This window comes from Martes martes (genome assembly GCF_963455335.1).
Source record: "Martes martes genome assembly, chromosome: 6".
Classification (NCBI taxonomy): Eukaryota; Metazoa; Chordata; class Mammalia; order Carnivora; family Mustelidae; genus Martes; species Martes martes.
In genome coordinates this window covers 2,249,449-2,320,022 of record NC_137893.1, presented here as the reverse complement: position 1 = coordinate 2,320,022, position 70,574 = coordinate 2,249,449, and the positions used below count along the sequence as shown (strand labels likewise).

The 70,574-nt window shown below is 50.2% G+C and overlaps 1 protein-coding gene across 3 annotated transcripts; it reads left to right on the top strand.

The window, feature by feature from the left end:
* The first annotated feature begins 19,075 nt into the window (after window positions 1-19,075).
* Window positions 19,076-47,029, top strand: CEP43 (centrosomal protein 43). Of its 3 annotated transcripts, XM_080807091.1 has the most exons (13): window positions 19,076-19,262; window positions 19,802-19,855; window positions 23,207-23,261; window positions 24,099-24,187; window positions 24,634-24,771; window positions 28,298-28,378; window positions 30,768-30,827; window positions 37,491-37,717; window positions 39,721-39,833; window positions 41,379-41,447; window positions 43,785-43,824; window positions 44,680-44,776; window positions 45,877-47,029. In XM_080807091.1, exons 1-13 carry the CDS (start codon window positions 19,161-19,163, stop codon window positions 45,949-45,951), a joined length of 1,200 nt encoding a protein of 399 aa, XP_080663217.1. In that variant the 5' UTR covers window positions 19,076-19,160; the 3' UTR covers window positions 45,952-47,029. The 3 variants fall into 3 exon arrangements, with proteins under 3 accessions (XP_080663217.1, XP_080663216.1, XP_080663215.1); XM_080807090.1 differs by lacking the exon at window positions 30,768-30,827; XM_080807089.1 differs by lacking the exon at window positions 30,768-30,827 and having other exon boundaries at window positions 24,015-24,187.
* The last annotated feature ends 23,545 nt before the right edge of the window (window positions 47,030-70,574 follow it).

Sequence of the window (70,574 nt, the reverse complement as noted above, 5' to 3'; positions counted from 1 at the left end):
GTCGCAGAGGTTTGCTAGACTTCCTCCCGTGGTCCCTCGCAATGGACACAAACGTCACGTCACTACCTTGTACCCGGGAAGCTAATACAATGTTACATGTCAATTACGTCCCAGTAAAAAAGGAAACAAATCCCACCACTGCTCAAAACTCAAACCAGCTTTCATCTTTTTGCTTGAAACTTGGCCCCTTCGTCTAATCCTTCCAGTTCCTTATCTGAATTCCAGTTTCTCTGTAGCCTGTAGCCACTGAAAATACAGTCTCCGATGCAGACGTTACCACTCACTCTCTGACACGAACTTACCAACGCCTCGCACCCAGCTCGGGCTGCTGACCCTTGCACGCTGCTCTCGTGCTGTGGCCCCGGGGAGGCAATTAACAGGCACTTGCTAATTAATAAATTCTGCCCTGTTTCGCCCACTCAGCCAAAAGCTATCTTTCCTCTATATTTGCTTACAAGCAAAACAAAACAAAACACTTCCATTTACGTAGCAACGTCTGGATTTGAAAGCATTTTACTATAATAATTCAGTCTCTGACATTCCAATAGGTAGACAAAGCCGGGGTTCGGGTCCATCGCTCAGAAGAGGAGCCTGGGGCTGTGAGACCTTCAGCACGTGTGGAAGGAGCCGGGTCCGTGGGGGGCCCAGTGTCCCGAGTCCTCAGAAACTGTTCTAGGCCCTATAGCACGGATGTTCTGGAAAATATTTAGGAAATGTTACCCAAGACTCGGAAATAATGCAAAATTATCATTACAGGCCCTTCCAACGTCTCCCTGCAGCATCATTCTACAGGTCTGCCCCAGGATTACCTGATCCTCTAAGACAGCATTTCTCAGACTTTGTGGTCTCAGGATCCCTGACATCCTGACAGTTACTGGGGACGCCGAAGGACGTCTGTTTCTATGTGTTACATTTAATAATATTTACCTTATTTGAAGTTAAAACTGAGAACATTCTAAACATTTATTAATTTAGAAATCATAAGCCCTTTATGCGTAAACATCAATAACATTTTAATACAAATAACAATGTTTTTTCGAAATAAAAGCAATGTCATGGGAAGCCTGGCATTGTTTTTACATGTTTGCAAATCTCCTCAGTGTCTGGTTGATGAAGGAGAATTGGATTCTTGTATTTGTTTCTGCACCCGCTCTGCGGCAGTGGGTTGCTCAGTTAAAGTTTATAAAGAATATCCAGGCCCACTCGCATATGTAGCTGGAAAGGGTGGGAGTATTTTTAATAGCCTTTCAGATACTAGACAAAAGCTCTGGAATATAAAATTCGTAAAAGATTAGCTGCAATGCGGGATCTGAAACTACGTCCATGGACCTCGGACTTCATCACCCTCGGGTCCATCACTCTGCCCGGAAAGGACTCAACCCACTGTTGCTAGCTTGGAAGATGGGAGAGGAATTCCACGCGCTGGGAAGGTGGGCCTGAGAGGCTGGGAAGACGAGGGAACAGATCTCCCCTGGCACCTCCAGAAACGCCCTCAGTCTGATGCGCTGCCTTGGTCTCAGCCAGGGGCATTCGTCACACTGTGGCTGTTTTCCCCTCCCGACCGTCGGTCGTGGCAGCAGTGGGAAGCCCGACAGCAGGCGGGACTGGAGCGTCATGTACTGGGAATCCGGACAGCCGTGGCTCGCTGGGTTCTAGGCAGAGTCCCCCGGTGGCGACGTGTCTCGTGACACAGTGTCAGAGAATCCTCCTCATTCACGTCACACCGACCTCCGCAGAAAGCTCTTTAAACATTAGGAAGCTTTCAAGCAGCCACGGCCGTAGCAGCTTTCCGAAGTTTTCACTTGAAAACTCCCGTGTTAGCATGGAGGACGAACGTGGCCAGCTGTGTTTCTTGAAGGAACAGTCTAAACTTTATTCATTTTTGGAAAAAAAGTCTTCCGGATACTGAAGTCTCCGCAAGCGCTGTGTCCGCCTGTTGTTCTCTCAGGTAAGAACGCGTGTGGCTGGGCAGCTCGGCCGGCAGCCCAGGCCTCCGGCTTCGCGGGGAGCCGCCTCGTGCTGCCGTGGGGGAAAGTGCTCTGCGGCCTCTCCCAGTTGACATGACGGAACTCTGGGACGCTCACACCAGGGGCAAGGGAGCATAAAGTCAATACGCTAATCTTCATCATGGTCAATAGTACGGGAACTGACTTGTCTTGAAATTTGTTGCTGTAGTTTAAATTTTAATTCTATTTCATAAGATTGCTTTTTATTGAACTTTAAAATGGTACTTTCAATAGCTTAGTATTGAATAAACGTGACTTTTGGGATCAGGGCTCATTCTCAGCACCCTTGACACTTTGGTTCAGATGCTCCTTGGATGTGCGGGGGCGGAGGCTATAGCACGGGGGCAGCATTGCTGGCTCCTCCCCCACCAGATCCCAGGAGCACCCCCTTGGCTGGGACAACCCGACGTGTCTCCAGACACTGCAAATGTCCCCAAGGGGCAAAGTCAGCCCCCGCTGAGAACCAGAGATCTAGTCCTCTGACTTCAAACATCTCTGACACCTGAAACTGACCCAATTTAAAACACAAGCCCAACCAGGCCTGACATTTCATTGTGATGTAGGGACTTCAAAGGTTTTGCTGCCCAACTTCTAAAATAGTTTTGAAAGCCTACAAACCCACTTGCAAGTTTACATGAAAACATTACCATAAATTCAAATCATTATAAAAACATATTTTCTGGGGCACCTGGGTGGCTCAGTGGGTTAAGCCTCTGCCTTCGGCTCAGGTCATGATCTCAGGGTGCTGGGATCGAGCCCCACATCGGGCTCTCTGCTCAGCGGGGAGCCTGCTTCCCCCTTCTCTCTCTGCCTGCCTCTCTGCCTACTTGTGATCTGTCTGTCAAATAAATAAACAAAATCTTAAAAAAAAAACAACTTACTAAATTCATGGAGAATGTCAGCCAGAACCCCAATCCTATCCTCAGAGTCAAACCCGTTGGTCAACTCAGGCTTACTCTGGATTGGAGAAAATCTTATCTTTCTAATTTGAGGGATCGTGTCCGGCTCTCACTATCTCTTCAGGTTCTGTGGAGTAGGTAGGGAGCCTCAGGAGGAAGAGACTTTGCTCTCTGGGGAACTCCCTCAGGAGCGGTCCTCTGGAACTGCCCCTTAGTTGTGCTAGAGGGTTTGACACCCCAAGACAGTATGCCACAGAGAGGGGCTCCGGGGGCCAAGGGAACATCTTTTTTTTTTTTTTCTTTCTAGAGGGGGAGAAGCCTTCCTCTTCAGAAGACTCCTTCCCAAGAAGTGCAGTGTTAGGAAGAAGCCTCCTTCGAAGCTGGGCACACAGAAATCAGTCTTAACCGTCCGCCCTCCCAGCATCACGTCGGTACCGTCGAGGCTGACACGCTGCTTCACAGCCGGAGCGCTCCTGGAGGACGACCTCACGCAACGTTATTTTAGTGACTTGTGTTATTTATCATTCACTAATTTTATTAAGAGGTCTCTGGTAGGAATGAGGGCTCAGGGTCAGCACAGCGGCAACGGGGACAGTGTGACCGTGAACAGTGTCCGTCCACAGTCACGAATGTCCCCTCGATAAAGGAAGCCACACGCCACTGCAATGGTGTGCTCAGCGGTTCACTCGAGTTCCCGCGCCAGCAGCCGTGACCCACTCCTCCGAAGTGCAGATAACACAGAGCGTGAAGCTAGAAGGGAGACACCTGCGTTAGGGGGTCAAAAAAACCTGCTTTTTTCCTGTCTTTTCAGGGTGGCACGTACGGAAGGCTGACCACTAGTTCTTACCCGAGACAAAGCGACTGAAGGTGGCTCCTGCCTTGACGCCAGTCATTAGTATCTTGCCGCCGAGGGCAGCTGAGGGCTCGTCTTCAAGCGGTCCTGCAGGAGAACCGGCAGCTGGCTTCGGGGGGCGAGGCTTAGGAACCCACTGCCCGAATCAGAGGCGGCCCTGAACCTGTTCACGCTCCTCCAGCTCGAGGGACCCGTTGATGGAAATGCTGAGTGGTTATTGACTGTTATTAAATACAAGTCCATGTGCGTATGAACTGTCTGCAAACCCAAGGGCAAGGAGTGCTGTGCGGTGGGGAAAGAGGTCGTGCCAGTCGTCCCAGCGCCCCACCCCAGGCCCGGGTTCCGGAGCAGGTGGATCATGCAGTGCGGGCGTGCAGTCCCCTTGCTTGCTGCCTGCCTGCGGCGCTCGTCCACCTGCGGATATGAGGAAATGAAGTCACGCATGGAAACGTACCGGGTAAATGCACGTTAGAAGAAAAAGATGGTCTCGGGCATGGGCACCACCGTTTTCCTAAGCCACAGTCTGTGTATTGGCCTAAGCCCCTCTCAGGCAGCCTCCTGGCCACACATACTGCCGACGCCATCTCAGAAGCACCCTGGTCTGTCTTCTCCTCTCCAGGCTCAGGACCATGTCCTAGTGTTTCTGTCCCTTTGCTGGGTAGGACCCCGTGCTGTGCAGCATGAACCAACGATGACTTTATCGTGCCCACAGACTGGGGGGGGAAGGCCCGTTGGGGATGGCTCTGATGCCCGTTTCAGTCTGTTCCCACGGCCGGGCCCTGAGGCCGCTGGAGCTGGGCTGCACTAATAATGGAAATCGCTCAGCCATAAAAAAGAAGGAAATCTTGCCGTTTGCAACCACGTGGATGGAGCTGGAGAGTAGTACGCGAAGCAAAATGAATCAGTCAGAAGACAGAGACCGCATGATGTCACTCGTGTGGAGTTTAAGAAACAAAAAAATGAGTAAAAGAAAAAAAAAGAGACAAACCAAGAAACAGACTCTTAACTACAGAGAACACTCTGATGGTTACAGAGGGTGGGGGGTGGGGGAACGGGGGATGGGGATGAAGGGGAGCACCTGTGCTGAGCTCCTGTGATGCACGGAAGTGATGAGTCACTGTATTGTACGCCTGACACTAATATTACACTGTATGCTAATAACTGGGATTTAAACAAAAAGTTTTTTAAAAAAGAATGCTTGTTTTGTCTTAAGTAGCTGATATAAACATGTATGTATACATATGTGTGTATGTTGACAAAACCCTGAAAACATTTTCCTTGGATTTGTTTTATCTTCACTTGTTTTATAATGACTACATGCTACTTTTATAAACAGGAATCTAATTTTTAAAAATTAAAATCCAGACATATAAACCTGTGTTTTCTGGTTTCTTCACGTCGATCCAAGTAAAGTCACACACCTTAGCTATTCTAGGACGTTGGGGACATTAAGGGATAAGACTTGGTCACTGGCCAAAAATCAGCCACGGGGCGGCTGGGTCGCTTAGTCCGTTGGGCATCCGACTCTTGGTTTCAGTTCAGGTCGTGATCTCATGGGTCGTGGGATGGAGCCCAGAGCTGGTTCTCAGTGGGGGTCTGCTGGAAGATTCTCTCCCTCTGCCCCTTCCCACCATCCATGTGCACACGCAACCATACACACACTTTCTCTCTCTCTCAAATAAACAAATAAATCTTAAAAAAAAAAAGACAGAATTCTGAACCAAAGTAGGACAAAGTATACAGAAAAATGTTAAATCCAATCCCCCAGTTAAAATCTTTCTAGCTGCATGAAATGACCATCAGAATAATTTAGCCTTCATCATGACATTTGGAAGTCAGTGACCTTGCCACAGGAAAATGACTTTAAAATATATATTAAACACAAGAAGTTAGCAAATTGAAAATTGCAACTATAATATTATTTCACTTGTTACAATATTTTTACCTAATGAAAATATTTTTTCATTAAAAAATATGAGAGCTGGGGGGCTCAGCTGGTTAAGGGTCCGACTCTCGGTATCAGCTCAGGTCTTGATCTCAAGGTCATGAGTTCAAACCCTGCATGGGGCTCCACATTGGGCATGGAGCCTACTTTAAAAAAAAAAAAATAAATAATAAATAAAATAAGTATTTTTAAAGAAAAACAAAACTTTTATACGGAGAGATAAAAGTGCGGCAGACTTTGTGTCTAATATTTAAAATACTAATTTATTTTATTTATTCTTTATTTTATATTATATTATATATCTTATATTATTATTCATTATATTTATTTTATTTATTATATTTAAATATAAAATATTTAAAATACGAATTTATTTTATTCTGCTTTCAGTTCTGTGAAATGTTCATTCAGGTGAATTAGGAACAGTTCCGAGGCACGCACTGCTCCTCCAGAGGCCGTCTCTGCCTGCCCCTGCGGTCACTGCACGTTTTCCTCCATCGTTCTGACTGCGCTCACTCTTACTACTGTCCCCACATTCACCTTGAGTGTTCTCTGTAGTCGCCCAGTGAGGGAGGACAAGGATTTAATGGCCTATTTCAACCACGTCCCCCAATTCTCCTCTTTCTTTCCAGGCAGTAAGAGTTCAAACACTGTTAATTATTTACCTCATGCGAAAATGGAAGTAGGCTTTCCTGTTGAGACTAGTCGAATACAATGTATCACTCTCCTGTGTCATTTTCACTTTCCCTAGAGGTGATCGTTGGTGACTCTGTGATATTCCTCTACCACTGCTCCTTAGGCTCGCCAAAAGGACATGTAAGGAAAAAAGAGCCTAATTGTGATCTTCCAGATGGCCAAGTCTATCGGCAGAGCAGCAGGTTCCTATCCTTTAGGCTGGCTCGGGGATAGTCCACTACCCGCTCCCGGTGGGACACGTTTGTCCGTAAAGCTCTGCACACCTGTCTTCCCAGGACTCGCATTTACCCTCCCTTCCGACGTGCGTGCGTCTTGTCAGGACAGCCCGGAGGACTGCCCCACCCCTACGGACCATGTCACCAGCCTGGGCTCCCCTAGATGGCCCGGGATGATCTTGATCTCCCCACCTCCGCTCCCTCTGCCTTCTGGGGAAACAAACACAGGATCTGGAACTCCCTGGGCAGCCGTCCTTCTGGCCACCGCCCAGCTCCTTTCAGATCTTCCCATTTTCTCACCTTCTCTTAACTCACTGTCAGTTCTCTTTACTGGCTTTTATGATATTTCTCTTCATTTCTGAAATAATTTTTTAAATTTTTATTTCAATTCAATGAACATGCAATGTATTATTGGTTCCAGAGGTAGAGGTCAGTGATTCATCAGGCTTCTCTAACACCCAGTGCTCATTACATCACGTGCCCTCCTTCATGTCCATCACCCAGTACCCCAACCCCCACCCCTCTCCCCTCCAGCAACCCTCAGTTTGCTTCCTATGCTTAAGAGTCTCTTATGCTTTTTTTCCCTCTCTGATTTTATCTTATTTTTTTTCCTCTCTCTGACCCTCTGTTTTGTTTCTTAAATTCCACATGTGGAGATCATATGATAACTGTCTTCCTCTGATTAACTTAGTTTGCTTGACATAGCACCCTCTAGCTCCATCCATGTCCTTGCAAACGGCAAGATTTCGTTTTCTGATGGCTGCATAGTATTACATTATATATATGGACCACTTCTTTATTCACTCATCTGCTGATGGACATCTCGGCTCTTTCCACAGTTTGGCTATTGTGGACGTTGCTGCTATAAACACGGGTGCACGTGCCCCTTCAGATCACTACATCTGTATCTTTGGGGTCAATACCCAGTAGTGCGATTGCTGGGTTGCAGGACAGTTCTATTTTCAACATTTTGAGGAACCAGAGTGTTTCTCAGAGTGGTGCACCAACTTGCGTTCCCACCAACAGTGTAGGAGGTTCCCCTTTCCCCGCATCCTCGCCAACACCTGTCGTTTCCTGACTTGTGAATTTTAGCCATTCTGACTGGTGTGAGGTGGGATCTCATCGTGGTTTTGATTTGCATTTCCCTGATGCCGAGTGATGTGGAGCACTTTCTCATGTGTTTGTTGGCCATTTGTATGTCTTCTTTGGAGAAATGTCTGTTCATGCCTTCCATTTCTGAAAAAAAAATTTTTTTAAAAATTAATTCTTTCCTGCATTTCCCACCTCCTTCTGAGTTTTGCTTTAACCGAAGTGTCACTTTTCCTATCTTCCATCGTTTTCCCGTCTGCTGACTTACTTCGGTCTTTCCGAGGAGGATATTTTTCGTGGCGGTACAAGTCATTTAAAAACATTAGGGCGTCCGGCTGGTGGACGCCGACATTCAGGCATGATCTGCTGCCCACAGGGTTGTTGTTCATCTTCTTTTTTCCTTATAAGGACTCTGTAGGGGTTTGACCTTAATCCTCGTCTGCTGGTCATCTTTGGGTAACACTGGTTTTCTCGAGCATGGGGCAGGGCCGGTTTGTTTAGGGTGGCGCTCCTGACGTCACGGTTCTGTTCTCTCTCCCGCGGTCCGCTCTCCGCTTGTGAAAATCAGGAAAAGCAAGTGTCTCGGTTAGAGCTGCGAGCGAGGCCAGCAGGGGGCGCTCCGGGGCCGCACCCCCGCGGCCCTGCAGCGGCGACGGGAAGAGACCCCCCTGTGAGCCCACACCGCGGTGGTTCCTAACTTACCGTCCCGGCGGCGGAAGAGAAGCTTCCTCCGCCCCCTAGCAACGGCGCAGCCAATGAGGAGCCACGATCCTTCAAACGCTCAGTTTCATCCAATCCCCTCTTCGTTCACAACAGGCCCCACCCACGGGCCCTGTGCTCTGGGGACCCGGGGCTTCTCCGTCCCCTGGCCCTGCCGGTGGTTGCGTGGCTGGGGCGGCCTGGGTGAATTCCCTGCTCTTCCGGAATAAGCCCGTTTTTTGGCTAGTAAAATAATCGGCACTTTTATTTATTTAAAGATTTTATGTATTGATTTGACAGACAGAGATCACAAGCAGGCAGAGAGGCAGGCGGAGAGAGGGGGGGGAAGCAGGCTCCCCGCTGAGCAGAGAGCCCGATGCGGGGCTCGATCCCAGGACCCCGAGACCATGACCTGAGCCGAAGGCAGAGGCCTCAATCCACCGAGCCACCCAGGCGCCCCAACAGTTTTAGTTTTGAGGTTAACGCTCAGATCCAGTCAAGATCCGTGCGTCTTTGCAAGGACGTTGATGAAGCCGTGAAGCGTCCCGCTGTGTAGGGGCGCCGAGGGCAGCCACAGGGTTCCCGAAGAAGAGGACAAAAGCGGAAGAGGGCCCGGTCGTACATCAAAACACATTATACCGTTATCACAACTGGTTTGGGTGCGGCTATAAACCAACCTAACACTGGAACAGAATACGGACCCCAGGGCAAAACTCAGGGATGTTCGGAACTGTGATTTATGTTAGAGACCACGTTGCAGGTAAATGGCAAAGAAGGGCCCTTTCAATGTAAATTGTGCTGGGATCATTGGTTATGTGGGTGGGAAAATGACATCTAATCCCTCCTGCCTTCCATACACAGAAAATAATTTCAGAGAGTAAGGATTTAAATAGGAAAAGCAAAACTTCAAAACTTTTAGAAGAACACCTAGAACACTGTATTCCTAATCTTGGGTTATGCAGGATTTCTAAGAAAGACCACAAAGTAGTAACCATAAAAAGGATGGTAAATATAACTACATTAAAATTTATAAATTTCTGACAACACAAAGAAATTGAAGAGATAGGACATAACCTGCAACACACCTTACTGAAAAAGGATTGGTATCCATGCTATATAAAGAACTTGAAGAGGGGCGCCTGGGTGGCTCAGTGGGTTAAAGCCTCTGCCTTCGGCTCGGGTCATGGTCCCAGGGTCCTGGGATTGAGCCCCACATCGGGCTCTCTGCTCGGCGGGGAGCCTGCTTCCCCCTCTCTCTCTGCCTACTTGTACTCTCTGTCTGATCAATAAATAAAATCTTAAAAAAAAAAAAGAACTTGAAGAAATCAACAAAAGACAAACTACTATGAAAACGGGCAGACAAAATCTCAGGGGATCACGCGCATACAGCTAGCTAATAAACAGAAGAAGAGACATCAATCTTGATAGTCGTTTGGGAAACACAAACTTAAAACGCAAGTCAAAGGCAAAAGGAGGAGTTTGGTACATGTATGTATGCAAAGATACATGAAACACATTTTAAGAGGCTAAGGGGTTCTCTCAATGGCTCTATCATGATCTCTGTGTGCTGTATGTATTTTAATCTTCATGAATAGTTTTTAGATTCACCAATTAAATCAGCCTAATTCTTGTGCTGGTGGAGGTTTCTATGATCTGTCCTGCCTAAGTCACCACCTGGACCTGCAGGTAGGGGGCAGGTTAAGGAATGTTGTGTGTGAGACACTGGCTGCATCAGCGACCTGGGGAGCCTGGTTAGTGACATTAGCTGGCCTCTAGGTCAGAACGAACCCTTCTGGTCCGGACGTCAAGGACTCTAAATCTTGCCTTACATCCCCTCGGGCTCCAGGCTGGGCTGGACACCTGGGATGAAATCCAGGAGGGGAGGCAAGGACACCTAGCCCAGGCTTCTTGAACATGCAAGAACATGATAATTTGGGAATGCAGCTCCCTCCAAACTGCACATAGATGAACAAATGTTTAACTTCAGACCCTGTCATCTGCCCAAAAAATATGGCCCTTATGGGACGGTTAGTTAGGAGTCTCACCTGAGGGGAGGACATTCCTCCCAGGCCTCTCCCTCGGGACTCCAGCCTGGCTGCCTCGACGGGCTTCTGCCGCTGGTAGGTTGGATGCTGTAAGTACCCGTTTGATGCAACTCTTGTCTCCTTTACTGCTTACTCCTGCCCTCGCCGACGCACAGATTTCCCTGTTCTTCTTCTGTTTCTATTAGATATTTATTATATCAATCAAGTGTTTCTTCCCCTTTGAAACTGAGAGTATGGCTACCGTGAATCTTTTCTTTAGAACCATTTTCTATTTCACTCACATTGTAGAGAATGAATTCAGATCCATTTGGGAATTAAAATTGTACGGGCATCTAATGGGTTTTTTCTTTTTTCTTTTTTTTAAAGATTTTATTTATTTATTTGACAGACAGATCACAAGTAGGCAGAGAGGCAGGCAGAGAGAGAGAAGGGAGGAAGCAGGCTCCTGCCGAGCAGAGAGCCCGATGCGGGGCTCGATTCCAGGACCCTGGGATCATGACCTGAGCCGAAGGCAGAGGCTTTATCCCACTGAGCCACCCAGGTGCCCCTAATGGGTTTTTTCTTTAAGATGTTATTTATTTGTTTATTTGATAGAGAGAGGGAGGGAGAGGGGTCACACGGGGTGGGGGAGGAGCAGAGAGAGAGAAAAAAGCAGAATCCCCGCCAGCACAGAGCCTGATGTGGGGCTCCACGTGGGGCTCGATCCCACAACCCTCCGATCATGACCTGAGCGGAAATCAAGTGTCAGATGCCCAACAAACCGAGCCACCCAGGAGCCTCCTGATGGTTTTAATTAATTTATTTTAGCCAAATTCTGAGCTTCCATGTCAAAGATATTTAACTAATGGATGAAAATCGTGACTCAAAAATAACAATTCCAAGTAATTTTTAAAAGTCCCAAGTCTTCAAGTATGAGTAGAATATAGACGGCTTCTACAGCACAGAGAATGTGTGCTTCCGGGGTTGGAACATACCACGTGCATGTATGTCTCTGCTACCGATCGACTATGTGTGCACATGAACTTAGCAACAAGATGATCAGATTCATAGAGAGGAGGGGCACTGGCTGGCTCGTCGGTGGAGTAGGGGGCTCTTGGTCTCGGGGTTTTGGGTCCAAGCCCCATGCTGGGTGTGGAGATTACTTTCAAAAGTTTTAAAAAGTTCCGTGAAATAGAAATTCATAAAGAGGGCTACACACCGTAAGGCCAAATAAATAAATATTCAGAAGTAGGAGAAAGAAGAACACCTTCACATTGTTCTCGGTATTGAGGAACATCTCATTTGAAAGCATCGGTTAACTGGAGGGTCCGAGAGCTGATCCCAGTGGCATCTGCTTCCTCATTAGACCCTTGTTTGCTAGACCAGTTCACGAAAACCGCGGGAGTAGGGCCCGGTTCTTGTCTGCTCGGGCACTGCCCTCTGCTGGCTTCGCTCCTGTCTGCGACGGTAGAAGCGCCTTTCCTAGCTTTTGCATCCCATATTGCCGTCATTCAATAACTTCTTTTCTTATTTTATTTAACTCTATTTTAAGTAAATAAGTGACATCGTATAAATATTGGGGGGACCATTATGGGAACCAGATCGCTGCTGGCTGTGGGTGAACCAGCAAACTTTTCCTGGCATGAGTTACCTCCTAGGGAGAGTTGAAAATACCCAGAAACTAGCCCAGAGGAGCACAGAAGAAAGGAAATAAGGCTGCACATGCCAAAGAACCAGAGCCAGTTACCACTCTGACCGTGCTTCTGTGTTTCAGACCTCTGATGCCGTCTTGCCGTCTTCTAGAACCGCACATATTCATGCACAGAGTTCTACCGCACAAACAGGAAACCACGGCGCCGAGAGTTTAGGGAATGGGCTACAGTCCGTCCACACAACAAGGAAGTGGATTTGAACCTGGGCGAGGTGGTTTGAAAGTCCATGCTCTTAACCACCTCGCAGTCTGCCGTCAGTAAGACCTTGTTGGAATCACGAACCAAGTAATTTCAGTAAGGGGTGATGAACACGCGCAGCGGGCGGAAACACAGAGTCCTCCCTCCCCACATGTCACCGTCTTTTACACAATCTCTAAGACATTTGTGGAAACCTCTAGACCGCAGAGAACCTCGTTCATGCCCCGCTCTGTTCAAACACTCCGGAGCCCCACAAGCCCAGGATGGCTGGCCTGGGGACAGAAGGCGCTGCCCTTCCCGAGTACGGGCTCAGTAGTGACTCCACGTGCGCTCTGCTCATTCCGTTCTGGGATGTGAAGGATCCAGGCCGTTCTATGCTGGGAACATGCAGGTGGGGTGTCCGAAGGAATTTCCCTACGGCAGCCTCCAGAATTCACTCTCAGAATCTGGGGAAGGAGTTTGCGTTTGTGGCTCATGCCTGTCTCCCACCACCTTCCGCGCCCCTTCGCTTCTGCAGCCTGAGTCCAGACCCTTCTTTTCTTGGAGGGCACGTTGTCTTCACTTGCTGGTGTCAATCACAACCACACTGAATAAATACAGGCTCGCACAAAAACTTGACTGTGTGCTGACAGCAGCGTTATTCATGAGAGCCGGAGCTGGAAAAAGACCTAAGTGTCCGTCAGCCCATCAACAGTCTGCAGTGACAGTAACACCTTCTCCTTAGTGAGACGCCAAGTCTGACACACGCTTGGGCACTGACGACCCTTGACAACGTGATGCTCAGGAACAGACGCTGGTCACAGGAGACCCCCTGTTGTAAGAGTCTGAGTTATAGGGATAGGTCAGGATAGGCAGCATTACGGAGACCTAACACAGACTAGCAGCTGCCCAGGGCTTCTGTGACTGTTAGTGGGTGTGGGTTCCTTGTAGGGAGGACAAAAAAATTCTAAAATCAGAGTATGGTGATGCTGTACAACTCTTTAAATATACAAAAATCATTGAATTTTACACTATATTTGTATTTATTTATTTATTTTTAGAGAGAAAGACAGTGCATGCAGGGACGGAAGAGCAGAGGGAGATGGAAAGAGAAAATCCGAAGCAGGCTCCACACCCGGCACAGAGCCCGGAGCAGGGCTCCATCCCAACACCCTGAGATCATGACCTGAGCCGACACCGAGAGTCAGATGCATAACTGATTGAGCCCCGCAGGTGCCCCGAGTTGTACACTTCAAATGAGCGAATGCATGAAATGTGAATTATTCCTCAATGAAGCTGTGATAAAAGAGTAATTTATTGAGTTGCTTGGATAAGGCATAATTACCAGCTGTACGGTTGTTTCTCTCTCCTAGTGTTCGCCAATAAAACACGGAGACTAAATTAGTGAAAACAACAGGCTAGATGGGAGGCACGTAATTAGTCACACTTAAGGGATCTTTTTCACTCTTTCACTTTAAATATTTTTTAACCTTTAATCCATTGGCTTTGTGAGATACGGAGATTAATGCATTATTATCTCCTTTACCTCTCTACACAATCAGTAAAACGTTTTCCACGTCTTTCCCCTTAATGTAAAGCTTCTTTGGGAAGTCTTTGAATTCTGCAGTCTGTTTCCTTTCAACGACTAAGTAGATTTTAAGCAAATGTATTAAAAGTCTCACGTATAGACAGTGACATCTTCAGCCTCAAGTTCTTCAAGGAAATGAGTGTTTTTGGACGGAGCTTCTACTTCATTGCCTTCGGGACAGGAAACACACACATTTTAGGGCAAATTCCCCCACTGTCACCTACTGTCTGGGAGTAGGTGAGGAGTTACATGAACTCTTATGATAAAGAAGTCACTGAAATAATACCGTAGTGACTTAAAAAGTTATCTTCTCAAGCTGCTCAAAGAAACAAGATGGAGAATTGTGGTTTAGCTGAAAGAGGAACTCCAGCTGCAGACCTAGAAAAGGCTGAACCAAACAGGTCCTCTCGCGGTCATCTGGTCAAAGCAGTTCCCCCCTCCCCCATCCCTCCTATCCTCCCCTCCCCCACCACTTCCTCCCACCCTTCTCTCTCCTCTCTTCCCTCCCCCTCCCTCTCCACTCTTCCTCCCTCTCCCCTGCCCCATCTCTCCCCTCTCCCCTCTCCCTCCTCCTCCCCACCACTTCCTCCCTGCCCTTCCCCCTCCCCTATCGTGGCTCCCTTCCCCTTCACTCTCTCTGTGCCTCCCTTACTGATTTCTCTCTGCGGGAGCACAGCAGCGCATTCGGGCCTCCCTTCTCCTTACCTCGCATATTCGCTCAGCTCTGTACCATCCCGCTACCGATGGGCGGGCATTTCGGCACAGCTCCTCTCCCTGATCCCTGACATCAGTCTGCCAACTTGGTACGGGAAACGGGCTGCATCATTTCATTCCTTCACTTTCTGAGCAGGATCTGATCTCAGGTACACCCTGCTGGGTCCCAGCGGAGCTGCCCTAGTAAAAGAAATGGTAACACACTATACTATACAATACACATGGCAGGTGGCAGTATGTTCAAAGGATTTTGAGCTCCTCCATACAGAAGGGAATTAGGGAGTTTTTCTCCTTGATAGTCGATGAAAGAATGGAATTTACACAGTAAATTTTGGCAAAGTTTGTTTGGAATTCCTGACCATTAGCCTTCCCCTCTGAGCCGAGTTCAAGCCCGTCTTTCTCCTCTCTGGGCTAACCCTTGCCTCCAGTGTCCTATCTCTGACGCCCCGGCCTGCCCTTGACCGAAGGAACCGGAGCTTGTCTTCGTACACCTTCCACAGTCAGGTGCTGACGAGTGAGTCTCAGCCTGCCGTGTGGACATCCAGACCTGGTCTTCACCGCACACTCACACTCTCCCTTCCCCAAACAACCCACCATTACTTGCCTGGAACCCGCTCCCCCCGCGTCTGCAGCTGATGGGAGCTCGGTTCCCTTCCTCAGTTCCCCCCACCCGCAGCTCTTGTCTCTCCCCCGCCTGAAGTCCGCATTTGGTCATTTCCTCCCATTTCCTCTCATGTGTCCTGGCTTTGACAGCTCAGATCCCACATTTGCCAGCGTGGGCCTACTTCCTGGCCCCTTCTCTTACTCGTGTTCACCTTCATGTTTGGAATGAGCTTGATTTCTGATTTAATGTTTCTCCTCAAGGCCAATCTCAGAAGCCAACTTGTCATTAAGTCTTTTCTTGATATCAGGAAATAGATGTGATTTCCAACAAACTGTCTTATTTTATATTATGAAACTCTGTGAGGTAGGTGACCACCTCACAGCTCAGGGTTGAAGGTTAGTGAGGTCTAGAGGCTTTGAGAATGAACCAGCTAGAAATCCTTGGCTTTGGGAAGCCTCATGAATGCAAAGGTGTGCTGGTAAATGCTTAACAACTTGCTCCCTTAAAAAAAAAAAAAAAAACCCAAATTTGTAGGGTTTGCTCATCTCCACAGTTTCCTATCATATGGGATTTCTAGCTGCACAGGCGGTGTCCTGGGAGTTTCTGGCTGGCACAAGGAGTTTCTACACCATGCCCTAGGCTGAGAGTTGGCTGACTTGAACCTGTCATCTTCTTCCTTCAGCACCCTGATATCATTAAAAAAAAAAAAAAAAAAAAAAAACCCTGACTCCAGAATCTTTAAAATGGCTGTTGCACCCATCTCTGTCTGATGCCAGAGAGATGGCCCAAGCCAGTGTCCCCCTTCCAAGTGCCCTCCCCCCGCTTTGTCCTACTAGCACAGCTGCTGTGCCCCGGGATTGCGGGCAGCCCCTATACGGTGGCCATGGCCCCTTGCTGCCACGTGGCGGGTAGACAATCCAGTTCCAGAGTCCCATCCCTGGGGAATGAGTCTGGACTAACCGTCTTGGTTCGAGTGCCCAGAAGCAGACCACGAGACAAGGGTTTGAATGGGAACCGTGTATTTGAGGGGGAGGCCTGGGAAACTCGGGATGGGGAGCGGGGCAACGGGGCAACGGGACAGGGCAGGTAGGAAACAGGTAAAGGGTGTGCTGCCCAGCACTGGAGCTCAGACCTGAACCACGGAGGCTAGTGTGGAAACTTGTCCCACTGGGGAGCAAGCTGGGGGTCCTCACGCGCTCACTGCCCGAGGGGCTCTCAGGAGAGAGTTTCCCTGGGCCCTCAGGCCTTCTCCGAACAGGGCCAGAGCAGGCTCCTGTGTCTAGAAACACCGGCAGGCAGATCATCTCCGGTGTTGGCAGGTGGAGGTGGGCCCAGGGGGCAGGAAATGTTCATTTCGAAGGCGTATGGGCTTTGCCTCACAGACCTGCTATGCCCCTAATGTTGGGAATGCTGAGACTGTTTTTCAGTCAATCGGGGAAGAAAGTTTGAGAGATGTTAATTAAGGAAAGAATGTACAATCTTGACAGCATAAAAATAAGAATCAAACTGACAGCATTAGGAACAGTGGGAAGGGCCTGGTGCGGGGAGAGGAGAGATACCGATGTGCTAATTTCTTCACCTCCCATAGCAGGGACCAACAGGCGATGCGTGGAATGGATGAATGATGATGTAGATGGACAATTTCAAGTCCCAAAATCCTCACCAGTAAAATTAAAAGTAACATAATTTTAAGAATTGGAAGTTAGATGATACATTTTCATTCTTTGGGAGGCACCATTCCTGGTTGATGAATGAAGATGTGGGAGTTCAGCGTTCAGAGTTACAATGAAAAGAAGCAGAAGAATGAAAACAAACTTAATGGTGGGCGGGTCTAGAGTGTGGGACCGGGGGAGGGGTACGTGAGCGGGAAAGATGGGGACACAGTTACTTTCTTTTAATTTTTCCCCCTTTCTCTGGATTTTTTGGATAGATTCCTCAAAAATATCTTACAAATACTTAATGATAAATAATCTATTAGGACAATCAAAAATTTTTTTTTAAATTTTTGTTTTACTTCCAGGTGGTTAACGTTTGGTGTTGTATTAGTTACAGGTGTATGATGTAGTGACTCAGCATTTCACCGGGTGCTCATCACAAGTGCATTTCGTTTGGATTTCTAACCATCAGTGTGCACTGCCTCTACAGCCAACAGAACAAATGCAAACCAACCCTCGTGTCGTTACGAAAACTTGTATTTGGAATGTCCTTCAACAGAATACTATGCAGGAGTTAAAGAAGGAGATAGAATCTTCGTGTACAGATATCAAACGGTGGTCAGGATTCGTTGAGTGAAATTAGTAAATCAAAAAGTAAGCGTGGGATGCAAACTATGGAAGGGGAGAAGTATGTGCGCGTGGAGCATATTTCTATATAAGACTGTCTGGAAAGACATATACCGATTTTAGCAGATGCTGCTAGAAGGGAGAAGAGCCGGCCAAGGCAGAAAACCTCCACTTTCTTCCCTTACACAAGAATCTGCAGACCTCCCCGCCTCCCCGCCGGCATTACGGTCACCTGGGCTGTGAGTAAGATTCCTAGGACCTACTGCAGGCTCAGGGGGGTGCCCAGGAGAGGGTTCCAGAATCTGTACTTTTTCTTACTTAGCTTCCTCATAGTTCTGGCTTCCCTCATTTTCCCAGCATGTTCTTGCAGAACTATTGAAAACAGGCCGAGTGTAAGACACACTACAGCAGCATGCTGGACACCCATTCTCCAGTGCAAACGTGCACGCCCTCTCCGTGCATGTGCACAAACTCACACACACCCATGTATTATTAACCTCAACAGTAGAAGTCGGTTTTGTTTTGTTTTTTCTCCAGCAACACTGGGTTTATTTGGGAATAAGAGAAAACTGCAGTTTAGGACATGCAAGCTATGCCCAAACCATGGGCAAGTCCCCCAAACAAAGGAGACGAGGTTATACTACGGAGTTAGAAATTGGAAGGGGTTGTTTTGAACCACAGCCCTTTGCAGAAAACCAAGAGTTCAGGGCGGGCATGACTTCTGATTGGCTGACCTGCAGCTGCGGTGGACTTTTTGCGGTTTTCTTGCTGGGGCCTGCAGGTGATGACTGTCCTGTGGACCCCTCTTCTCCCAAGATCGGTAACTGACCATTGTTCCCGAAATGGACACTGAGTACCCGCTTCGGTGGTGCGGTGCAGGCTCCGGGGGCGGGCGCTCTCTCCCGGTGAGCGTGCACACACGCACGTCTGCACGGGCTCCATCGGTGAGCGTGCACACACGCACGCACGCACGCACGGGCTCCATCGGTGAGCGTGCACACACGCACGTCTGCACATGCCCGCTCGTGATGGGCGCACTCCCACGCACGCCTGTGTGTGCAGGCTGTAGGGCGGGGAGCGCGCACACCCCCCCCCGCGTGCACGTGCACACGCTGCGAGAGCGCGGCGGAAACCCGGCGGACAGCGGGCCGCTGCAGCGCGTCCGCAGGGGCAGCCGGCAGGTGCCTCGGACACACATCCTCCGCCGCCCGGTCCCGCCCGTCGGCGCTAGCTGAGCCGGCCTGGGCGTCCCTTTCGCCCCGTGGGAACGCGTCTGACGTTCACAGCGCACAATCCATTTTGCGTGCGACGCGAGACGAATTTAACGACGAGGCGCCGCACGGCAGCGCGGCCCACCCCACCGCGGCCGCTGACACGCCCACCTCGCGGAGGCCCGCCGCGCACCCGGGGCTCCGCCGCAGCCCCGGCCGCAGGCCACGCCCCCACGGGCCCAGGCCCCGCCCTGCCGCAGGCCCCGCCCCCACATTGTCAGCGGCCCCTCCCCTCGGCGCTTCCCCTCGCCCCGCCCCCGACGTGCGGGCGGGCTGCGCGCCGGCGCGGGGGGGCGTGGTCTCGGCCGCGACGCCGCGCCGCGTGCGGAATCTGCGGCGGCCGTTGGCCGTTGGCGCGGCTTGGGCGGTTGTCTTGGAGAAGCAAGATGGCGGCGACGGCGGCCGCGGTGGTGCCGGAGGAGGACACGGAGCTGCGGGACCTGCTGGTGCAGACGCTGGAGAACAGCGGGGTTCTGAACCGCATCAAGGTGGGCCGGGCCGGGCCGCGGGGATGCCGGCCGCGCCCGCGGGCCGCAGGGCCTGCGCGGACGGCGGGCGTCACAAAGGGTCGCGCGGGGCCGCGTCGGGCCGCGGGCGGGGGGCGGCTCCCTGCGGCGCCGGGCCGGGTCTCGGGGGCCGGGCCGGGTCTCGGGGGCCGGGCCGCGCGGAGGCCGGGGGTGCGCTCCCGGCGTGCGGGGCCGGGGCCGGCTCGCGCCGCAGCTGCCGGGCGGTGACTGGCGTGGGGTCGCGGACGCGAAGGCGGGGCCGAGCCGCGGGGCCGGGCGCTGGGAGCGGGCGGGGCAGGCCGGGGGCTCTCCGCGGGGGGCCCTCTGCGGGCGGGCGGGGGACACCCCGCGGCGCCTTCCCACCTCTCCCCTGCCCGGTGGGCTTCCCTGCCCGCGGGGCGTCGCCGGCCGGTCGGCCTCGGCTCTCGGACGGTGGGACGGCGCCTGGGGAGCTTGGGTGTGCGCCCGGGTCGTGACCGTGGCCTTCAAACTACTTTTGTTCCTTCACCTTTTTTTAAAAGGCCGAGCTCCGAGCAGCTGTGTTTTTAGCACTCGAAGAGCAAGAAAAAGTAGAGGTAGGAGATGCACGACCTTTCACGTCCCCACTCGTTTGTGTCCCATTTCTAGGACCTGCACGTTGTCCTAAATCCTGCGCGTACTGGTGCGGCCCCGGGGTGGATTTGAGCTACGAAGGACCCTTACTGCTGGGCCAGAGGGGGGACTCTTCTCTCTTCGTCTGTATCTTAGAATTTCGGGGCGTCTAAGGGAGGTCGGGGTCCCAGTAGCTCTGGGGCCAGTAGTGAATCCTAGCAGGTGTAGACGCCTGTGGGGGGGGGGGGCGTCTGACGAGCAAGGTCAGAGGGGCCCCGTGGAGAAAGGCTTCCGTGGTCAGTGCGTCTGCGGCAGGATCGCAGGGCCTGTCCTGTGTAGTGTGCAGGCGAATGCCACCGGGTCCGGGCAGTACCGTGCGCACCTCTTCTCAACCAGCCGACCCCCAGTTGTCGTAAAGTCATGCGCTCTTTGTCACTGTCACAAGTCCAGCCACTTCTTCATGTAAGTGCATTCAGTTTTTTCCTGTCCCTCAGGTCTTCCCATCCCCCTGACGTCGGCGGGAATTACCCCGTAACCGGGGGCTTCACCTTGCTCCAGCCGCCTCGGTCTGATGGCCCCTCACTTTAGACGTAGGCACCTGCTCCTGCTTAACAGCATGAAGTGCTTCCGCTCTTGGCCCTTACGTGTTTGTCCGGGCGTCCGTCTTCGCTCGGCGCGTTCTGTTCTTGCCTTGTCTGGGCCTCGTGCTCCACGTCTGGGAAACCGCAGCTCCTCAGCCGCCAGCCGCGCTCACTCTGGGAAGAACCACAAGTGTCATTTCGCTGAGCAGACTAAGTCCCCTCCTGCGTGTGCCATGTCCGCGCTACAGCGGTCAGCCAGCGCCGGGTTGCTGCTGCCACTCACTGGCGGGCGCCTGCCTCGGTGAGGGCCGAGCGGGCCGTGAGCCGTCTGCGCTCAGAGCTCTCACTTAGCTGTGCGCTGACCCGCTACCTCTCGTGCCTCCTGCACTCTCAGCAGCTGGCCCGGTCTCTCCTTCGCGGGGAAGTAGGAGCATGAGGTCCCGACTGTGTCTTCCCTGCAGCTGCATCACTCGGCTCGGAGAGAGCCGCCCCCGCGTCCCTATGCGACCGTCCCTCCTTCCGGCTTTGCTGCGGGGTTCTCCGTCTTGTCCAAGAATAGTCCCGCTCTCTGGGTTTTGCCTTCCGGGTACTCAGCAGCTCAGCCGTTGGCCGTGTCTTTGGCCTCGTCCTTGCTGTCGGTCCTTCTCTGGAGCATAGAGACGTGTTTGTGTGTCTCTCAAGGAGAAAGCTCTTGTCCTTACCTCATGTTCTGCTTTTAATACCACTCGGATTTCCCCCCACAGTTGAATTTTGAAAGAATGTGTAGGCCTTATTTCTTATGTTCCAGGCACCCTTTAATACGTTAACATCTTAAATCCACTTAAATTCGCCTTAGATCTCCTACACCTGAGACATCCCTTGGCCGGGGTCAAGAAGAATCTCCTTACTGAGTATATTTTGCTTCTAACCTGTGTTCTTAACTTAGTTGTTCTTTGTGGCATTTGACATTCTTAATTCCTCTCTTCTTTCCTGAAAATCTCCCTTGATTTTTGGGACTTTTTTCTTTCTCTTTTCTCCTTTGAGCACTCCTTGCTTTCTTCAGTGCCGTCTTTCCCTCTACACCGGGCTTAAACCCTTGGTGTACTATGCAGGAGCTCTCATTCTGTGTTTTCTCCCCGGATGACCTGAATTCTACCCCTGACTTCAGCCCTGAATCCTTGATCAGTCTTGTCAGCTTCAGACCCACCTGTGACCCTGTCTGCCAGACTGGTCTTGCTTCTGGGGACTGCGGTTTGCCCGAGCAAGAAATCTGAGAGTCGCCTGTACCTTGCTCTCTGCCCCCCTGGCAGCCCTGCGGCTGAGCTGTGTGAGGAGGCCCTCTGCCACCTTCCTGTCCGGTGCTGCGCTGCTGCTTTTGCGGGTGGCTTCACCCCTCCTCCTCTCTAGTCTCCCCTTTGCTCGTGTCACTCACCATCTTCCTGAAGTCCGTTCTCTGCATTGTTCCTAGTTTGGCTGTTGATAATACACATCTGCTTTTGTTCCTCCATTTTTCTTTAAATATTTCATTTGACTCGGTGGCTTAAAATTCCCTAGACCAACCTACCAAGGACCTTTGTGATCTTTCCCTGCCTTGTCTTTTTTTGTTTTTTTTTTAAAAACAACTTTATTGAGGTGCAACTGACCTATAGTAAACCCAGTACACTTAAATGTGCAGTTTGTTACATTTTAATGTTTATGCAACTTTGAAACAGGATAGTGCACTGTATTCTTGATCCTTGAAAGCTTCCTGAAACCCTTCGTGGCACCCTCCCCCACCACACACCCCAGGGCGACCATGTATTTAAGAGCCACACATGCGGGATCCTACCGCACAGACTCTCTTTTCTTTTTTGATCTGGCTGCATCCATTCAGCATAATGCATTTGAGATTCGCCCATATTGTCCTTTGTATTAATAGCTCATTCTGTCTTTCCCTGTGTAGTGTCTATTGTACGGACGTGTGACAGTTTGTTTAGTCATTCATCTGTTGATGAGCGTTTGGCTTGTTTCCAGTCTTCTGGTGTTATAAATGGGCTTCTGTGAACACTCACGTACATGTCTTTGCTTGGACCTGTGCTTTTCTTGTGAGAAAATGCCTACAGATGGGTCCTATGGTAGGGGTACTAACTCTTTAGAACCGTTACTAGACTCCTTTCCAAAGTGATCACACCATTTACAATCCCAGCAGTAGAATGTCAGTCGTTATACCCATAATTCATTCGGTACACTTAAAGAAGCTTGAGTGAGCCAGAAGTATTTTTCCTGTATTTATTCAAGTAAACGCATAATGGCAGAGGTAAGTTGGCCTGTGCATGACCCAAAGTCACGTCACATAATGCTGACGAGCTGCAAATAGCAAGTGTGTAATTTGAGCCCTGCTCACAGTGAGCGTGCTGTAAATGGAAGATATCTATGATGACAGCGTGTCACCGTGTATTTAGAATGATAAACACTTGTTTTGTAAGTAAACGGAACGCCATTTCACATATGAGTAGCTGAAGGTCTAGCTTCTAAAGTTGTTTAATAAACAATTTGTGGAATATTTAAAAATTAAAAATAAATGCACATTTTCATGTGTGGTTTCATTTTATTAGCTTTGAGATAATAAATAGCATCAAACAATTCCTGTAGTAATCAATCGTTGTAGAGGGGGCTTGACCATAATTTTATGAGTGACCGTATTTTACTATATCTCTGCCAAAAATTAAGCTTTAAACCACATTTTGTAGTTGTTTTTAGGATAAATGCATGACATACTATTTCATTTTTTAACAGAACAAAACTCCTCTAGTCAATGAGAGCCTGAGAAAGTTTTTAAATACGAAAGATGGTAAGATGTTTATTTGTGCTTATTTTGTCTGTCTCTGAATTTTCGAGTTCTATTTAGGAGAGATGTGGAGTTTCAGATTTTTTTTTTTACAATTTCATTTATTTATTAGAGAGAGCGCACATGAAGGGGATTGGGGAGGGTAGAGGAGAGAGAGAAGCGGGCTCCCCTCCCAGGGGAGGGAGCTCGATCCCCAGACCCTGAGATCGTGACGTGGAGCCGAAGGCAGACCCTTAACCAGTTGAGCCACCCAGGCGCCCCGACGAATTTCACATATTTTTTGAAGTCTGTGATTCTAACAGGTTCTCATTTTAAAATTGTCTTTTATTATGTAACTGTTAAGTTGTTTTGAATATTCTTGGTCATAGGAGATTGTTGGTTAAAACCAATTTGTTTGTTTTTTTTAAAGATTTTATTTATTTGAGAGAGAGAGAGCGAGCACATGAGAGGGGAGGTCAGAGGGAGAAGCAGACTCCCTATGGAGCTGGGAGCCCAACGTGGGACTTGATCCCAGAACTCCGGGATCATGACCTGAGCAGAAGGCAGTCACTTAACCAACTGAGCCACCCAAGCGCCCCAAAACCAGTCTTAGTATAAGAAGCAGAGTACTCTCATGCTCTCAGGCACCTACGAAATGTCGTTTTAGCACTAGTTAGCTTCACACGGTGCTAATGAAAACACGAGACTGAGATTTTTATTGCTGGGGTTCTTCGAAGATAAATTTATCGTTTAAGCTTAGAAACCTCTCCTCTTCAGTTGCTGACTTACCCTTACCTGGTGGCGTTAGCGAAGGGGCTTCGGGCGTGCGCAGGTGTGCTCACCGCCTCTCCCGTTCCGCAGGCCGGCTGGCGGCTAGTCTCGTTGCGGAGTTTCTGCAGTTTTTCAATCTTGACTTCACCTTGGCTGTTTTTCAACCCGAAACCAGCACAGTAAGAGTCATGATTTTTTTTCATCTAACTTTGAAACCATCCTCAATACAAATGTGTTCATTATAACCTGAAACTTAACAAAATTTGATGTGTTAGAGGGTCTTGCATGTAGGTTATTTCTCGTAGTCGATGTTTCGTTTGTCTTAAAAGCCATCTGAGCTGTAGATGGCTGCTACCCACGCCACTTCGTAGAACTTTGAGAGGAGGGTTTTGTAGAAATAATTGTTCCGATGTCAGAGGGCATCCATTCATGAAGACTTCGGATGCAGAGACTAGTTTAAAAGAAATCTATAATTTTTAAAATGGCATTTTATTCATTAGGAAAATGATCTCTCTGAGTTTAGAGATATCTTTAATTCCAAAAATAATTTTCTTTAATCTCTGAAAATCATTTGCATACTTCTGTGCACTCATATCTCACTCGTTGTATCTTACTTCTTCCCTAGTTTCAAAGTCTTGAAGGCCGAGAGAACTTAGCCCGAGATCTAGGTATTATCGAGGCTGAAGGTACTGTGGGCGGACCGTTGTTACTGGAGGTGATCAGACGTTGTCAGCAGAAGGAAAGAGGGCCACCCAATGGGGAGGTAAGTATAATTCCAGCTTCTGTCATCTTTGTCCGTTTTAATTATTGGCTACTCAGGGTCGCCGTGCAGAGTTCTGCATGCGTAGTGAATTGGAGTTTAAATGCAAAGAAGCTGTCCCTTCAAAACACAACAAAGCACACTTAGGTCATGTGAGCGCAAGTGCTGATGAAAGTCGGAGTCGTGCCGGCTGAGCCCGGTGCCGTGCTTGTTTGTAGTTAGACACTCGGGAGCACTGGGGTCAGGGGTAGGGGGTGACGAGGCTGGCTTTGGCCATGCGGGCCCCTCACAGCTCCCCCGGGTAGGATGGGGAGAGCGGCCGCCTCGTGGGCAGTGTGAGGCTGCACTAGGTAGGGCGCGTCAGGTGCAGCGGACACTCGTTGGTTATTGTCTTGTTACCGTTTTAAACGTAACAGAGCTGATTCAGAGGCTCGTTAGTCATTTTTTGAACTTAAGGGCTTTTTAAAAACAGACTTAGAGCTGTTGAAGCTGTTGATTGTGCTGTTTCTAAACATTTCCGAACTTCTGTTTCCTTGATTAGCTACTGCCTTTCTTGCTCCCGTTTTAGAAACTTGCTAAGGAGATGAAGTCTGGTTTCTGGTTACAAATGTTGGTTTTACGTAGAGAACCTGTTTCTCTGGTACCCGGTTCAACACGTGCTTTTAGGGACTGGTTTGTAAGAAGAATGTGGGGGCTGCGCACTCCCTGGGCTCTGTGTGGCGTCTCAGAGCGTGTTTTCTGTTAGACTCTTTAACATCAGAGGAGCCTGACTGAGCACCCATTGCATAGAGGGCGTAAGAAATAGGTGCGTTGAATGGAAAGATAGAATAGTTTGATGGACTAGAAGAATTGAGAGTTATTAAAGATAAACTGTGTTCCCATAAGGAAATGCACACGGAAGTGATGGCTTATGATAGTGGAGGGAGTGGACAGTAAATGGTTCGTACCACACATTTTAGGAGTCAAATCAGTTTTAGTTAAAGGGGAGCAGTGACTGTCTTTCAAGTGGAAATTTTGTTAAACTCAGTGTGAGAGTAGAGGAGAGGACTGGGGAGGTGTTCTAAGGGGGCTGTGGAGAGCTGGGGCCAGGAGCAGGGTGCTGGGCCGGGTGCTGGGCCGGGTGCTGGAGTGAGGAGCAGGAGGGTGCGCTGCAGCAGGGATGGGGTTCCGGGGTGGGGGCACTGCAGCGGAAAGGGTGCATGGTGGGGGCGGGGGCGCTGCAGCGGCTGTTGGGTTCAGCTCTCTGCGGTGCTGGTGGCCCCCACGCCCTGGTGTGCCCTCCCTTAGCTCAGGAGCAGGAGCGTGGGCTGAGCTGGGATGCTTGGGGTCATGTCCCAGCTCTGCCGTGTCCTGTGTGTGACTCTCTGAAGTCACTTGACCTCCGCGTGCTTTATTTTGCTTTATTTTGTGGGGATGATGGAAAGAACGGCCTCGCGGGTGGTGGTGAGAACCGCGGGGAGTCAAGGTCAGGAAGGTTCGGCAGCAGCGCTTCGTGTGTAGGGACCTGCGAGCGTTTGCCTTTGTCGTCATTTTTGGTCGTTTTGTTCTCATTACTGTCCGGTGACTTCTACGTCCAGCTCCGTCCTTTACCCAGCGTGAAACTGGTCTGCAGCTCTTCCCCACACAGACCCCCGGAGACTCACTAGCACACGGGACGCAGACGTACTCCCCGCGAGCACCCGCCGTCGCTCGGGTCCTGCTTCCCGGCACCTCGGCTGGCGCTGCCCGTGGCCAGTCTGCGCCCTTCCCGCTCGCCGACTCCCATCTTCAGGTTCAGCGCGTCATCTGCTGCTCTGCTCTTTAAGGATTGCCGTCACTGTGCGGTGGCAGCCAGCTGGCTCCCAGAGTCCTCGGCCTCGGTGTTGAGATCCTGTGTGATGTGGCCCCGAACCACCTTTCCGGTTTTATGCCTTTTTGTGAAATGTGGAACCTTGTGTTTCAGCCAGACTTGGTTCTACTTAAAACTGGCTTTTGCTTTCTTGCCTTCCCCTCGTCTGCTCTCCACCTGAAACGGGGCACCGTCCCCACACCCAGCTGTGGCGTGTCCTCACTCACGGTCTCTCTTCCACTCTGCCTTCTGGGGTGGTTCCCTCTTCCTCCCTCTCTGCCGGCGGCTCTCGAAACTGAGCGCCCGGCTCTGCGCGGGTGTGGAGGCCGCCCGCGGTGGCCCACTCCTCCCCATGTCATCCCCTGGCTGGGGACAAGGGCTTGGTCTCACCATTGTATCCTTTGCAGGGTCCAACCCAACCCAACAGGGATTCTTCTTTTTTTTTTTTTTTTTAAAGATTTATTTGTTTATTTTAGAGGAAGTGTATTGTACATGGTGGGGAGGGGCAGAGAGAGAGAGGATCTAGCAGACTCCCCGCTGAGCGTGAGCCCGACGAGGGGCCGGATCCCATGATCCTGAGATCGTGACCTGAGCCGAAACCCAGTGTCCGACGCTCAAGCCGCTGAGCCACCCAGGCGCCCCCACAGGCATTCTTAACAGACCCTGTGTTAGGCTCAGTGGGAAGCTTTTGCAGACTTGTGCAGAGGAAGTACTCATTTGGAAGATGAATTTGTGAAGGTTAGAAGGTGAGAAGAAGGGAACCTGCTGGAAAGCTCATCTAGACAGGACTGGTGGCAGTAAACGCAGACACAAATGGGCAGATAAAGATTCCCCTTTAAGAGAAGAAGCGACAAGACTCGGTAAATTAATAAGACAGCAGAGGATTAGGGTCTCAGAGGATGACACGGGAGGAAGAAAAGTTTGCGACGGCGAAACGGGGTTTTCGGCCTGGGGGAAGAGGACGCCGTGCCAGAAGTCCGCGGCTGGGGGGGAGCCGCGGGTGTGGAGAGCCGCACGGGTCCTTTTCAAGCGCTGGAGTCGTCGGTAGGATTTTCATATAAAATAACCAGCCTTTGATATGCACGTGGTCACAGAGCTGCTAACGGGGTCGTGGCTGAATCTCAGGAGGTCATTTCCATCCAAGAAACATTGAAACCTTTCTTTGCGTTCAGCATAGTGCGGGGAAGGGACCAGCGGGTGCCCCGAAGGCGGTGGTTTTGTGATGCTGTGTGTGTGGTGCGGGGCCGTGCGGTGCGGCCCGGGCTCTGGGAGGTGAGGCGACAACAGGCCGGCGCAGAGGAGGAAGGCGGTAGGGACCTTCGCAGAGCGCGCCGTGTCCGCGCACAGCCGCTGCTCGGGACCCTGGGCACAGTGGAGGAGGTGCGTGCCGGTCCCGGGGCCGGCTGCCCCCCACGGCGGGGCCCCCAGCGAGGGCTTCTCTGGGCGCGCTCAGCCCAGCACGGAGCGGCCTGTTCGGGGTGACTGGGTCAGATGTGTAGGTAATTAGAATCCAAGTGTGTTTTGTTTCATTTTTGCTTGAGTACAATTGGGCAAAATCTAATAAGAACATTTATATTATTTAGAAAGTTCAAAACACCAATATTGGATAGTGGTTTTAAATGCTAAAATTCTGTTGAGGCTTGATAGTATATTTATATTTTATTTTAAAATATGTTTTAACCTGAAACTGAAATATTTTAGGGTGCACTAGAGCTGTCTGATGTTCATTCTCCACCAAAGTCACCGGAAGGCAAAACCAGCGCTCACAGCAATCCCAGTAAGGTGAGTGGGCCGTGGGCACGAGGGCTTCTGCGCTCAGACTCTGCGGGGCGCGGCTTTCCCTCCTCGTCTTCCTTGTTGTAGGTTTTGTTTGTAACGCAAGTGCTGTGTAGTTTCTTGACGTCGCGTTTCTCCCCTTAATGAAGCATGTATTTAAAACTTGTGTTTTGTTGGGAGTGTTTTGAATTTTGTGTCCTAGAAAGGAACGCACTGTTGAATCACGGAATTGTGGGCTGTTGGGACTCATTTGGTACTTGGGAAATTTTCTTCCTCAGTTAACAGGGGGATTTATTTTTCATTTATAAATTCCTAGCTCTAGGATACTAGGTTCCCGACTGTTGTTCCAGAATATTATTATGTTGAATGTTGAAGATGGACGACCAGTTTAGAATTGTAAATCATAATGGCTTTTTATATTAAGGAGCTATTTTGAGGATTTATAATAAAATACGTGTGCTCTGGGGGTGTGTGTGTGGCTTACGGGTTGTTAAAATTAAGGCCTTCTGATGGCAGGAGTTTGGTGTGCTGCAGAAAAGTGCCGAGCGGAGCACTGGAATTGAAAGTCCAGGGTCCCAGGAGTGGATAGAACGTGCCTGTTAGGGGACGCGTCGTCTCGGGCCTGGTTGCAGCACCCTGTGTGTTGGTAGAGCCGAGCAGTCCTACCCGAGCGTTGGTTGGGGACAGGTGTGTTGTGACCATTGCTGTGACTCCCGTTTTGCAGGATGAGGGTGCGGCCCTGGAGCCCGCTGTGTGAGCCTGCTGGTGTCGTGGCGACTCGTGGCCACAGTGGGACCTCCGCAATGGGGTGACTTCTTGGGGGTTCCTCTCTTTCAGGTGCCCGGACTCACACACCAGTGAGCAGCCCCTGTGGTTTTGTTACTGGGTCTTTGGTGGTGTTGCTCCTTTTCATGTTTTCAATTTGGGAATCAAAGGATTTTATGCTTTATTTCCAGCCGAGGGAAGAGACCGTCGTGCTGTTTGTAGCTGTCCCTTCGCTCCGAGATCTAGCTAGCCTTCTCTGTGGGGAGGGTTTCCCTCCATGCTCCCGGGAGGCTGTCACCAGGGTTACAGAGAGATCAAGGTTGTGAGTAAATTTAAAAAGTCCCTTTAAGTGAGTTGTCAGATACAGGAGCCTTGGTAAAAAAGCTTTGCTTCCTGTACGCATGTCTGGCTGTGACGGGGTGAACGTTAACGTGTTTTCCAGAGGATCAGTCCCTGCAGCACTGGGCTGTCGGGAGGTTCTCTTGGTAGCAGGTCGTTATTCTGTGGGCAGGTCAGCAGCGGGGCCTTCTGCACGTGCTGTGTCTAAAGGATGACAGAGTAAAGTCTTTGACGTATTTTCTCTACACAAATTTTATTTTCAAGATCTAAGAACTATGATGAGAATCTTTTAAGTCAGTTAGGATCTGTTGCCTGAAACACAGAGAAGTGCTGGTCGTTGTAGAGGTGGACTTGGAGAGCAGTGAGCTGTCCTCCAGCTGTCCCCCCCCGCGCTCCCCGCCCCTGCCGGCTTCCGGTGCGGTGGGGAGGCCCGGGGGGGGGGGGCAGTGGCCGTGCCCACAGGGCAGTGGCTGACTTGTGGCAAGAGGAGGCCTCGTGGCGGCAGGGGAGCTGCAGTTCCCTGTAGTTCCGAGGTCGCGGATCGGGGTTTCAGCACTCTGCCCACCTTTTTCTTGCCAGCTGTCTGTCCTCTCTCGGTGGTCTTTGAATCATGTTGGGCTCTCAGGACACCTTGTCAGGCTGGGCGCCACGGAGAGCACTCGGGGCCGTGGGATGTTGTGGCCAAACCAAGGGTCTAGCCCGGCCCGCAGAAACCCGCTTTGTGTGCTCCCAAGCAAGGCGAGGTGAGGCCGGGGCAGCTCTTAGGGGAGGCTGCTCCGGAGGCCAGGCCTGGCTTTGCCACCGAGCACCGACCGAAGCGTGGTTCGGCCCGCGGCGGCTGTGGGGGGGGCCGTGGGACCCAGTCTCTGTGAGGCACAGTGGTTACGCGCCAGGTGAACGAACCATGGGAGGAGAAGAGAGTTAAGGAACGAGAAAAAAAATGTGGGTTTCAGAAAGGAACATATTGATTAGGTTTTCCATTCTTCAGAGCTTTTTTTTTTTTTTTTAAGGTTTTATTTATTTGAGAGAGAGAACAAGTGGGGGAGCGTCAGGGAGAGGGAGAAGCAGACTCTCCACGAGCAGGGGCCCCCTTCCCCCACCAGATTTGGGGCTTGATCCCAGGACCCTGGGATCATGACCTGAGCTGGAGGCAGACGCTTAACCCACTGAGCCACCCAGGTGCCCCCTTGAGAGCTTTTCTAATAGGAAACTTTATTAGTTTGGTTATGGATTAGTTTCTTTGTAAAGATTTATACCTTTTAGTAAAATGTCATTTTATTCTCATGCTCAGATACCAAGGTATAAAGGACAAGGTAAGAAGAAGACAAGCGGGCAGAAGTCTGGTGCCAAGGTAACACGCTGAGGGGGCAGAGGGAAGAAGCAGCCCGTGCCGCGGCAGATCCCAGCTCTGCCGGCCTCCTGCGGGCCCCAGCCCCCTCCTGGCCCGGGGTGCCGTGCTCGGAGCCAGTGTCACTGTCTCCCGGCTGCGGTCAGCCTGTGATCGAGCCGTGGGGCCTAAAACACAAAGTAATTTGACTTTTCGCCTTTTACCCAGATGAAAATCATACTGTGGGGTTTCACAGCTGTGCTGTCCGTTTGAGAATTCCTTGTTCTCTTGGTGAATACGTATTTTCCTTTTGAGCAGACGGTCGTATACACGTACTCTTCACGTTATGATTTTCATCTGAGGTAAATAGAGAAACTACTTTTTGGGTAAGTTTCAATTGATAAGTTGAAGGCCAAACTTAGTTTCTTTCAAGACATTTTTGTGAGTGTTGAGCCTTCGGCAGCGTGTCCGCGCCCGCCCGTCGAGGAGCCCTCCCTCGCAGCCCTGGCTCCCGGGGGACCCGCGGGGACGCGCAGGCCTGGGCCAGCTCTGCGGCGGTGGGCCCTCAGCTGCCTCGTCTTCCTCCCCGAACGTGCCAGAAATCCACAAGCCAGTTGGTGCGCTGCTTTGAAAACTTAAATACTGCTGGTCTTAAAAGCGCTCATCACTCTGCTCGCACTTGTTTGGAATAAGACAGCATTTGGTGCCGGGAGAGTCTTCGATTCTTCTGACCCTTGTAGCTTATGGAAGACCTTCCAAATTAAATGATTATTTTGTATTAAATTTTGTATTAAAAATACAATTGTTAAAGAAATTGTATTTGCTGTCGTAGCTGGCTTTAGTTCTAGTGGTCTCACTGGTGAGTTCCCGTTACTGTGTTTGTTCAGGTGTTACGTGTTCCGACCCGCGGAGACACGGGAGGTTACTTAGCAAGCACGTGCGGCCCGTTCCCCGGCGGGAGCTGCTGGGTGCGGGGCTGCGGCGAGGCGGGTCCCCTGCGGGCCCCACTGCGCTGGTGACGGTCTGATGGGGCGCTGAGACCCTCCTTCAGAAAGAGGACTGAGAATACGCGATGGCATATTTGTAAAGATACTTTGAATCAGTTTCTCAGACTTTTTAGGAAAATTAAAAGCGTACCTCATGGCCTTACGTTTTTATCGTTTATTGGTTACAACTTTTGGAAGGCTCTGGATCTTCTAAACCAAAACACGTTCAAAGATGAGTTGTCACTTTGCACACCGCGGCCATGTGGCCCAGACTTCTCCCTCCCTCTGCAGGGGCGGGCCTCAGGGGTGCCAACCTTGGGGGTGAGGGATCCGGACGGGCCCTGCCGGTCCTGCTTGTGGGCTCGCGGTCTGGCCTCTCTCCGTTCGTCTTGTATTCTGGACCCAAGAGCCCGAGTCACCTTGACGCCTTCCCCCTCTCCTTCCTCGCTCTCGTCCAGAGGTGCCTTTCCCAGTGTGCTGTGGCCCCGCGTCCTGGAGCCGGTGCTCTCGGTCCCGTTGCGCGGTCGCCGTGCGGTCCCCGGGGCCACAGCGTTCTCCCCACGCCGGGCTGCCCGTGGCCGCGGGGCCGTGCTCGGGGGCGCGGTGGCGTGGCCGGCTGTGCGGGCTCTGGCCGGTGACCCTGCCTGCCGGGTGTCCGGTGCACCGCCCAGGGGCCTCCTTACGTGTCGCGTTCTGGAAGGCGACCCTTGGCTGTCAGAGAGGTGCTGCTCGTGTTAGAAATGAACTGTAAAGAGCATTCGTGTGCATGTGCGTTCGTGCGTGTGCGTGTGAGCAGGTGGTTGGCACTTGCCGTCATCACCCCGTCAGCACACACAGCAACGTACAGGGCTGGAGGGAACCTAGGATGGGTGCGAAGCCCGGTTCCGGGGCTGCTGCTTGTTACTGTTGGGACACAGCGGCGGCGGGACGCGGGCGTCGGAGGCCGAGGCGGGGAAGCGTTCCCTGAGGGGTGTTTCTCGAAACTTCCAGACGGTATGGGAACACTCCAGCCGAGCTGGCCTCCAGACTGCTCTGCTTCCTCGCAGACACTTTCCTTCTGCCGGACGTGGGGCTGGTGGTCTGAGGGAGGACAGTGCCCCTCGCACAGGACAGCAGGCGTCTGGTAGGGCCACTAATGTCTGCCGGCTATTTAAGTGTTAGATGTTGCTTGTTTTTTTTTTTTTTTTTAAAGATTTTATTTATTTATTTGACAGAGATCACAAGTAGGCGGAGAGGCAGGCAGAGAGAGAGGAGGAAGCAGGCTCCCAGAGAGCCTGATCTGGGGCTCGATCCCGGACCGTAGGATCATGACCTGAGCTGAAGGCAGAGGCTTTAACCCACTGAGCCACCCACGCGCCCCTTGATGTTTCTTGTTTTAGTGTTTAGACTAAGATGCTCTTTGTATTATGTAACGTAATAGGAAAAATCATCCTTTTCGTGGTCAGCTGTCAGGTGTTTTCAAACTAGTACCTGTTGAGGTATTTTTTGCTTCAAGTTCCTAAAAAAGGACTTTTTTTTAATTTGTTGTTCCTGGTTTTTAAAATTCTGGCCTAAGCGCCGCTGATGCTGATGAGGGCCATGATGCAGACCACGGAGTATGTGTGTTGCGGGCGGGGGGTGCACATTTGTGGGTCTTTCCCCCCAGGGCTTTCTAGGTAACCCAAGCAGTCATTCCCTTACTCCCCTCCAGCCCCAGGCGGGATGGACCGGTACACTCAGGTGAGCAGCATTCCCGGCGCTAAGCCCAGAGCCCTTGTGCCAGGCTGCTTTGGATCTGGGACTGCACAGTAGGCACTGTCCGCTGCCCCCAGGCTGCCGCGGGGATTGGGGACAGAGCCGAGCAGCTGCGCAGAGTCTGGTGTCAGCCAGAGGTAAGGGGCGTCTGCAGCAGTGACGGATCGTCCATAGAGCAGAGGGACAGAGGTTTTCTAGAAAAACTGAGTTTTTTAGAGGAGTTTAAATGTTTGTTTTGTGGTTCTAGAATTCCACAGTGTATGTTCTAGGTGAGTAAATTTTAAATATATGTGTCTTAGAACTGTAGTAAAATTGTTTAAATCATGGGTCAAGAAAACACTTCTGGCGGGGTGGGAGAGGGGAGCTAGGGCCTTGAGGTGTGGTTGAGGGAGGGAATTAATACCATGCATTTTTAAAATACTTTTGCAAAACTCGGGTATTTTTTTAGCTTTGATGTTTCTCTGTTACGAGCTTAGAAAAATAAAATTTTTTTTTTAGGTTCTTAAGACACTCTGGTGATAATTCACATTTTGGCTCTTGGGAAATTCGTAGTTCTTTCCTTTTCTTCTTTTTTTATTTTTAAAAGATTATTTATTTATTTAACAGAGATAGATCACAAGTAGGCAGAGAGGCAGGCAGAGAGGGAGGGAAGCAGGCTCCCTGCTGAGCAGAGAGCCACGTAGTTATTTTCAATGTGACACTTGTTTCCCTGTGAGGTTCATTTGCTGTTCATCTAGAAGTGACTGAAATCCAGATGTGTAAGTGGACTTGTAGACCATTATGTATATACTCAAACTTTCTTGCAACTTTGCAGTAATTCACCGTGAAGTTTTAGCCTTGAGATTGGTCTAAGGGAATTTAATGCCTGCTTTTGTGCCGTTCAGTAGGTCTCTTGGTTTTCCGAAAAGACCAACTTCATCATAGGTTCTAGTTCTTTATTGTAAACACCTACAGGTAGGGCTGTGAGAAGGTGCACGGACTTGGGGACTTAAACCACGCTTCTGCAGGCTGCGGGCTGGAGATCAGGCGTCTGCGCGGCGGTCCCTCCTGCGGGCTGGGGGGACAGTCTCTTGCCGCGGTCCCAGGCGTCCCTTGCCTGGTAGACCCTTCACCCATCCCCGCCGTCCTGTTCACCTGTGTTCTCCCCGAGCATCCTCGCCTGCTGGGCACCGGGCACGGTGGGGTAGGGGCCTGCCCCCTGCAGCGTGACCCAGCGTAACTAGTCGTATCGCTCGTGACGCTGTGTGTGAGTGAGGGACGCTCTCAAGTCTGGGCGTTCGGGCTCTGTCTTCCCGGGGGGACTCTGTAACCCTAATCGCTGAGGCCTGTGAGGCTGTCCAGGCGGTGAATTCCAAGGCAAGTCCTTGTCTTAGACACACAGTTAGCTACTTGCCTCCCTCCGGCTGAGCTGTGGAGAAGCTGGCGCTGAGAGTCAGGGAGAGTCTGTGTAGCTAGAATGAAGCGCTGTTGGAAACAAAGAGGTGAGACAAAACCCCCGGACAATGCCTTAACACTGCGAAGGTTTTTAAAATAGATCCCAGGGCTTATGTCATGACTTGATTCCTTATTGCCCCAAAGATTTGGATTTCCTGCCTGGAAATTGCTCTTGAAGTTCTACAGTACTTGCATGTTAATTTATAGATGTTTTGATAAGTCTTTCTCTTGTGTGAGTTTTTCCTAACCTAAAACTGATTTGGAATTCAGTTTAGGGAATTCTCAGTAACCCAGCTGAGTAGTAGTCCTTTTGGTGAACAGATAGCCATAGTTAGAAGCACACAGTTCTGTGTGGTTTAGAAATGGATTTTGAGAGGAGTTCCAAAACAGATCAAGTGTTTTTAAGTTTTACTCCCTAGATACCTAGAACTAGAGTTTTAAAACAAACTGATTATTGTTTTTCAAAATAAATACTTTGCTGAACATGGGAGTGTGATTGTCCATGAAACTCGTCTTCCTCAAACTGGTCTTCATTCCTCTGGCAGGGCTGTTGCTGGAATCAGTGGAAACTAGTCCTGGGTAGATGTTAGTTACAAGTTTAGATGGTTCATCGTGGGGACTTCAGTCATGCTGGTAGTGTGACTTCACGGGGAAGGCCGACTTTATTGGGATAATGACGGTTTTTGTAAAGTGGCTTTTCATGGACATGCCATTTTGCTTCCCACCAGTCTGTCCTCCGTCTTCTCAGAAGTGTTTTGAGGAGAGAGCAGATCTCTCAGGATCTGTAATTGTAAATGGGTTTAAATATCACAAGACTTGGTTTATATTTCCAAACGCATAGGTCTTTGAAAAGACGTAAATCCAGTGTTCAACATGTCTGAGTCACAGGTTGCAGTGGGCCTGGATAAGGAGTACATGGGTGGTCGGGGCTTCTCCGTGTTTGCTCGCACCGGAGAAGTTCAAGAAAGTCGTTAGGAAGTTGTAAAATGTTTCTGCCCTCTGAAAATACCCAGTGTCGTCTGAGGGATGGTAACTTGGTGTTTATTTTTCCAGACGTGTCTGTTAGGAAAATCAGTTGCTCTATATTGATAACTTCCGGAACATGCAGCGGTGTCCAGGGCCCCCGAAGGTGTGTGGCACAGTCTCGCCTGCCGTCCGCTCAGGGGGCCGCTGCCCGGTGTGGAAGGGGAAACGCGCGTCTCCATACACACGCCCCATTCCGTGTCTGCACGTAGTGAAGGGCCGTCCTCGGGGAGTGTTTTCTCCAGAATCTTCTCCCCAGCTGCACATGCCTTCTTTCTCAGCTCTCAGTGCTAGTCAGGTTTGGAAAGGACGACTCTGCTTGAATTCTTGGGGTCACTCATGCCTGTGAACCTTTAGTTCCTTAGGATTGTGTGCTAAGTGGTAGTGCAAGGCTGGCCTGCCCCATGCGCCTCTCGGGAGAGTCTCTCACACAGCCCAGGTGTCAGACACACGGCCCTCTCCCGGGTGCGAGGCCAAGGCTGGGGAAATCGTCCATTTGAACCCACAGAAACTGCAATTTCATATGACTCAGCTGAATACTGTGACATCAGTGTTAAGAGCCAAGCTCCAGACCCTTTCACTTTCCGGGGACCTTGGCACATGACTGAAATGTCTGCATGTCCCCCTTCCGTGTCCGCGGGGAAGCCAGAGCCCGCCCCCCGCACCCTTGGCTGCTGTTGAGGGGGAGAAGGACATGACCTGCGGGAAGACGGGAGGGCTCTCCAGAAACGTCTGCGCCCTCTGTAGTGACCAGCCTGGTCGGTGGTGTTTGCGGTCGTGTCTGTTACTGACGGAGACAGTCTGACCAAGCAGAGGGTAACACGCCGTCGTGCAGCAGAGGTGCACCGGCCTGTTCTGTGTCAATGTCACCAGATCGGCGGGACACAGTCAAGGGGCCCGGAGCCCTCTGTGTTGCCCGGGTGCCTGGACGAGAGGAAGTTAGCAGAGAGTCTGACTTCGACCAGTGCTTTCAGCAGCCTGTGTGCCCTCGGACGGCGGTGAGCAAGGCCGCATCTTTCACCCTGACCCTGTCGTGTTTGCGTTGGGTGGAAAATTGCTGTTTTTACCGATGGACACTTTGTTTTAATACTTGGTTCATTTATGGGAACTGATCTTCCCGCGTTCCTATTGATGTCTTCTCCTTTCTGCAAGTTGGAATTTTACTAATTTTTAAGATAATTTTCGAAGGAGTGATGTGTACCTAAGAGGAAATGCAGAAGTTAATTGTAAGTGGGGAAGTTTGTTTACAAATGCGGTAGGTAAAGGTATTTCCAGTTAGGGTGGGAGACAGAGGATGGCATAAACACAACACTGTCGACATTCTCTCCTTCAGACGCTGGCCGTGCGTGAACTGGGGGTAGACTGTTAGGTCCTGGACTTACTCGCCCCCCACACTTGCACATGTAGACACAGATCTGCGTATGTTTGCGTGACATCTGCTGTTTAAGATAGCGTACTCATGTTTATTTCACCAAGGAGACCGCCGGCCTTTCCCATTCTCTTTTTCTAGAAGGCCAGCAGTGATACCAGTCAGAGTGACACGAGCGTCTCCTCATCAGAACCAAAGAGCAGAAGTGGCCTCCACTTGCTGGCCCATGAAACCAAAATTGGATCTTTCTTAAGTAACAAAAGTCTAGATGTCAAAGACAAAGCCGGTCTTTGTCCAGACGAAGATGATATGGAAGGGGATTCTTTCTTCGACGATCCCATTCCTAAACCGGAAAAAACTTACGGTTGGTGAGTAAACTCTGGTTTTGGATTAGCAAAGTAGAGGCTTAAAAATACGGTTTCTTAATATTTTATATTTTAAAAATGAGCTGCTAAAGCTTCTGTAATTATTGAATAAGTAAGTCTCATTTTCTGTCTTTAGAGCCTTTTACGTTATGAAACAATTCCAGCTGGGGACAAAACGAGATAATCAGGATTTCTGGAGGGAGTGTAGACTGAGCGGGCCTGTTGTGTGCCGGGTGCTGTTTAGGAATGGCCCGGCACGGGCAGGGCACGGGCAGAGCCTTGTCACCAGAAGCTTGCACTCTGCGGACAGAGGCCATGAGAAGCGAGAGCCCCCGCATGCTGTGGGGCAGGTGCGGCTGGAGTGACGGGCCCGGGGGTGAGGGGTCGGGGGCGAGGTCAGGGATCAGGTCAGGGAGTGCCTCCCTTCCAGGGGCAGGTGGAGCCAAGAGCCCAAGTTCGTGAGAGAGGCAGCCAGGATGACAGCGGAGCTCTGGGAGGGCGAGCAGCAGGCAGAGGGGGGCGACAGGTCAGAGCACGGCTGGGGTGGTTGTGGGGATGGCGTTGACTCTGGCAGGAGCGTGGCTGTGCCCTGCAGGGACACTGGGAGCGCCAGGGTCTGAGCCGCACAGTGACCAGCTCTCTGGGTTGCTGGGTCTCTAGCAGTTGTCAGCATTCTCTGGGTGAGAGTTGATGGCAAAAGTGGTGAGAAACAGGTGGTTTGGGGATGTCTTTTGAGGTTCCATCCAAAAGGATTTGTTGCAAAGTGTTGGAGAATAAAGTGACATCAAGGGCAGCTCAGGGTTTTCAGCCGAGTGACCAGACGGTGGAGAACACCGCTGCAGGTGAAGCGTGGAGAGCGAGGAGGGGCTGCGCGGGTGGGTCAGGGGACGGTCTGGAACGCACTTCTCACGGGTCAGGCGTAGGAAGGTTGCTGATGCAGAGGTGAAGCCGGCTGCAGGGCAGGGGGAGGGGTCCAGGGACGAGGGGAGAAGTCTCCATGTTTGATCCTACTGCCCGAGGAACCCGGAGGTGGTCACCTGGGAAGTGAGTGGCCCCTGGAGGTGAGCGAGGGGAGGAGGAGGAGGAAGAAGGAAAGGGACCGAGAGGGGGGGTTCTGGAGGGGGGGGGCACAGTGAGACCTTGAGCTACGTCCTGAAAGTCAGCCATGTCCCATAGCAGCCTAGAGGCAAGGATGATGGGGTCGTGGGTTGGGGGTGGGGGTAGGGGACAAGGTAGCAAAGTGTTAGAGAGAGTTCGGGAAAGGCTGGGGGCATTGTAGGTGGCGAATGCCTTCCTGGTGGGTTGTGGTGGTCAGGGCTGTGCAGGAGCAGGGCGGAGAAACCCGCAGTGGGGACTCGCAGCGCGCACGTCTGCTGAGAGCAGTCCGGTGTTCGAGGAGAGGGGGTGATGTGCAGGGGTGGGGAGACTTAGGTCCCCCGGTGCTATGCGTAGGGGTGCAGGGTGCCCCCTTGCCGAGGCTATCTGCTGCAAGGAGGGAGCGTGTGGGCGCACTTGTGGGCAGGTGGGGGGCGAGGTGTGCCGGCAGCAGCCTGGGAAGTTTCCCGCCTGAGTGGGGGATGCAGGGCGGGAGGCAGGAAGTGGCGGAAGGGGATGCGCCGGAGGGCGGAGCGCGGGGCTGCTGGGGAGGTCGGCTGGTGGGGCTGTGGTGCCCTTTGCCCGTGACATGGCTGTGCCGGTCACCTCCCGTGCCGTCCCTTGCCTGCATTGCCGGTCCCTGGAGGGGGCTTCCGATAAAAACCACGGACACTGGAGACCACAAATGGCAGTGTAGTTGGAGAGCGAGCGGCGTCTCACCGGTAACTTGGCCGTGGATCCGTGATGCTGCTCAGCCGGCCTCGCCTCGCGGGCGTCCGTGCTGGTTTTGAGTCTGCGAAGCGGGCAGCCGTCCTTCCCAGCGCTGCGCGCGTATGTGGTCTGTTACGGTGCTAGTGTCCTAGTGGCAGAGCGTAAGCGTGGCCTCTAACTGTGCGCTTGTTTCTTGTTAGGAGAAGTGAACCTGGTAAGCAAGCAGGAAGCCTCGCCTCGCTCTCCGACGCGCCCCCCTTGAAGAGTGGACTCAGCTCGCTCACCGGAGCGCCCTCATTGAAGGACTCTGAGAGTGAGTGCCTGGGGGCCCCGGGCCTCCTTGCTGGAGACGCGGACCGGGAGGGCTCAGGATGTGCTTTCTCGTGGTTGGCGAAGCACCACGTGGTCGTTGTCTGTTGTGCAGAAGGAGCCCATAACTTGACCAGTGATGGTCCTTTTCATCACTTTCCAAAATGGTTGTGTTTGCTTCATTTTGTGTTGTGTTTCCTGTGCCACCAAAATACCTTTAGGAAACTGACTTTTTAGCTGCCTTATTTAGTAAACATTTCTAAGTAATTTCTCTCTTGTTGGACATTTAGACTGATGTCAGTAGGATTTAAATTCAGTTTTTAAGAGTTTGTTTTCTAGAGTCTGTCCTACTACAGTAATTATCATAGGAATGTTCAACTATTTGGTCTTCAAGGATGTGGATCCGACATCTTTTTTTTTCCTACTTTGGTTATTGGCATCACTTTCGTTCTGTGTGTGTGTGTGTGTGTTTGAATTTTTAGATTTATTTTTTTCACCATGATGAGTGGCGTTTTTTAATCCCCATCACTTGCTTCTTAAATCCCACATTCCAGTCCCACAGCGTTTGTCTTTCTCCGACGTATTTTGCTCAGCCTCATACTCTAGCTCTGTCTATGTTGCATATAATTAAGGTTTCATTGTTTGGAGTGTGGCTCTGTCGTATGTGTTCACGTGTAGCAGAGAGGTGGGGTGTCAGGCAGACATGGAATGGCTGTGGCCACAGTTCACTTCCTGCCCTCTCCCCACATGCGGATGGCAACAAGACACCAGGGATTTGCAGGCACAGCCTAAAACACGGACGTATGTGGGTGAACTTCATTTACAGTATCAGAGTGAATGTATTTCCTCGACAGTGTGTTCAGGGTATAAATGTGCCCCTTTTGAGAACATTTTCTAAAAAGCACACCTTTATTAGGAAATTGTGGTGTGATTTGGCATAATTTTGCAGTATGTCCTCACCTTTTTGTATCCTGTTTGGGGGCGGTAGGATTTGCTGGGACAGGCAAAGGAGGTGATGTGTGGCTGCTTTTCGCCATCTGGCAACCTCGCCGAGTGTTTGCCAGCACCCATCAGTTTCCCTCTCGTCCTTTCTCCCGGTCTTCGTCGCCTGCAGCATCACCTTCGGCACCATCACGTCACTCTTCACACTGGTCAGGGAAGATAGACGTAGACAGGACAGTGAGCACTTGGGACTGAAGAAGCATAACCAGTGAGGTCAGTTGGGTAAATAGAAAAACAATTAAAACAACATTGAGAAGTTCAGAGGAAAGTAAAATTGGTGAGATAATGAACTCCTGCCCGGTGAGGCTTGTTGTAGACGGTGGCGCGGGACGGTCTGGTGGTCAGGTCCCAGTGACGACTGGTGTTGCGTGTGGGGAACAAGGGCCTGCAGGGCTTGACGTCAACATCGCTCATCAGAGCCTGTAATTCTTCCTTGGTGTTTGGTTTGGACTTTTGAGTCATAAACCCTAGGCTGAAGAGAAATGACGCGGTTTAGAGATTGTTGTGTTCTAAAAGTCAATTTAATGTGAATATTTTTCGTTCACAGGTAAACGAGGAAGCACAGTTTTAAAAGATCTGAAATTGGTCAATGATAAAATTGGATCACTTGGATTAGGTAACTAGATTTCTATTTTTAGCACTGATTGCCTGAGGGCGATCATTTTTAGAATAAAATCACGATTGAAATGGCTTAGCCTGTAGTGAGCGCTTGGCGACGGGATGTTTGGGCGGTCTTCTTGAATCCCGGGTTTCTCCGTGTGCCGGGCCTGGAGAGCAGCAGCCCCGCAGACCTTCCCTGTGGAGCTCGGGTTCTGGTGGGGACGACCTGCGTCAGACGGGTCCCTCCAGATGCCTGGGGTTTTGAGAGTCCATACGCACTGGTGTGAAAGTGGGTGGTAGGGGGCCTTACCCTGGCCTAGGCTTTCTGGAAAGGCCTAGTCTGGGAAGTAACTTCTCTGCCAACACCTGTGGGGCAGGGCCGAGGGGAGAGGTTTCAGCTCAGACCGACGACGGATTGTGCAAAGGCAGTCCCTTTTTTATTTTTAAAGATTTATTTGAGAGCGTACGTGAGGGGTGGGAGGCCTGGAGGGGGAGGGAGAGACTCTCAGGCAGGCCCCGTCCCGAGTGTGGAGCCGGATGTGGGACTCCATCCTGCGACCCCGAGAACCGGAGCCGAGAGTCAGACCCGCAGCCACTGACGCAGCCCGGCGCGCCCTCCCCGGTGCAGTTGTTCTGCAGGGCTGGGATGTTACGGAAAACAGACATCACACGCCACTTCCCCGTTCTCTTCCACTCCTGCCTCCCCCTTTGCGTGGTGGCTAAAGTCCGGAGCGTGACCTGCCAGGCCCTGGTGGCCCCCGCCAGCCCTTCTACTCGCCCGTCTTTTTTCTCTGCTCTCTGCCCCCAGACGCACTCTCCGGAGGTTGTACCGACTTCCTCACTGTTTTCCAGATCACTGCCCCCTTCGCGTCTCTGGGCCTTCACGTGTGTTTCTTCTTGGCGCTCACTTTCCCCCATAATTTGCACGTCTGGTGCCTTCTGTAGGTTCCCCCTCAGAAAGTTCTCCTCAGCCTCTCGAACAGCGTCTGGTTGGTCTGGCTGTTGGCTGCCTCTTCCTTTCCACTGGAGGGTTGGCTCCTTGAGGCTAGGAACACCCCTTACTCATGGTCGTACCTCAGGGGCCCTGGGAGTCGCACACGTATCTGACAAGTGGATTAAGTGATGATGGCTTTATTGGCAGAGCATCGTCTTGTCTCGCTAGCCGAGATCTTGAACCCCTCAGTGATGCGTCTGTGTAGGTGCCGTCTGGTCTGGCACTTGGAGGGACTCACGAGCACCCACACCAGTGTCCCCCGAGCCCAGCTGGCTGCCAAGCCGGGCCGCCGCCTCGTGGTCTGCGCTGCCTCGGGCGGCCGCACACGTGTCCGTGTGTCTTCCCCGTGCCGGGCGTCCCTGGGCAGGATGGCTCTTGTGGGCCTCTGTGTTTTCGCCTCGAGGTTCACGTCCGCTTTCCTCACGTGTTCTCAGGCCACGTGGAGGGAGGAGGGGGGTTTGCAAGGCGTAGAGGTGCTCGCGCTGCCCTTCCGCGCGGGACGCTGCTGCACCCGTCTGCGGCCTCCGCGTCCCGCTGCCTTCTGTGGAGCGCGGGCTGCGTCGCAGGGTGTGGGCCCGGCGCTGCGCGTGCTGGATCCTGACGCGAGCCCATGTCTGGTGTGGGTTTGGCCATCATCACGGCCGAGGAAACGGCCGAGGAGGGTTACCTACTTCTCCCACGGGCCGAGAGCGCCTCACAGCTGGAGCCGGGATTTGAACCCTGTCGAGTCTCACGGAGATGCTCCTGTTCGCTTGGCTCTCTTGCCTCTTCACACTTCGTGAGCCTTTAAACATCTACACGCTGTGTGGAGTTGACAGTGTCGGTAACAGGGACGCCTGCGGGGCTCAGTCCGTGAAGTGTCTGCCTTCAGCTCAGGTCATGATCCCGGCGTCCTGGGGTCAAGTCCCCCATCGGGCTCCCTGCTCAGCGGGACCTCTGCGTCTCCCTCTCCCAGCTGCTCCTGCTCTGTCCCTCACTCTCTCTCTCTTTCTCTGACAAAAAAGCTTTAAAAGTATAGCAGTTATGATAACTTGCTCTTATCATGAATATATTTAATCTGAAATGACTTTACAAATAGTAAACATACAATGGGGTTAGATTTTGGGGGACTTGGAATAAAAGATCAGGTATTAACTACATTTCATGACATTTTTATTATTCCCTAGGCACTTTATTTGGTCATTTGCTTTCATATCATGTATGGTTAAAAGTAGTATTTCTGATCCTGGCGACTTCTTTTTTAATGCCGCAGTATAATTCATTAATGTAGTTTTTCCCAAAGGAAATGTGTGTGTGGTCGCAGATAAGTTGTGGAGCATGTTGGTGTAAACGTAACCTCTCTTTTCCTAAACTTACCAGGGACCGGAGAAGATGACGATTACGCTGATGACTTCAACAGGTGAGAAAGCTGGTTGGGCGGCACATGCATCGTGGACAGTTTCTGACACAGGGCGCGTGACAGGATTCCATTCGTGCTCGTGTTAGTGCGTTAGACTCTCCTGTCCGTGCTGATCGCAGATGGAGGAAGACGGTCCGTCCAGATCTGCACGCTGGGCTTGGAAGCCTGTCTTAGTTTGGCCGTAGAACGTGAGCAGACGTGCTCCGTCCAGGAAGCTTGGTGCGAGTGGGTAAAGCTGAGGCCTTGGGAAGTGACGCAGAGCGGCTCCGAGGAGGCCGGTCACCGGGACCCACGTGCTTCCCCACGTCCAGTGGCGGGGGTGGGTGGGTACATGCACATTTAAGAACGCGCCCCCCCCCCCCCCCCAGTTACTGTTCTGATGCAGACGGCATCTCAGATCACCTTTTTACATACGTAGGGACAGTGTAATCCAATGAGGTGCCTAATAGCTTGGAAATAGTGTTTGTTACGGAGAGGATTAGAAATTTGAAGTTAGAGTCAGAATTTTTATGCCATTGACAGGGGTCCCCCCCCCCCCGCAATTGGGAATTTATGTCCCTTTTTTAACAGAGTAGTTAATAAGCATTTTTTTGAGAAGTGGCATGACGTAGTAGATGAAATAGTAAAAATCTGGGTTCGCACCTTCCTGACCTTGTGACCTTGTGTCCGTGTCCCCTCTGTGGGTCTTTGTTTCTCGCCTGGTAAAGTGACGTGCCTGTTTGTGGCTCATGAAGTTACTTTAAGGATCAAGTGAGACAATTTGTATGAAATTCATGAGATTGAGTATCATTTTATTGTATTTTATGTAAATGTTTATTTTCAACGTTTGTTCTTCTTTTCTTTCTCTCGAACTAGCACCAGCCATCGCTCAGAGAAAAGTGAGCTCAGTATTGGGGAAGAGATCGAGGAGGATCTTTCTGTGGAAATCGATGACCTCAACACCAGTGATAAAGTACGGTGCGGCCGTGGCCCGTGGCGCGCCGCTCACGCCTGCGTCTCTTGCCAGGGGCGACTGTGCAGGGTCAACAATTACCGAAAGGCAGTTGAAGGCTGTGACGTGACCGTTCCTGGCCCGCGTTCCGGAGTCAGAACTGGCCACCTCCGCGGTGCAGTCAGCGGACGCAAGAGTCCTGTTTGGGGAAGGCAGGATAGAAATCGGAGCATGGACGAGAGTGTGTGATCGAGGAGGCAGAGCGGCATCTCGGCGGGCGGGTCAGGGCTGGTGCGGAGGCTGGCAGGGACGGTACAGTGGACGCAGGCTCAATGGTTAGGGGTCCGTCCTGCAGAGCCACATTTGGCCTTTTTATTAGGCAGGCAGGGGCGTGTACTGAGATGTGTGTCGGATAGGAGAGGTCAGGGAGCCTCTCAGCATCTCCCGTCGTGCCCATGGAAAGCTGCGGCCCGTTCAAGTGAGGGCCTCTCGGGCATCTCGGGTTAGAGGTCGCTGCAGCCTGGAGGTGAATGTCGCCTCCCAGCATGAGGAGGGAGTCCGTGCTTGTGGCCATCTGGGGATTAGCCGGCGAGAAGGCCCTTGAGAGAGGCAGCGTTTGCTGACAGACACCGCATGTCTGAGCCGGCACCGTCCCGGCCCGTGCCCATCCGTGTACTGTGGTTCTTAAGCAAGCCTTGGCCTCGAGTCCCTGGCTGGTCTGTCTGTGAAGTGCAGGTGGGAATGTCTGCCTCCCAGGATTGTGGGCAAGCTTGAGTGAGAACTCCCGGCACGGGGTCGGCGTCTGTGGTCTGCCTCCCACCTGGCCCCTCGTGCCCACCCTGGAGACCGCCGCGTGCTGCCTCGTGACCGGATGGGCTGCAGCCGGGCTGTTTTAGCACGCTGCGGTGGTGGTGGTAATGCCGTTTTGCTCTTAGCTCAGCCTTTTGGTGATTCTCACAGATTTCAAAATGGGGGGAAGAGGGAGAGGTGGAGGACTTCGGAATGTGAAGCAGTTTGTGGAGCGTAAGATACTATTTAAGTTACAGCGGCGTATTGTAAGGATTCTTTATGACTCTGCTTGCATTCTGACACTGGTTCTCTTTTTCTTTTGAACCATAAAGCTTGATGACCTGACACAGGACCTGACCGTGTCCCAGCTCAGTGACGTTGCCGATTATCTGGAAGATGTTGCGTAGACGAGGAAGAAAGACGTAGTCTCATCAACAAAGGACAAAGGACTCTGATCACTTCCATTTTTTTTCCTCCAGACAATCACTCTTTGCTGGAATGTCTGCTCCCTGTTGGTGCCTTGTGTTTCAAAAAGACTGCAGATATTTTTAAAGATTAAGTTTTCATTATACTAAACAAAAGCTTCCTACTTGAGGCCCTGTGTGGAAGATACACTGTTCTTAATTTGGTTTAGCTACACATTTGTCTGTGGAAGTTGATTACCGACAACTCAGCTTCATTTTGAGGAGTGAACCCGTGAAACCATGAGTATTCTAGCTCCCCGAAAGGTCTCAATAAAGCTGCAGGCTCACACAGCTCTGCGTGTGTGTGTGGCGTCAGCCGGCCAGGATCAAGGCATACGTGACCGTCAGTGGTGGTGCCCGTGGTCGCAGAGCGGCCTGAAGCTTATGACCGGAAGTGAGAGTTGACACGTTTGCTTTATTTTGGATTTCCTTCCATCTGGAAGGGTTGTTAGACCGTTAAGGTTATATTAAATACTCCTGTGTGCGCTAGTGTTGCTTGTTTTGAAGAAATCTAGGGTCGTTACGACTTTTAATCCACGAGTTGTCGCCAGCAACATCCGTGGTCGCCTCCCCTGTCCACAGAAGAAACTGTTAGTCCCAGACTGTCTTTATTGTTGTAATTTATTGGGTGTAAAGATGCCTGGAAACTAATACCAGAACGCATCTGAAAGCACCAAGCAGGGCTTCTCTTTCCGATCTGTGAGTAGATCGTATTAAAATCCAAATTGGACCTTAACAGTAGTAAAGGCCCAAGACCGTGTCCCGTGGGCCGAGCTTTGGGCACCGTCTGTGGCTTCCTCACAGCCCTGTAGGACGGAGTCGCCACTGGCCCGTGGGCAGCCTCGTTCCCGCCGCGCTGCTGCCCGCGGGGTCGCTGGCCCTCGCCCCTGGGAGTGATGCGGGCGCCGTCCCTGGGCTGGATGTGAAGCTGTGATTGTGCGCTACGTTTGTATTTTTTATTTGAATTAAATTATGTTTGTTTTTATTAAAAATCATCTTTATTAATAAAGAGTAAACTAGACCTACTTGACTGGTTTCAGTGAGTAAGCAGACCTCGTGGTTCCTCTAGTGCGGGTTTTTCGGTTCCTGCCTGCCTCGGTGTCACGGAGGCGTTTGCCGGGTGCTCGTCTCTGAGGGCCGCGATTATATAACACGACAGTGTGCTTGTGTAACGTCGAAGTGAAACCCAGCCGTGAGCGTCAAGAGGAAGTAGGACAGAAAGTGGGCCAGCGTGGGCCGGGAGCGGCTCTGTCGGTCTGTCCTCGCGCTGTGGCCTCCGACCTCCGTCCTGCCGGCGTGTGCGCGTGGTGTGTGTGCACAGCGCCGTGTGGAGATGTAACCTGTTGTAATAGTCCCCCGCACGCGGATCGTGGAAAGCCTGTCCCTGGACGTCCTCACTGTAAGCAGTCGCCTTCTCTCAAGCATTGCAGCTCCGCTCTGGGCCTCTGGCATCTGTCCGACACCTGACGTGCTGTCCGTGTCCTCCGATAGGAGCCGGGTCTCGGGAAATGATCTGGAAGGATATATAGCAGGAGGCGCCTTTCAGACGCGTGGGAAACTTGGAACAGCAGCATCTGAAATCTGTCATTCTGTTACGCAGGGAATCGGACCTTTGGATGACATCTGGGAGGACGGGCAGAAAGGGCCAACGTGGGCCTCCTTCGTCATCGGCCGCACGCCTAGTGATGTCAAGTAGCATAGAATTCAGTGATGGAAAGTTCCATTTCCACCTGTGTGTAGGCTTTGAGTGTGTAACTAGTATCTTCGTGTTCGGAAATACATTTTGACATACTAATCCATGAAATACATTTTCATGGTAAAACCTGGATTTTACTGTGAAATTTTTCAAGTATGAGGTGTCATTTTATTGAGGAGGACTCGGAGGGAATAAAAAGCTTTTATTCTCTCCTGTTGGTGTTTGTGCCCCTGTTGTATCTCGTGGTGTGTGATGGGAATGCCGTGGCCCGCTGTGGGCCCGCCGACACCATCAGCGTCCCTGTCCCACCGCAGCTCCCTGGGCCCGCGCGGAACCAGCACGCGCCATGCGCCCTGCCACGGTGGGGCTGGCTTAGAAGGTTTGCGTCTGTCCCTCCTTGTCCACGTGGCCCTTCCCCCAGAACCGCCAGGCTGGCTTGTTTCCCTCTTGTCCTCGGAGACGCTACGGCTGAGGGGACGCCCCACTGTGGTGTTTGCTCTTCTTGTCACTGACGTGGCCCGATCGTCGTCGTAAGCTCTGTTAGAGCAGGACGCTGTAGCCGCCTGGGTACGGGCTCGGCGCCTCGAGTAGCGTCTGGATCTATGCACATGTCGATGGGCTCCACGCGTGCCGGCGAGCGTGGCCGAGAAAGGGTTCTGGTGGGACAGCTGCCCCCGAGGATGGCGTTCCAGAGTTTGGGGATCAGCCATCCTGACCTGAGCTGGGGGAGGCCGCCAGGCTTCCGTTCTGACAAGTGGTTCAGGGTTCAGGTCCGGCGTCAGATGGAACCAGAACTGATGGGGACAGCCTCCCGGGGGCAGCAGCTAGGGGTCCTGCCGTGGCTCGGCGTGGCTGTCGGCACAGGGAGCGGTGGAGGGGGCTCGCGGCAGCTGGACTGGCGCTCCCGCCGGGGACACGAGGGCGGCCAGGACACACGGCTTCTGGAGACGCCGGCCCACGAGTCAGGAGCACGCCCTGTCTCGTGTGCTCTGCCCTGCCCACCCCCCCAACCCCGGACACGGGCGACGCGGCTGGGCTCCGTGCTGGGAAGGCGGCGCAGAGATCACTGTGCGGCGACCCGTGGGACCCACACGTGCTTCCCCGGAGGAGCGTGAACAGCTGAAGGCCGAGATGCGCGCGTGCGGCAGCCTCTGCGGGGAGCCGTGCAGAGCCCGGGACGGTTAAGTAAATCCCAGGCTCCTGCTGGGGAATCATGAGAACTTTGGTGCCTGAAAGAGGCGGCTTTGAAAAACTGATGAGAGGATGGTTGGGCTGGGTCTTCTGGTACAAGGGCCGGGTTCCGGGGTGCCCCCCACCAGCACCCATGCCTCCGAGACGGGGCTCCGCGAGCCGGCGGTGTGTGTGGCATGTGACAGTGGGGGGGACAGCGGACGCAGCTGGGACAGCGGGGATGGGAGCCGTGGCGGCGGGGACAGGAGCCCCGCAGGGCTGGAGCAGGTGACACGTGCCCTCGCGTGCAGCTCCTCGCCTGCGGAGCTGGTGCATCTTGGTGAAATTGGTGATTCTTAGTGTAAACGACGACTTGCAGGAATCTTGACAGGGCTGAGCGTGAGCTTGCCCACGCCGGCTGCTGGCCATGATGGAGCCGGGCCTGCGACCTTGGCAGGGGAAGTGACTTCTGAACATAGAATTTCTATCCCGATGGCAAGGGAACCTTCCTGCCAACCAGAGATGGATCCCAGCACAAGGTTGTGGGCCTGACGTCTCCCGCGTCCTCGGGGGCGGGCTGCTGGGTTGCTGCGGCTCCCCTCGAGGGGGCTGTGACACTTGTTGGAAGTGGCCGTGCCCCGCCGTGGCTGTCCCTGCGCAGACCACCTGACCCTGTGCCCCCCGGGAATCAGGGGAGCCGGCGGGCAGGGCGGGAAGAGCCGCAGCGCGGGTCAGGGGGAGGAAGCAGGCGGAGCGATGGGAAGGGCCCACCCGAGGGCTCGTGCCGTGGCCATTGCTGATGTTCTTACTTGAGCCGCCCCCCCAACTTGAGTTGTTTTTAGCTATTTGTGCCATCTTCAGATTTGACGAAACTATTTCCCCACTAATGTTCAATTTTTAAACATTTATAGTTGCAGTGAAAGCCAACTTGGCTTTTTAGGTTGCCAGGCACTGGCTACCGATTTCCATCATCCTTGTTTTCTTTGGGACCTGCAAGTCTGTGCGACTGAGCGGTGGCCCTTCTGAGATGGACGATTTTTGGCGACGCAGCCCCTCCCCTGTTAGAATCTCAGCACGTCCCTCGCTGCTCTCTCTGTCCATGTGGGATGTGGTTTCAGAGCTTCTCTGCCTTCTGTTTTATAAATTTTGATGCAGAGAGTGATCCCCTGTGCCAGCACATGGGGCCCTGAGCTGCTGTGCCGCGCATGTCCGCAGACCCTCACGCGCACTGCCGCCTCCGCCTTGGATGCACCGTCGCCCACCTCTCCAGCTCGCACCCGCCTCTGCTTCCGGGGTCCGCGTGGGAGAAAGCACGTGTTCTCCGTTCCCCCAGTGCAGCGGATTCTTGTCACCTGTTCATTTTTACTCCTTGAACACCCTGTCCTGGGGCAAGTCTCACCAACAGCTGTTCTCCAGAGGTTTGGGGTGCCGGGCGCACACCTGCTCCACAGGTCGCCCTGCTGTGGCCCCCAGTGATGGGGACCCGGGAGACACCTGGGCCGCTGTGCACTGAGCACTGGAGTAGAGGCGTGCTGCCTGCTGGCTGCTGAGAAACCCACCGGAGGGAAGAAGGGTCCCTCCCTGGGACCCACGGGAGGAGGAGAAGAGCATCCCGCAGGACTGGCAGCACCGTGATGTTTGACGTCTTTGAACTCGGCCCGCGGAAGCACTGGTGGCAGGTGGGTCTGCCCAGGGCTGCCAGAACCACACAGAGCAGCCGAGGGCGCATCTGAGAAGGAAGGGTGTCTCCCAGCTGGGAAGTGCCATCTGGGGGTCACAGCCACAGGGGGCAGGCAGTGGAGGGACCATCGGAAGCCACTGCAGAGGGGAGCCCCCATGATGACTGACCGGTGCTCTCCGCACGCTCGTGGACTAGCTAGCACTGTCGCCGACGAGCACATGCTCAGCAGTAACCTGGTCACCATCCTCACTCAGGCCAGAGCCCTAGGCCTTAGTGGGACCTGGATGTGCAGGGAAGGGGGGAGAGAGCCTCGGGTGGCCGTTCAGCTTCTGAGGAATTGCTGGTGCTCTCCCGGGGCCCAAGTCCCTCGTCGCTTCCCCTTGCCAGAGCCGCCCCCAGAGAGATGCATTGATGACCGCACTTCCTCCCATCCTTGATGGCGGCCCAGAACTGGGACTCCACTGTCCCTGGAGGGGGCTGTTGGGATGCTATTGATGTGGAAACCCCCGGAGCAGTTACAAAATGCCGTAAAACTTACATTCTTCACTGTGATTTTAGCCCCTCAAAGTGCACTGTAGTTCTGTTCTCGAGACGAAAGAACAACTCTCAGTGGTCGCACATTGAGACTGAGCTGGGGACGGGCTCCGGTTTCCACTCATTCACTCGCGCTGCCAGGAATCTCCGTGACAAACTGTCAGAAATTATCCTGACGTAAATCATAAGAGTGCTTTTCAGATCATACCAGAACTAGTAATTCATGAATTAAATTCCAATTACAAATAATGAATAGGCTCTTGTAGTATTTGATAATCCAGTTAATGAGAAGAGAGCATCATGTAAACATATAAAAATATTTAAACATACTGCTGATTTAACACAGTATCAGTAAAGATAATAAGAATATGCCATTGCCTTGAGGACATCGATGACAAACTGGGGAATGAAGATCATTAAAAGAGCATTTATGTTGTTAAAATGTCACTAGTCACTGAGGAAATTTGAAATGCTACAAATCCTATACTCAAGTGAAGAATGGTCTAAAATTTGACAATTCTAAAACTTGCATGACATTTTCAAAAGTACATGTCAGTAATGGAAGAACCATTTTAATTATTCTAGAGTAAAATTATGTAACTCCATAGAGATTTTCAAAAAGTCATTCTAATATGAAGAGTATTATCAAAAACTACATCAAAACAACATAGGAGCCGCTGCCTTCGGCTCAGGTCATGGTCTCGGGGTCCTGGGATCGAGTCCTGCATCGGGCTCTCTGCTCAGCAGGGAGCCTGCTTCCTCCTCTCTCTGCCTCTCTGCCTACTTGTGATCTCTCTCTGTCAAATAAATAAATAAAATCTTAAAAAAACAACATAGGAAAAATGTACTGTGAGGATAGTGTCAGGCACTCTGATCCTTTCTCATGGCCATGTGGTGAAGGTCCAACTGACGTCAACTTACCCATCCTGGGGGTCTATGTTATAGGTGAGGAACCCAAACAATATGAAGCTGGGGATGTATTTACGTATTGTTCCTCTCCCCTCTCTCCAGGAGGTGAGAGCCCTTAGATGTCCTTGTGAAATGTAAGCACAGAACAAAACAGAGGGGAGTCTGTGTGTCTGTCTAGTAACCTGTAAGATTTGTCCTTTGTCCAAGGTCCCAGTAAAATTTGTTCAGAAATCTCGAACCATGTAGAAATATGAAAATACTTTTTCTGCAAGTCTGGTTGCTGGGCATGACTCACCGAAGAACGAGCTGGCAAGTGACGAGTGGGGAATAGCTGAAACAGACTTCAGGGCCGGGAGAAGGTGAGGCTGTCTGTTACTGGCCAGAATGCATCTCATCCCACTTTCCGGTCCTTAACAGCTTCCGTGAGATGTAACTCACGCTAAGTATAGTTTACCCATGTCAAGTGTACGATTGAACAGTTTTTAGTGTGTTTACAGACTTGTGCCACCATCACCACAATCCATTTTGGAAGATTATCATCACCCAAAAAGGCCCTCCACCCCTGTTAGCAGTCCCCCCACACCCCCTCCCTGAATCTACAGAGTCGTCAACTCTGGACATCTCTTCTAATTGGGATTGTATAATATGTTGCGATGTATGGCCTCCGTGACCCTGAGCATCGTGTCTTCACGGCTCGTCCATGTTGCTGCAGGTGTCAGCTCTTCATTTCTTTCTATAGCCAAAGGATAATCTGATTGGATATACTGTATTTGAGGTATCTGTAACTTGGTGGAGTTGGGGTGTTTCTAGGTTTTGTTGCTGTGACTAATGCTGCTGAGAGCATTCCAGTGCAAGTTTGTGTGTGTGTGTGTGTGTGAGTATAGCTTTTTTCTTGGGTGCATACACAGAGGGGGAGTTTCTGGGTCCCGTGATGACTCTGTTTAGTGCTTTGAGGAATTGCCAAACTGCACCCCCAGCAGCTATGGATGAGGCTTCCCGTCTCTGCACAGTCTCGCTAATGCTCCTTAATAGCTCTTTTTTTGAATATAGCTATTCTGATGCGTGTGAAATGGTACCACATTGTAGTTTTGATTTGTATTTGGAGTATATTATTTTATGTGCACTTGAGAAGAATTTGTCTTTTGCTGTTAGGCACAGTGTTCCACAGATGGTTTTTAGGTCCAATTTTTTAGTGTTGTTCAAGGTTTCTGTCTCCTTATTGAGCTTAATCTTAGTTGTTTTATCCTTTATTGAAAGTGAGGGTATTGAAATCTCCAACTATTGTTGAATTATCTCTTTCTTCCTTCAATTCTGTCACTTTTTTGCTTCTTATAGTTTGGAATTCTGTTAGGCGCAGATATGTAATTGTCATATCTTCCTGAGGGAGGACCCTTTTTTATTATAAAGTGTCCCTCTTTATCACTAGCAATTTTGTTTTGTTTTAAAGTCATTTTGGCTGTCATCCTGGCCCTTAGGGTAGCTGTTTGCTTGGTGGTTGTTCCTTTCAACCTACTTGTACCTTTGAATCCAAAGTTTGTCTCCTGTAGATAGCATGTAGTTGGATTAAAAAAAAAAAAAAGGCGTCTGATAACCTCTATCTTTCGACTAGATTGTTTGATCCATTCACATTTAGTGTAATGATTGAGACAGTCTGGATATATGTCTGCAGTTTTAATTTTTGTTTAGTATACATCTCATGTCTGTTTCGTTTCTCTCTTCCTTTACTGCTTTCTTTTGCTATAAGTATTTTCTAGCATAACATTTTTCACTCCTAATTTTTTCACTGTATTTTCACTCTAGATTCTTCCAGTCTTACTGAGGATAATTGACTTGTAACACTATGTAAGTTTGAAGTGTACAGCATAATGGTTGGATGTGTCAATGTTTTGTGAAGTGATCACAACAGGTTTAGCCAATATCCATCTTCTCATATAGACACAATAGAAAGAAAAGAAAAAAAACTTCTGCTTGTGAAGAGAACTCTTAATTTCTACTCTCTTAACAAGTTTCTTGGGTGTCCTCACTATATTTTTCAAGTATTTTCTTGGTGATTGCTCTGGGGCTCACAGTGTACTTCTCAATCAATCAGAATGTGCGTAGGTCTACACTCAATTATTTCCACTAAGTGGTGGAAGCATCTCTCCTGTATAGCTCTCTACCCTCTCCTCTTTTTCTTTTTGTGCTATTGTTGTTCTACTTTTTACCTCTCTACCTGTTACAAACACAAGAATTATCTGTTCTAATTATTACCTTATATAATTTTGGGTCTTTTGAAGAACCTGAGACTATAAAGTGAGGAAGGGAGGCAAGAGGAGAGGGAGAGGGGAGGAAGGGAAATCAGAAAATGGGGGCAATTGTGAACTTCCACCTTCCAGCTCTGCAGAGAACAGAGCCCTCCTTCCTCTGCTTCCGCGGGCCCACGGCGAACCCCATGGGCAGCCCTTTCCTGGACCAGCTCACCTGTTCACGGGCAGATGCGGTTGCGGTGTGTCTGAGGTGACACAGGCACTCCTGGGTTGGTCTTGCACTTTGTTGAGCTGGACATACGAGGGGCACTGACTCCAGGTGGATCTCGGTGGAGTTTGGGGGACAACCATTCACAGCTGTGGGTGATGTCTCAAGAGACCAGAAGCATGCAAGGTGACCGTCCCAAGGACGACCTGCTGGGTGTGCCGTGGAGCCTCGTGGCTGGAAGCAGGGTTGGGTGGCAGGTGTGGAGAGACCCTGGCTTCTGGATCGGCGTACCTGGTTTCCTACGCCCCAGCCCTCCTTCCCGCAGAAAGAAGAAATGTCAACCCCTGGCTAACCAGCGAAGTTCTGTAATGTAATTCTCTCAGAAACGGGAGCTTCTCTTCTTTGCTCATGCCTTGCTCCAGGGGAGAAGGGCTCTGGTGTATAGTCAAGATAAAGCAGAGTAAAGGAACATCTGAATGGCTTCACTGACACCCCCATTACCATGAAACCAAATAACTATTTCATGAAATTTAGCTGTTTCTTAGAAAGTGACCAAAATATTCTGAGCTTTAAGTGCTGAATCAGCAGAGGTGTTGAAATAAGCCTCAGGAAAAATAACTGGTTTAGTTTTTCCCATGAAAATATGTGTTTTAGGTGAAATAGCAAATTGACGTGATGAATGTGAGTGGCTGGTCGTGGGAGGTGGAAGGTCCCACTGGGAGGAAGGAAGCCTGGGTCCCGCTCAGAGTAACAGCGTCCCGGGCTCCGGGGGCCTCTAGCTCCTCCCACGGTGCACTTCTCTGGACCCTGCCTCTCCCAGCACCGTGGGTGCTGACCCCCGGCTCGATGTGGGTGCTGACCCCCGGCTCGATGTGGGTGCTGGCCCCCGGCTCGATGTGGGTGCTGACCCCCGGCTCGATGTGGGTGCTGGCCCCCGGCTCGATGTGGGTGCTGGCCCCCGGCTCGATGTGGGTGCTGACCCCCGGCTCGATGTGGGTGCTGGCCCCTGGCTCGATGTGGGTGCTGGCCCCCGGCCTGCTGTTTCCACCCTGGACTATAGAGCTCCAGGGCACTGGCTCAGGCCGTCTGTGGGGCTGTGGAGGGGAGACTGGAGCCCCATCCGTTCTTCCTTTAACATCTAATCAAGTTGTGAGATTTAAAACTAAGAATTCTCCTTTGCCACTTTGGGGGAAGTGCCTCCAGCCCCAACCTTCTAGGACCTTCCAAGTGACTGCTTCTGTCGTGCACGTGAAGCCGCTAGCCTCGGCTGAGTGGTGGCTGGTGTGCCGCCTACATGGTGTAGCCACCTGGCAAGGGAAAACACCACTTTGTAAAGAAGACCAGCGGGACGGCTGTGGGATCCACCAGACACATCGGTGTCCCGTGGGGTGGGGGCTCCTCGGGGGGACAGGTGCCATTGTGCTCAAAGTTAAAGCGATTACTGAAATTAAAAAAAAATGCCTAAAACGACTTGCTTTTCTATTCATATTTAGGTATTTAAACAACTCTGTCTTCATGATATGCCCAGTGATGGCAACAAGCAAAATAACATCATTTACTGAGCTCATGTGTTCAAGTTATACCCCTGGGAGTGGGGGCAGGAGAACTAGAGTGCTTCCCATTTCTTTAAAAAAAAAAAAATTACCATGGGAGTGTAAAAATATTTGGCAGCCTATGTCCTAAGAAACAGCAGATAAATTTTAAATGTTTTTCATAGGAAGAAAACAAGTTGAGGGCTCAGAAAACCTGGAAATAGTGTTTAATTGACAAACTTTATAAGAACAAGAGTTGATCCATTGTGGGCAAGCAAGGGTGGAGAGAAGAGGGGCAGAGATGAGCCCCCGGGCAGGTGCAGGAGGGAAGTCCGGGTTCCGCTGGAGGAGGAGCATGGTGCGGGGGGCGGGCAGCGGCAGGAGAGGACACTGCTATGGGGGCGCTGAGCCCTGCGCTGTGAGTCAGGGGCTTCCTGGGTGAGGGACAGGTGAGCTGTTTGGTCCTCTGTGCTGCTGGCATCAGAGCCACCCTGACCTGGTGGGCCACGGGATGCTGTGCCCTCACCTCCGGGACTTGCTTCAGGAGCCGGAGTGCAGCAGTGCCCTCCAGCCCGGTTCTGAGAACGCTGGGCTCGGGGGCGGGGAGTGGGATACTTCATGCTACGCATTTGTATGCTTAACCGGCTGTCTTTGTGGGTGACATCCGCTCCCCAACCTGAGCGATTCAAATCTCGGGGAGTTATTTCTGCACTGAAAAAGGAGTGACATCTTCAGTCTTGTGAAATCCATTAATATCTCACTCTTACTGCCGGCCTGCCTGTGAGATCGAATCCAAAGCTTTCCCCAGGTCCAAGCGCCAGGACCTCTGCCGCTCTCATCGCAGGCGGGCATGATATGCCGTCTGTGCCCAGGTTTAGTCATGGTAATAGGACATCTACATGCACCTTTCTTCTAGAGACTCACTCTTCTCTAATCGTATGGGCTCTCAGATGCACTAGAAATATAGGCCACCCCAGGAGAATGCAGACCAGAGTAGGAAACTTTGCAGAAAATTATCTTGCTATTTCTTTCCAGAGCAGCTGAATTTTCCACTGTGGTTTGGCTTCTGTGGTTTCAGAAGTAATGTGTGTGCTGCGCGCGTGCTCTTATATAATAGCAGCCCCAAGGCCGAGGCCCCTGTCCCTGTTCAGCCACGCTCCCGAGCGGGGAGCCGAGCTCACAGGACGGGGCGTGGCATGCTCGCCCAGACAGAGTGTGCTCTCCACACCAGAGGTTCAGAGGCTTGAACATGGAAAATGTATTTACAATGGAGGTTCATTAATTAATAGTCTTGATGAGTGTCCAGATTTTTACTGTTTTTCTTCAGTGACTTAGGGCATTTCATGAATTCGGGCTCCCTTGTCCTCTGTGTCAGTTATTGCCTGATATTCTGTCTGTGCAGCATGGCTGTCGGGAGAGTGCGGCATTCAGCATCTGAGTGCAACCCTTGCTAGCTGTTAGCGGGCTGGCAGCCTCTGGAGTCATGCTTATAGGCCCTAGAGAATGGCGGGGCCAGCAGAGGGGGCAGCCTGGGACCCTGAATGGCTGCGTGGAGCAGATTCCCTGTCTCCCAAAGTTCTCCTGTGTGAAGTCACAGAGGTTTTTTGTTTTTTAAGAGAGGGAGACAATGAGGGCCCTAAGGGAGTGGCAGGGGAGAGGGGCAGAGGGAGACAGACAGAATCCCAAGCAGATTCCATGCCCAGTGCAGAGCCTGATGCAGAAATTGAACCTACAACCCTGAGATCATGACCTGAGTCAAATTCAAGAGCCTGACACTTAACCAAAAGAGCCTCCCAGGTGCCCCAAATCACAGAGATTTGGAAGCTGACTCTTTCAGTAGCCATTATAACTCCCACCCCAGATAACTTAAATTTTCATTTTATGAGAATCATGTGTGTCCCCGCATATTCTTTAAAAGTCACATTCATTCATTTATTCATACTTTCAATGCCATGAGATGGCTGTCCTGTGCTAGCTATTTTATAAAAATAGATCCATCTATTAAGTTTTTGTTGTTGTTGTTATTTGCTTTGCTCCTAAGGGTGATGAATAGAAACAAATTCCAGTAGAATGTTTCTTATTCATGGGGGTGAATCAAATACAAGTTTTCCTGAATTACTTGAAGAGATAAAAATATCACGTTGGTGGGGAATAATAGAAATAAGGTGGGGGGTGGTAAGGGATAGCAATAACCATCCACTAAAGATTACATTTTGGTGTTTCTTTTCCCACATCACTGGAAAAGGTTCTTGTTTACCAAAAATGATAATCATACTAAGAAACTGAGTGGGACTTTTTCTTTTGTTATAAAAATGTTAACATACTCTTAATGCCATGATCCAGGTCAAAGAGATGTACTGGAAAATCACAGCAAACACTGTAGTAAATTAGACAGCATTAAAACAACATTAGAGACATTTCGCCAAATAGACCCCCATTTGCACTAAAATACAAACTGTGTATGATTAAGTGTGATAGGTTTGCAGGACTCATTCATACAGAACATACACAAAGCCTCATACCTATGCTGGAAAGGACACGGGAATCCCCAAATACACAGATTCATCCCATGTTTGGATAAGAAGATTCACTGATGTAAATGCATTAATTCTTGAAGGGTCTATACACACAGTGTAATTTCTTTAGATTCTCAAAGGGCTTTAAAAACACAGAAACTGACAAAATAATGCTGAATTCATGTGATGGAAATACGTGGACAAGCGGTCCCTGCCACTCAGCCACCCACTCTCCACCACTTTGCCACCTTGCTTGTTTCCGCTGTAACTCTTACCACCATTTAAATCACTCAGACTGGGGAGCCTGGGTGGCTCAGTGGGTTAAGCATCTGCCTTTGGCTCAGGGTCCTGGTATCAAGTCCTGCATTGGGCTCCTTTCTCAGCAGGGAGCTTGCTTCTCCCTCTGCCTGCTGCTCCCCCTGTTCGTGCTCTTTATCTCTGACAAATAAATAAACAAAAATCTTTTTAAAAAAATCACTCAGGCCAAGGAAACGGTCAACAAAACTAAAAGGCAACCCACAGAATGGGAGAAGATATTTGCAAATGACACATCAGATAAAGGGCTGGTATCCAAGATCTATAAAGGACTTAACAAACTCAACACCCCAAAACAAATAATCCCATCAAGAAATGGGCAGAAGACATGAACAGACTTTTCTCCAAAGAAGACATCTAGATGGCCAACAGAAATATGAAAAAATGCTCCCTATCACTTGCCATCAGGGAAATACAAGTCAAAACCACAGTGAGATACCACCTTACACCAGTCAGAATCGCTAAAATTAACAAGTCAGGAAACAACAGATGTTGGAGAGAATGTGGAGAAAGTGGACCCTCTTACACTGCTGGTGGGAATATACAAGCTGGGGCAGCCACTCTGGAAAACAGCATGGAGGTTCCTCAAGATGTTAAAAATAGAGCTACCCTAGGACCCACCAATTGCACTACTGGGTATTTACTCCAAAGATACAAAGGTAATGAAAAGAAGAGACACCTGCACCCCAATGTTCATAGCAGCAATGTCCACAATAGCCAAAGTGTGGAAGGAACCAAGATGTCTTTTTTTTTTTTTTTTAGATTTTATTTATTTATTTGACAGACAGAGATCACAAGTAGGCAGAGAGGCAGGCAGAGAGAGAGAGGAGGAAGCAGGCTTCCCACGGAAAAGAGAGCCTGATGTGGGACTCGATCCCAGGACCCTGGGATCATGACCTGAGCCGAAGGCAGAGGCTTAACCCACTGAGCCGGCCAGGCGCCCCCAAGATGTCTTTCAACAGCCAAATGGATAAAGAAGATGTGGTTCATATATACAAGGGAATATTACTCAGCCATCAGAAAGGATGAATACTCACCATTTGCATCAACATGGATGGAAGTGGAGGAGATTATGCTGAGTGAGATAAGTCAAGCAGAGAAAGACAATTATCATATGGTTTCTTTTTAAAATATTTTATTAATTTATTTGACACAGAGAGCAAGAGATCACAAGTAGGCAGAGAGGCAGGCAGAGAGAGAGGGAGAAGCAGGCTCCCCACTGAGCAGGGAGCCCAATGCAGGGCTCGATCCCAGGATCCTGGGATCATGACCTGAGCCGAAGGCAGATGCTTAACCTACTGAGCCACCCAGGCGCCCCTATCATATGGTTTTGCTCATATGTGGAACATAAGGAATAGGGCAGAAGACCATAGGAAAAGGGAGGGAAAACTGAATGGGAAGAAATTGGAGAGGGAGACAAACCATGAGAGACTCTGGATTCTGGGAAACAAAACTGAGGGTTATAGAACAGAAAGGGTGGGGGCATGGGGTGCCCCGGTGATGGGCATTAAGGAGGGCACATGATGTGATGAGCACATCACATGAGTATTATACACAACTAATGAAGCTTTGACCACTACATCAAAAACTAACAAAGTATTCTATGTTGGCTAATTGAATATAATAACAACAACAACAAAAATCACTCAGGGTTTTCTGTCTGTTTATCTCTTAAATAAAGACAATGGCAGGGGTTAAAAGGATATCTTTATATTTCCAGTGTGGTGCAGTACCTGGGATTCAATAGGGATTCAGTAAATAGTTTTGGAAAAATAAACTGAGACAGATTTGGAAGGTCATTTTGTATGCTTAAAAAATTCAGGAAGGTGAAGTGAGAAGTGCTGGGTTAGGGTAATGGATTTAGGAATTTTCAGTAATGTATTTAGTGTTATTACATTGTCCTCATATGTTTTCAAAAGGAAAGAGAATCTCTTAATTTAAACATGAAATGGTCCTTGTGACCTGGACTGTGTTAATTTTGTACAATCATACCCATAGTGGGTATGGGCAGAGGGAGTGCCAGTGGAAACCATGAACTTCTAGCTCAAAGACTAGGAAATGGAATGCGCAGTGCTCACACAGGGGGTAGCTGTCTCCCACTTTGCTTCTCTTGCACCCAGCTTCTGTGCAGTGCCAGTGGAGGCACATAGCTGCCTCATCTTTGAGGGAGGAGGGAGAACCCTCTGCTCTGATTGGAGAACATTAGGTCCCATGAAAGTAGAATAAACCTGTATGAATTTTTTTTCCTCTACTTCTGCCCCTGCGGTTTGGCCCTGGGTGTAAGCACTGTCAGAGGGAGTGAGGAGTGATGTGGTTGATGAAAGCTAGAGCTGTCTGGCAGGAGGACTGGAAGGGAACCCAAGGGGCCAAAAAATACTGGGAGATGGCAAAGAGGGAGCATCCCAGAAAATGACCCCATAACATTGTTTATGACACTTGGGCACCCCTGAGCTGTGCATGCATGGATCTGACCTTACACGGCATACCCTAGACATTGAGTGCCAATCTTTGGAGAAGCCACCACCCAGCCCCAAGGCTGGCCACTGGGTGCCATATGCATTGGACAGATCTGAATGGCACTATGAAGGGTTTGAAAATTGATCTGGCTTTGTAAACACACACTATGGAAGGCAGATAGGGACTTGTAGCTGAAATTCAACTAATTGATTGCCTTCCAAAACAAAAAAAGTGAAGCAAGATCCAGAAGGTTATGCTATTCAAGTATCCTGGATACAATCCAAACTTACTGCAGAAAAGAGCCATTAAAATCTTAACTTGTGCAGGAATGGTGATCAACAGTTGAGATGACACAGCTGATGAAATTACCAGACTAACACTGTTAAGTAGCTCTTGTAATAATGTTCCTTGAGCTGAATGAAGAAATAGAAATCATCAGGAAAGAAAGAGAAGTCAAGAACTTAGTGGAAATTGGAACTGAAAATTGCAAAAAAATGAATGAAAGACTCACTGGGTTTAGTAGCAGAACAAAGATGACAGAGGAATGAGTCAGTGAACTTGAAGACTGATCAACAAAATTAACTAATTTGAACAAGAGAGAGAAAAGAGACTGAAAAAAAAAAATGAACAGAGTTAGGGAATTTGGGATCATACCAAAAAGGTTAACATTTGTACCACTGGAATATCAGAGAGAGAGGAGAAAGAGTGTGCATAGAAAAAATATTTGCTTCTGCATAGCAAAGGAAACTGTCAAATGAAAAGGCAACGTACTGAATTGGAGAAAATATTTGTAAACCACATTTATCTGATAAAGGGTTATATAAAAGTACAGGAGAACTTCTACAACTCAATAGCACCCCCCTCCAAACAACTCAATTAAAAATGAGCAAGACCTGAATAGCCATTTTCCCAAAGAAGATGTATACAGATGACCAGCAGGTATATGGAAAATGTGCACCATCACTAATTGTCAGGGAAATGCAAATTGTAACCACAATGACACTACTTTGTATCCACTGAATGGCTAGAATGATGAAGTTAAAAATAACCAATGTTGGTGAAGATATGGAGAAATAGGAACCTTCATACACTGCTGGTGGGAATGCAAAATGGTGCAGTTGCTTTGGAAGACCGGCTGGCAATTATTTAAATGCTGAAACACAGAGTTATCACACGATCAGACAATTCCACTCCTAGGTATATACTCAAGAGAAATGAAAACATATGTTTACACAATAACTTGTACATGGATATTCATAGCAGCATTATTCATAATAACCAAAGGTGGAAACATCCCAAATGGCTAATCATGGATGAAGGGATACATCTCTAATGTATCCATACAAGGGAATATCATGTGGCCACAAAAAAGAATGAATTAAATGCTGATTCAAGCTGTAACTTGGATGAAATTTGGAAACATAAGCTAAGTGTAAAAGCCATTCACAAAGTCTCCATGTTATATGATTCCATTCATAGGAAAGTCCAGAAAAGGTAAATCTGTATATAGACAAAGTAGATTAGTGGTTGCTGCTTAGGGGTGGTGTAGCAGATGGCAGGATGGGGATCCGGGGTTGAACGTTAAAGGGCATGGAGTTTCTTTTCAAGGTGATTAAAATATTTTAAAATTGACTGGTGATGGGTGCACACATTTGTAAATGTCCTAAGAACCTATTGAATTGTATTCTCTAAAGATGAATTGAATGGCATGTGAATTATTGTCAATATATATCAATAAAACTGTTAAAAAACAAAAAGAAAAAGCATGGAAAGAAATACACTCTGTAAACACAGATCAAAAGAAAGCTGGAGTGGCTGTATTAGTACTGGACAAAACGGATGGCCGAGTAAGGATAATTACCAGAGATAAAGACTGACGTAACATGATGAGTGCAATTCACCAAGAAGACACTGATGACAGAGCTTCAAAACATACAAAACAAAAACTAAAAAAAAGAAACTGAAACAAGTAAAAGAAAGATGTACAGTAATAGTTGGAAATGTCAACATTCCTGTCTCAGTAATTTGTGGAACTGACAGAAAAATTAGTAAAGATATAGAAGAACCAAACAATATCATCATTCAATTGGATCTAATTGACATTTGTCAAATACCTCACCCCACAATGGCAGAATAAACATTCTTTTCAAGCACACAAGGAATAATCACATAAATAAACCAAATCTTAGATTATTTTAAAAAACTCTTAATGAATTTAATGGAACTGAAACGATATGAATATGTTTCTGACCATAATGATATTAAACTAGAGCTTAATAAAAGACATATTAATATTATCACAAGACAATATTCTTGGGGTTTCACAAGAAACTCTAACCTCTTGGAAATTAAACAGTATTTTTCTATAGTCCATAGATAAAGGGGACATTTCAAGAGATATTATAAAATACTTTGAGCTCAATAAAAATGAAAATATATTACAAAGCATCCATAAAGGCAGTGCTTAGAAGGAAATTTACTGCCTTCAGAGCTTGTATTTAAAAGGAAAGGGCTCAAATCAGTAATCCAAACTTCTACCTTAAGAGACTATAAGAAGGAGAGAAAATAAATTAAAAGATAATGAAATTCAAAATTGAGAACAGAAAAAATACAATCAAAGAAACCAAAAATTCGTTCTCGAAAATATCAATAAAATTCATTAAGGTCTAGCAAGAAAAAAGAAGACACAAATTGTTAATAAAATGAACAAAATATAGGATGTCACTGTAGACCTTACATACAGTAAAAGAATAATAAAGGACTACAACAAACAACACTATACACATAACATTGACAACTTAAGGGACACCTGGGTGGCTCAGTTGGTTAAGCAGCTGCCTTCGGCTCAGGTCATGATCCCAGCGTCCTGGGATCGAGTCCCACATCGGGCTCCTTGCTCGGCGGGGAGCCTGCTTCTCCCTCTGCCTCTGTCTGCCAGTGCTTGCTAGCACACGCTCTCTCTCTCTCTCTCTCTCTGACAAATAAATAAATAAAATCTTAAAAAACAAAAAACAAAAAACAAAACATTGACAATTAAATGGACAAATTCCTTAAAAGACAAAAACACCAAAATTCACTTACGAAGGAACACATGACTTACGTGATCCTAAGTCTGTTAGAGAAAATAAGTTTGTAGCTAAAAACCTTTCAAAAAACAAAACTCCAGATCCAGATGGTTTTGATGGTAAATTCTCCCAAGCATTTAAAGAAGAAATATAAATCCTCTCGATAAAACAGAAATTCTCAGCAAACCAGGAATAGAAGGAAACACTCTCAATCTGATAAGAGGACATCAACAAAACCCCACAGCTCACATGATGGTATAGAAGTGAACGCTTTCCTTCCGAGATCAGGAGCAAGAAAAGGGCTGTCCATGTTCATCACTCCTACTTACTATTGTACTGGAGATGGCAGCCAATGCAATAAAGCAAGACAAAGAAATAGAACCTACACAGATTGGAAATAAGAGACACGGTTGTCCCCACCCAAGACTACATGATTTTCTAGGTATAAAATCCTTGGGCTTGGGGTTTTATGCAGCTGGTCTCCTCCAACTTCTCCGGCTCCTTGCCCCAGTCTGTGTGTTGAGCTCTGGGACAAAGAGCCCTGAACTCTGCACCAAGGTTGGGGCAGAAGAGCTGACCCAGGTTTCAGTCTGTCCTCGTGGTATGCTGGCTCATGACAGTGTCCAGCTGTCTTTGGTCTTCCCCATTTTATATCCATTTCACTTCCTGTCTGTCCTATGGATTTCAAACTCCAGCAGCAGATGGGGAGGAAATGAACTTACAGACCGAGTATATAGATATCCTTCTGATTTTACTTCTCTGCCTGAACCTGGATGCAGTCATCTAACCTCTCCGTCTGATCATCTCAAAAATGAGGAAAATTGTACCTATTTCATCAGTTCATGTATATTAAATTGAGATAACATGTTCAAAGTCTGTATTTCTTATGTGAGACTGTTGGATGATTCTCTGCTTTCGTTATATACGTATTGTTTTAGAAAAAAATGGAATTAGTAAACTTTTATTTCTGTGTGATTCTTCCCCAAAGGCAAATGACATATATACTGTGTGTTGTATATATGGGGTTAGAGTATTTATGAAATTCCTGTGGAAATTCCCTTGGTTTCTAGAAATATTCTGGTTTGTTACCTTTCTAGTAGAGAAAAGAAAGGAATCTATGTTTCTTCCTTCCTTCCTTCTTTTTTTCTCTTCCTTCCCTTTCCTTTCCTCTTCTAACACAGTAAGAAGGATATTTAAAGTCCCCGCTGAACATTTGCCCAAAGAGAGAAGAGAATTACATTTGGGTGGCAGCATCGGTCCACCATTTCTGCCCAGTGGGACTTGTTTAAAGGGGTCGACTCCCTCCCCGTCCCCCTTCCTGGTAGTCACCTGTTTAGTATAAAGACTCCAGCTGTGGGCAGGACACCTCCATCGACCACCCCTGAAACCACATGAGCCGTGCCAGGGGCTGGATAGGGGTTGGGCTATGGGGGCAGCGAAATGGTCCCACTTTCAACACAGGGCTGGAGGCAAAGCGATGACACTGGACAAGGATGAGCACTGGATCCTACGGGGACGGTGGGAGGGCAGGATCACCTGGCTGGACTCTGTTTCTCAGTGCAGTCCAGTCGATCTCAGCTAGACTTGGTCCAGGATGGTGAGGCAGCCTCAAAGACCTCTGCTCTTGCCAACTCCCTGAGGCAGTTTCAGAAGGGAAGGGGAAAGTCCATGACTCAGAATTAGGACCTGTTTCCCTGCCCTCCCTCACCTGGCATTTATCTAGAGCAGTTTTCTCTGCTCGCTCTTTTAAAATGGAATAATCAAGACAAATATTTCATAAATCCTAGTTAATAGATCTCTTAACTTAAAGTTTTGAGTAGTTTTTGTCCAAATGGCAGTAATCCTTCCTTGGGCCTTAATTAGGTTTAAAGAATTGATTTAATAAAATTAAAAGTAACTATTCTAGAAATCAAGTTGATTCTCCAACTTTGGAAACATATTCTCTCGCTGAGTGACCACGTGTGCAGACAGACGGGGAGAACGGATTTGGTGAGAAAACTGGCCGTTGGGTCCATCGGCTTTCTTCTCTAAAATGAAACCTCAGCCCTTGACCAAAAAAGCAGTTGCATTTTGATTTCTCCTTTAAAGGATCTGGACACTCGGGCGCCTTGTGTCAGGGCTGAGAGGGAGACGAGGCAGCTGCCCTCCGGCCTGGGCCTGGTCTGCGGGCTCAGTGGCCAGGGGGCTTTCCTTCAGCTCTTCTCCTCCGGGGCCCCGGGGCCTCGTTCCTCATGGTGCAGCTGTCCAGCCGCATGCTCGCCCCAGGGATTTCCGGACAGACCTGCCGTTCCTCTATGGCCTTGCCCTGTGACAGGGGAGAGAGCATGACCTACATAGAAGGCAGATTTTGAATCGAAATCCAGTTCTGATGTGCACTGGATTTCTCAGGGGCCCATTACATAACCCCCCTCGAAGCCTGGGCTTCTGCATCTGTAAGATGGAGACAGCACCTGCTTTGCATAAAGTTTGTGAGCATTAAACCGAAAAGCGACACCCAGGACACAGCAGGTTCTCAGTATTCATTCACCCTCCTCTTCCTCCTCCTCCTCCTCCTCGCCTCTGTGGCTTCTAACGTGTCTCCAATTCTCACGGGCACAAGCTCTTGCCCCAGCCTACGGTTTCTAAGCCACACGTGAGGACGGTAATGATTTGGGGGGTCACCAACACAAAGCCAGCACCTCCACCGGCTCCGCCTTCCAGGGCCCAGATGCGGCGTAGAAGCAGACCGACGCTGTAAGCGCTCCATTCTGATCCCAGTGTCATGGCTTCCTGGTCCTGAAACCTGGGGCACAGGTTTCTCTGCTCTCACTTTCTCTTTCCTGATCCGCAGCATTTCCTGGTAGGTGTGGGGGAGAAAGGGCGGCTAAGCCATGCAGAGTGCCCAGCACACAACAGGCCCCCACGCATGCTGGCAAGACTTACCAACGCCCTCTTTGTGACGTCACCTAGGGACTGGAACCCGCTCCCGTAGCGAAGGCCAGGAGGGAATAAAGTGAGCCCAGCATTTACACAGTTGTAGAGCCACGGAGACCCAGGTCTAGAGGATGGTTGGGGATGGTTGGAAGTTTAGAACCTTTTTAAGGACATTGCTCTGTAGGGAAAACTTTGCTGACCTTTGGAGTTTTTCAAGTCTGTTCCTTAAGATAAGGAACCCTACCCGTCAGTCAGGGTAGGGCTGGATTCTGCCACGGTGACAAGAGGCCCCATTTCTCACCCAGGCCGTGTGTCCGTCCCAGGGCTGCCCCCTGCCGCCCTCCATCCAAGTCTCTGGAACAAGAGAGAATGGAGAGGCCTGGCCAGACTGCGACCTGCTTCCTCTGGTCTCGTTGTATTACCCAAAGCAGGTTGTGGGGCAGCCCCTGCCTAACTCCGGGGGTGGTGGTGTGCGGAGGACGGCAATCGACTCCAACTGTACTCAGAAGGCAGAGAGATAGAAACACGGACGCATACCAACGATTAGCACTCAGACTTGCCAGAAATGCCAGGCGCTGGAACCCACCAGTCGCGCCCACTGATAGAACGGCGCCGGTGTTCAGTGAAGGCCTCAGTGCTGGGGTGTCAGACCAGATGGTGCTTTCTGGTTCCCAGAAGAAATTCAAAGCAAGACTTGTCATTTTATGGTTGAATTTAAAGTGACTTTTGGAATACCTTCTCCTAGGAACCCATAAAGAAATCAAGATCTAGACTTCGAGCCAGAAGCGATCTTATCTGTAAATGAAAACCGGAATATAATTGCTCCTAATAGCGATTCAGTGTTTAATACGTAGTTTGTGCCACTGAGATGCTGGTAACATAACGTTTAAGGAAGCGACAACAGCTTTGTATAGACCGTATCGCCATTCAGAGCATCAGCAAACACTTTTTTTTGGTGACAACTTTCATGCCAACAGATCTGTTATTTAAAAAGACCCCAGGAGTCCTACGTTGCTTTGGGAAACTGGTCTTCAGACCTTTCTTTAAATATAACCTGTATCCCCAGTGTGGACATTTCCGATCAAGTGCGACCTTCAGCAGATCTGACCAGGAGCGGCGGAGGTCCGGTCGGCTTTAGCACAAGCCGTGTCTACTGACCGACATGCGTCTTCATACGGAACAGCACACGCAGCAAAAACACCAGGGAGATCAGAGTAGTGGGGCGACGAGGCCCCGCGTGACCGCTGGCAGGGTGAGCCCCAGGCTTAGGCAAGGATTAGAAATCTGCAGAGAGAACCAACGGGATTATGAATAGCACAAGTGCAGGTGGATGGGAACATGCTCACTTGCATGGCGCGTTCGTTCGGAAAAGGTGTGTTGTCACACGCCTGCAGATGCCGGGTCAGCGTCTGGCTGGGAGTCGGTCGGTGCCTGACAAATGCGTGTAATCGCCCCCAGCCCTGGCGAATGGCGCGGCCAGTGGCGCTTCTGCTGTGTGCTCCGCCGGCCTCCCAGACCAAGGGGCACTGCCGGGGGTCCCCGCGAGGCCCTTTCCAAAAGTCTGAGTTACAGGCCCTGGAGGCGAGACGACCCGTCCATCGGCACGTGGAGTTTCCACTTGGGCAGCACCGCCTCTCTCAGACGCATCCGTGCGGACAGGGCTGTGATCTCCGGGCCCCTCCCGAAGCCCTCCCGCCCAGCTCTCCCTGTACGTTCTAGAACTTGCGGCTCAAAGCGTCGTCTCCACACGGTATCAGCAACCCGTCGCCCGGAGCTTGCTGGGAGGGCGGACTTTCAGGCCCCGGCCTAGGGCTGGGGTATCAGAACCTGCGAATTCACCACATTTCAGGGGATCCACGTGCTCATTCGGGTTTGGGAAGCACCAGCCACAGAGCAACTCACGTTCGCAGACTTAGAAATGATGCTTTTCTGAAGTTTTTTCTTTTCTTTCCTTTCCTTTTCTTTTGAGTTTTTCTTTAAAGATTTTTATTTTTATTTTTTATTTTACTTTATTTTATTTTATTTATTTATTTGACACAGAGAGAGAGGTCACAAGTAGGCGGAGAGGCAGGCAGAGAGAGAGAAGGGAGGAAGCAGGCTCCTTGCTGAGCAGAGAGCCCGACGCGGGGCTCGATCCCAGGACCCTGAGATCATGACCTGAGCCGAAGGCAGAGGCTTTAACCCACTGAGCCACCCAGGCGTCCCTTGGGTTTTTCTTTAAAAGCAGACATTTGCACAGCTAATCATTAAAGACTGCTTCATGGCCCCTGAATTGTAAACTTCCGCTAAGAGGAGAATGACTTTCTCCTCCCACCGCAGCTGGAAGTCCTCAGGGAACAGGTCAGGGGCACACAACCCAGCCTGTGGCAGAGGACCCGAAGACAAGCTCTGAGCGTTCTCCTGCCGCCGGTGCTGACGCACGCTGTCAGCCTCTTCCGTCCCCATCGTTCCGACTCTCAGTTTCACACCCGGTACTTGGATGTTCTACGTCGGTCCGCCGCGGGGACCCGCGGCAGCCCCGGTGAGGGAGCTGCCAGTCCCGGGCGGTCCTCGGCTGGTTCCTGGAACTATGACTCTGCCCTTCTTTTGATTCTTACTATCTGCTCTGGAAGTGTGTTTCCTTGATTTGCAACTTCATGGCTTTTTCTCACATTTTTGGCTCTGCACGTGAGAGATGGCCCCTGGTTTCAGCTTCCGCCCGACCCGGGACACGGTCTAGCTCACGCTCCCCGGACAACTCCGCGCACCTTCCCAGCCCCACTCAGCCATGACCTTGGTGTACCACCTTCTCAGCCTGGCGAGCAGGGAGCCCGCTTCTCCCTCTGCCCTTCCCGCTGCTCGCGCACCCTCTGTCGCGGCCGTCGCGACAGCACGACCAGGGTCGAGAGGGTAAGAGGACGGTGAAGAACAAAGCCGCGAGGTGATGGGGACGGGAGGGGCAGGTGGATGACGTCCAGGCAGCGCCAGTTTAGTCGGAAGGGTGCTCTGGTGTATGTATCAGACAGAGACAATCGCAAGGAAGCAGTGACCCATTACATTATTACAATAGTTTCCACCGGTTCCCCTTAGAAGGTTTCTTAAGGCTCCCGTGCAAACATCCTGACGCCAAGAGGGCTGCTTGAAGATGAATTCCCTATAGATAAGTAGACAGAGAAGGGCCAAAGGGCATCGGGTGCGGTTTATGGCCCCTGCAGGGACAGCAAGTCAAGTTACTGATTCACGGCTTTAGGCCTGCGTGTCCTGTTCCAGATAAGCCCCAGAGGGCGGTCGCGCAGGAGAGCGTGAGACCCACGGCACAGGCCCATTCTCAAGCACCTCAACTTA

Bases quoted from the DNA above. Each gene is read 5' to 3' on its own strand.
- CEP43 (XM_080807089.1), top strand. From the start codon at position 19,161: ATGGCGGCGACGGCGGCCGCGGTGGTGCCGGAGGAGGACACGGAGCTG. The intron at 19,856-23,206 runs GTAGGAGATGCA...ATTTTTTAACAG, and splicing joins AAGAGCAAGAAAAAGTAGAG to AACAAAACTCCTCTAGTCAA. The intron at 43,825-44,679 runs GTGAGAAAGCTG...CTCTCGAACTAG, and splicing joins TACGCTGATGACTTCAACAG to CACCAGCCATCGCTCAGAGA.